The sequence below is a fragment of the Nicotiana tabacum genome, chromosome 13 (genome assembly GCF_000715075.1).
Source record: "Nicotiana tabacum cultivar K326 chromosome 13, ASM71507v2, whole genome shotgun sequence".
In the NCBI taxonomy this organism is placed as follows: Eukaryota; Viridiplantae; Streptophyta; class Magnoliopsida; order Solanales; family Solanaceae; genus Nicotiana; species Nicotiana tabacum.
The window spans coordinates 56,902,125-56,974,213 of NC_134092.1; the positions used below are offsets into that span (position 1 = coordinate 56,902,125).

The 72,089-nt window shown below is 38.6% G+C and overlaps 1 long non-coding RNA gene across 1 annotated transcript; it reads left to right on the top strand.

Moving 5' to 3' along the window:
- Positions 1-36,785: 36,785 nt before the first annotated feature.
- Positions 36,786-43,214, top strand: LOC107799845 (uncharacterized). The gene is made up of 2 exons (XR_012698011.1): positions 36,786-42,150; positions 42,230-43,214. It is a non-coding gene; the product is annotated as an uncharacterized LOC107799845 (long non-coding RNA).
- The last annotated feature ends 28,875 nt before the right edge of the window (positions 43,215-72,089 follow it).

Sequence of the window (72,089 nt, forward strand, 5' to 3'; positions counted from 1 at the left end):
AATATAGTTTCTTTCAAGTAAAATCCTCCGGATATAATTCCTTTCAAGTAAAATCCTTCGAATATGATTTCCTTCAAGTAAAATCACTGGTTAACACCTCACTTCATAATCCTAAGGATCTCATGTCGCAACCCACTTTCATATCTCATGGCACCTCGTGCTCATATTTTTATCATAACCGTATGGGCAATTCACAAGACTGAAGACATAATAATTTAATGAAATGATTGAGGAGTGAACGACGAGAAATTTACAGAAAAGTAACAGCACAACAAATAGAGGTAAACAACAGGGGCGCTCCCGAGGTACCGCCTCGTAAACCCAAATGTAAATGCTCAACAAGGGGATCTCCCAAGGTACCGCCTCGTAGTCCCAAAATAAATATGCAAGATGTCGCGCCCCGTTTTCTCGCGAAAGCGGGCTTCGACATATGACAACTCTTTTAAATGGGTGTTAAAATAGAAGAGTCGCCACCTAACCATTTTTAAGATGTGTTAGGGCACCTACTTGTATATAACTCTGTTTGAACTAGTCCTTGTCACCAAAGATCGGGTAAGGGCTCAAATTACCTCAAAGAAAAGGTGTTAGGCACTCTTCGAGGTCCACAACTGTAGGTCCCGGCCGAACTTTAAACTATGTGGATTATGTAATTAGACTAGGTGATCAAATAAATAAAGGGAAATTTAGAAGTCGAAGAGTCTTATTAGGGCACGTGAGAGCCGGCACAAATCTTAATGACTATAGAGATACAACTATATTGATCTATGTTAAATGACTAAGTGTAAATAATGAATAAAGAAAGGGGAGGGGTTCCTAAGTTTTTTAGCCTAAAGGATCACCCCCGTGCAACATAAATAATGCTTCGCAACTCCTTTGAGGTAGGGGTTGCTCATATTATTTAGTGGGCACAGACTATCATCTCCTGCTACCCGATTACTATGTTAAAGTTGTTTACCTAAAGGCGCTCTAATTCAATTCTAGGTCGTACCCTATGTGTGCACTACTCGTCCCATACCTATGGTCCATGAGGCTTTAGACCTCTATTTGGGTGGTTCTAGACTTCTCCTAGGTTGCTCAAAATGATAAAAACTATGTGATATTCAAAACAATCAAGACTTCACATAAAGATAATTAGAGGCCCAAGTTAGCCTCAACTCATAAACAACAAATGCATGCAGGCAGATTCAGCAATAGACAGTTTTCAGGATTAAGACGCATTATAGACGTTATGTCCTATAAGCATGATTTCTACGTGATTCTGGATCCCAGCATTATACAGGTAGTGCTGCAGTTTTTGGACAATCTTATGGGTAGATTAAAGGTATTACAAATCAATAGGCATGACATCTACATTGTTCGTGCGATGAGACAGTAAGGCTGTTCGAAAACTCAGGGTTTAAGACACTGATTTTATAAACATGTTTCATAGGCAGGTGATAGTGTCCTATAGGAAGGATTTCTAGACAATTGAAATTGATTTTATATACTTTATCCCAATAGGCATGTCGTCTAAGTGTGGCACTGTAGTGAAATCAACGAAAATAATTGATTAAAAGATTAGAATCCTATTGTCATGATTTCTAGATGGGCAGTACACTTGAAAGTAATGGAAGCAATTAACCAATTGATTATTTAAAGTCCTATAGTTATAGTATCTAGATCATCAAAGCATACGTTATACTTCCTACAGGCATGTTGTCTAAATATGCGCAATGAGAAACAAGTACAGCAAATGATTAAACTAACATGCTTTGAGTGGTATACAAGTATTAGACAGGTTAAGTGAAGTGTGTGATTCCCTATAGGCATAATTTCTATGAGTGTATCACATACCAAACAAAAGAACAAAAAAGGCATGCTGAACGAAACAACCAAACATAATACATAGACCCTATAGGCAGGTTTTCTACCCTTTCAATGCAAATATTAGAATATACATGTTTCCCCAATTTCACTAGTACCCCAATTGTTTGTTCAGTTATTATTATAGGACCAAGAATGAAATAATACTTACTGAAAAATGACAAAACATGGGCTGGAACGAATACAAGCCCACTAAATTGCAATTACATGCCCAACACAAAAGTAAAAAAGGGTTATCCCAGGCCTTCAATAGTCTTACTCTCCGAAAAAATAGCAGGCCCAAACCACAGGCTCACAAGTCAATCAGAGTGCACCTGAATCCAGTGCCCCAAGTTCAACAACACACATGGCCCATTTCCAGGCCCAATGGATAACTTACTTACCCAAACGGATGCTAAATTGAGCTATGCAAGTGACACAATAGTCATAAAAAAAACAACCTAAACACTTAGCTCTTAAAATCTTTAACCATCTAGCCAAGACATATAAATGGGATAATACTAAATGGAAAAGCACACAAGATACATATGAGGCAAGCTTATATTTTGTAATTCCAGAAACAGAGTTTGATAGTGATAAGATTGACCACCATAGGACAGTAAACCATTTCAAAGAGTTTCAAAGTAAAGTATGAACCAGAAACAACCTAAAGATCTTTAGGAGATAGTATAACAAAATCATGAACAGGAAGCAGGTAGAGTGCAGTCTCTATAGGAAGGTTTTAACATGAGAACCTTGTGAGAATATAGTGGCAAACAGCATAACAACATGCTGGTGGGAACAATTTGGCAAACATCACTCAGTTGATCATGAAACCTAACATGATGGACATTAACTATAGTACAAAGATTCTAAAGAAATCACATGTCAATTATAGACTAACAGGACAAGCAGACATTAGGATTCATGTCAGTCAACCCCACACGAGATAAAAACTACACATTGGTATTTATCCTAGAATCAAATGCTAAGAGTGCAGTATTGACAAGTCAAGAAACACAATTATCAGAGTTACAAATCGCAAACCAACATGCTTGGCTAGAAATCAAGACAATGATATAACATGGGAAAGAAAAGGATCAGTTTGCATGAAACAAAAGATTACATATGAAGGAACTAGTAGGAATGGGTTCATCAAAGCAGACTATGGGCAGGTAGTTTCTACAAAAGTCACAGAAATCCAAGGAATGAATGTGAACTCATAACAGGCCAAAGACACGACATCAAGGCTAACATAAGCATGACCAATCAGACAGAACCTAAGAAGGCCAGAAACCATTTGAATCAATTACACAGAGTGAAGGTATACTACACATGTTGAAACCTATCATGTTCGATACTAGAGAACATGGAACTGCAGAATATCATTTAGATAATAGAATTACAGAAAGCATACAACAATACAATGCTGGGAATTCTCAAATAACAAAGAAGCTTAAGGCATGCTTGTCTAAAAGTTCAAACAGTGTTGGCACATAGAACACACATGTCATAGACAAACAGAAAGAGAAACAGTTAAAATTGTAAGAGTCAGGGACACTAACCAGTAGCAAAGTTAAGCGAGCAAAAGAGTAAGGACCTTAGAATATCAATAGTGATTCAGTAGCAGCAATTGAAAGAGGACAATGGAACCCCAAATCCCCGATGCTTCAGAGTTCACAAGAGTCTCGAGAAGGGCTCCGAGCAGTGCTTGCACCGGAGGAGGTCGTTTAATGGTATTATGGCCTTGGCTTTCAGCCGGCCAAGAATTCAACAATTTTAGAAAATATTCGAGTGTAACAGAGTAAGTAAGTGAGTGAAAGAGTTGAATAGTGAGAGTAATCGCAGTAATGAGGTTTGTTTTAGGGGGATTGGGGAAGGGTTTATATAGTAGCAAAATTAAACGAACAAACAAAGAAACATAATCAATCAAATACAAAATAAGGAAAGGAGAGCATGCATAATCGATTTAGAACCAAATTAGGAGAAAAATCAGGCAAACCCTAATTCTGCCCAGAATCTGAGATTGGCCGAAGAATCTTGGTAAATTAGGCCCATATAATCTTGCGATGAATGTATATAGATGAAAAATCGCCTGAATCTTGAGGAGCGAGTTTGATTTCTCTTGATTTGGAAGATTGGTACTTGCCAAAAATGGGGCAAGTACTATGTAATACCATAGTCTTGTAAGGAACAACGAGATAATCCATAAAAGGTACGTGAATAATGGTAGGAATCCATGAATTAATCGGATTCAGAGAAGGTTAGTGAAGGCGGCTAGGGTTTCTGAAGGAGGGAGGAGGTGGGACGAGGGAAACGGGGGCGGCGGTCTTAGGAAAATGAGGATTAGGGTTTGGGGTTGGATAATTAAAAGTGGTAGGGTAGTTGTGGGCCGTTGATTTTGAGAGATCAACGGCCAAGATTAAAAATCGAGCGGGGCGGGTTGGTTTAACAGTCGCGATCGGGTTGGGTTAAAAGGGTCATTTGGTTTGGGCTAAAGGGATTCGGCCATGGATTTGGGATCTCTGGGCTAGTGATTTGGGTTTGTTTGGTCCAAACATTAGCTCAAAATTGGGCTACAAACGAAATTCATCCAAAATAAATTATAAAAATGATTAGTAGATAATAAAAAATATTATTTATGCAGTAAATTACTAAAAAATAATAGCTTAATATTATAAAAATCTAAGAAATGCTATTTTAGTATAAATAATATAATAAATACGATCATGTATAGAATATAGGCTGTTATTGCAAAATTACATAAATAGCTCAAAAATACAAATAAAATTATGTGAAATGAAGTAAAAATATTTTAAAACAAACATGTGGGTGTAAATAATAAATTTGGATGAATACGTTATCACAAAATAATTTGAACGAGTAATAAATATTTTGAACAATTAAAATGCAAGAAAAATCAATTTGTAAAGCTTTAAAATTATAGAAAATTATAGAAAATACTTATGTAACCCTTGTAAATTAGGTAATGATGCAAAATGATATTTCGAAAGTATATATACCATTTGAAAAAATATGAGGGCAAAATTGGGTATCAACAGCTGCCCCTCTTTACCCGAGAATGATGAAAGAGTTGTCGGGTAAAGAAAATGATGACCAATTTTGTCCGAAGCGAGTGAGGAATGATGTGTTTTGAAAAAATGGGGGGCCGAACCCTGGTTCTTGAGTTTCCTACATATTCCTGATGTTACGGGAATCAGACCGTGTGTAGTTCTGGATCCAACGGCGAACAAAACTGATGGAGTTGTTATAAGAGTGGTCATATGTTTTGGAAAAGGATCTTTTGGGTAGGATAGTGTCGGATAATCTTAGGTGGAGCTATGGATGCAAATTTGAACATTACAGATGTATAAGGCCAATATTTGAACGGTTATGGGACAAAAGGTAATCAATTACTGGCTGTCGGTTACGTTTGAGATAGTCAGGGATGTGAACGTTGTGAACGGAAACCGGAGCGAAACTTGCTCCCGTTTGTAGAATAGTTACCTCCTGAGTCACCTACAAAACTTAAAACAAGATGCACGCGAATATATGTAGGTTATTGCAAAAATTTAAACATGATGCAAATTCCTTTCGGACCATGAGGGTTGTCTTCGGACCATGAGGATGATGTCCTTAGACCATGACGTCCTAGGCCATGAAGCGTATGATAAAGGATTCATAGGCCATGAAATGGTGTCTTCGGGCTATGAGGATGATGCCTCCGGATTATGACGCCTTTGAATAATGATGTGCGGTTTCGAGAGATCCTGAGTCCATAGAATGGTGTCTTCAGGCTATGAAGATGGTGCCTTTGTACTATGATGCCTTCGGACAATGTGGCAATGTTTTGCCCATGAAATTCAAAGATGTGGCGATATCGATCGTTTGATGGAGAAAACATGTGATGCTTAGTCATATGCGAGGATGAGACAAGACAAGGCTTAGTCTTGTATGAGATGAGGGCAGTGCTTAGCCCTATGCGAAGAAGGGAGACAGTGCTTAGTCTTATGCAGTGTAGCGGAGAAAGTGCTTAGTTTCATGCAAAGAAAGGCAGTGCTTAGCCTTATGCAATGTGGAGATAGTGTTTAGTCTCATGCAGAGGATGGAGACAATGTTAGTTTCATGCAAAGAATGGAGACAATGTTTAGTCTCATGCGAAGAAGGCAATGTTTAGCCATATGCAATAGTGGAGATAGTGCTTAGTCTCATGCAAAGAATGGAGACAATGCTTAGTCTCATGCAAAAAAAGCAATGCTTAGCCTTATGCAGTAATGGAGGCAATGCTTAGCCTCATGCAAGGTATGGAGACAATACTTAGTCTCATGCAAAGAAAGGTAGTGCTTAGCCTTATGCAGTAATGGAGGCAATGCTTAGCCTCATGCAAAGTATTGAGACAATTCTTAGTCTCATGCAAAGAAAGGCAATGCTTAGACTTATGTAATGATGAGGGTAGCGCTTAGCCCTATGCGAGAAAAAGCAATGACTAAGTGCGAGAGGATAAAGCATTTCTTAGCTTGATGTGTTTGCGTTTGGCAATTCTTGTTGTTGTGAAGATAGTGATCATGTTGTGTGTATATATTTGCGGACGTTCCTATTATGTTCATTGTGCCCGCATCCAAAGAAAAGTCGTGAGTTTTGCGGGAAAAAATGTTGGTTCGTGCTCTCGATTTCCTTGATTCGCCTTTTGCCTTGACGCCCTACTTGAGTCACCATGGGTAACGTCTGGCTGCCATAGAAACAAAATTTTCGAAAACATGCATGTATTTGACAAATTATTTGCAGAAAATGTAGTTGTTTGAAATATGTGATAATATATGAGATCAAATGATTTTGATGAACTGGTGACTATGACGCATTTTGAGACGTTGCAACCTCCTTGCTTCGGAATTTTGAGGATCCTCCTCAAAATTCTGCCCCAGTTTAAATGCATACTTCTGGCGACACATTTCTTGGCGGTTCCAAACGTGATGAGATCGGGCAAACTCATGTCCTTGCCCTAGTTTCTGACCATAGGAAAAATGAAGATTTTATTGTGATGTGACCGAACCCACAAGGCTGCCTACGTATCCCCTCTTAAACGGGAATCAGGTCAAGCATAGTTCAGTTACATCAAATAGAAAGTGCAAACATAATCTTAAACATAGTATCTCTTGATTGCGTCCGAATTGATAGGTTTTGGACAAATCTCTCCATCCATCTCTGCAAGTATAAGTGCTCCTCCTGTCAATACCCGATCAACCATGTAAGGGCCCTGCCAGTTGGATGAGAATTTCCCTTTTGCTTCGTCCTGATATGGGAAGATTCGCTTTAGTACCAACTGCCCCGGCGTGAATTGCCTCGACCTGACCTTTTTGTTGAAAGCTCTTGCCATTCTGTTCTGGTAGAGTTGACCATGACATACCGTGTTCATTCTTTTTCCATCAATGAGAGATAGTTGTAAATACCAGCTTCGTACCCATTCTGCATTGCTGAGCTCAGCTTCTTGTATGATTCGTAAAGAAGGAATTTCCACTTCGGCGGGAATAACGGCTACAGTACCATAAACCAGTAGGTAGGGAGTTTCCCCAGTTGATGTACGAACTGTGGTACAATACCCGAGTAAAGCAAGCGGTAGCTTCTCGTGCCATTGTTTGTAATTATCTACCATTTTCCTCAATATCTTCTTGATGTTCTTGTTGGCGGCTTCTACTGAACCGTTCATTTACGGCTTGTATGCTGTAGAGTTTCGGTGTTTGATCTTGAATGTCTCGCACATGGCTTTCATCAAATCGATATTGAGATTGGTGACATTGTCAGTAATGATTGACTCTGGTACCCCAAATCGACAAACAATGTGGCCCCGGACAAAATCTGCTACAACCTTCTTAGTTACTGCTTTGTAAGATGCGGCTTCAACCCATTTTGTGAAGTAATCGATGGCTACCAGAATTATGTCTGTTTGAAGCGGCAGGTTTGATTGGTCCGATGACATCCATACCCCAAGCTGATAAAGGCCAGAGTGAGTTTGTTGCATTAAGTTCGTTGGGTGGTACTCGTATCATGTCAGCATGTATCTAGCATTGGTAACACTTTTGAACGTACTTGATACAGTCTACTTCCATAGTCATCCAGAAATACCCTGCTCTTAGTTTCTTCTTGGCCAAAATGAAACCATTCATGTGGGGTCCGCTGGTTCCGGCATGTATTTCCTCGAGCAATCTGGATTCCTCCTTGTCATCGACACATCATAGTAATCCCAAGTCAGGAGTCCTTCTATACAGAATTCCTCCGCTTTGAAAGAAATGGTTGGCCAATCTTCGAAGTGTGGGCTTCTGAGTGTGGGTTAGCGCTCTCTGGGTATTCTCCTTTTTCCAAGTACTTCTTGTTGTCGTGGAACCACGGGTTTTCGTCAATCTCTTCTTCAACATGAGCACAATAAGCTGCCTGCTTATGAATTCCTATTGGGGTAGGATCGATGAAAGTATTATCTGGGTGTTGTATCATAGAAGACAAAGTGGCTAATGTGTCTGCAAACTCATTCTGAATTCTTGGAACATGTTTGAACTCTATCTTTGTGAACCTCTTGATCAGCTCTTGTACACAGTGCAAATATGGCAATATTTTGGTGTTCTTTGTAGCTCATTCCCCTAGAACCTGGTGCACCAAAAGATCTGAGTCTCTGATTACCAGCAGCTCTTGAATGTTCATGTCAATAGCCAATCTGAGTCCCACGATGTAGACCTCATACTCTGCCATATTGTTGGTACATGGAAACCTGAGTTTTGCGGATACCGGATAGTGTTGACCGGTTTCTGATATTAAGACAACTCTGATCCCTACTCCTTTGAAGTTTGTTGCTTCGTTAAAGAACATCCTCCAATCATCATATGCCTCGGTGATATCTTCTCCTACGAACGACACTCCTCGTCGGGAAAATACGTTTTCAGTGGATCGTATTCTCCATGTACGGGATTTTCTGCCAAATGATTTGCTAATGCTTGCTCCTTGACTGCCTTTTGAGTCACAGAGATGATGTCGAACTCACTTAGCAATATCTGCCACTTTGCTAACTTACCCGTGGGCATGGATTTCTAAAAGATGTATTTTAGCGGATCCATCCTTGATATGAGATATGTAGTGTATGCACAGAAGTAATGTCTCAACTTTTGAGCTATCCATGTTAAAGCACAGCAAGTGCATTCCAACAAAGAGTATCGGGTTTCATAAGTCATGAATTTCTTGCTCAGATAATATATCGACTGCTCCTTCCTTCCTGTTTCATCATGTTGTCCTAGAACGCAACCAAAACCCCATCTAACACAGACAAATAAAGAAACAGAGGTCTTCTTGGCTCTGGTGGTACCAGCACGGGCGGTTTATATAAATACTCCTTGATTTTGTCGAAAGCCTTTTGGCATTCTTCATTCCAGCTTGTCGTAACATCTTTCCTCAGCATTCTGAAGATTGGCTTACATATCACGGTTGATTGTGCTATAAAGCAATTGATGTAATTGAGGCACCCTAGAAAACTCATCACATCTTTCATATTCTTTGGAGGCGGTAGGTCCTGGATAGCTTTGACTTTCGATGGGTCTAACTCAATACCTCTACGACTGATGATGAATCCTAACAACTTTCCAGCAGGGACTCCGAAGGCACATTTTGCAGGATGCAATTTCAAATTGTATTTTCGAAGCCGGTCAAAGAATTTCCTCAGGTCTGTTATGTGATCCGAATTCCTTTTAGATTTGATGATAACGTCATCCACGTACACCTCTATTTCCTTGTGTATCATGTCATGGAAGATAGTTATCATGGCTCTTATGTAGGTGGCTCCAGAACCAAACTACACCATTTTGTAATAGTATATTCCCCATGGTGTGATAAAGTTTGTCTTTTCGGCATCCTCTTCATCCATCCAGATCTGATGGTATCCTGCGAAGCAATCCACAAAGGATTAGAGTTCATGCTTGGCGCAGTTGTCAATCAGTATGTGTATGTTGGTCAATGGGAAATCATCCTTAGGACTTGCTCTGTTCAGATCTCGGCAATCGACACATACTCTAACTTTCCCATCTTTCTTCGGAACTGGCACAATGTTGGCCAACCAAGTTGGGTATTCGACCACTCGAAGAACCTTGGCTTTGATTTGTTTGGTGACCTCCTCTTTTATCTTCAAACTCATATCCGGCTTGAACTTTCTGAGCTTCTGCTTTACTGTTGGACACATAGTATTGGTGGGTAGTTTGTGAGCTACTATGGATGTGCTTAAACCGGTCATATCGTCGTAGGACCATGCAAAGATGTCTTCATATTCCTTTAGGAATATGATGTACTCTTCCTTCTCTAATGGTGATAGATGAATGCTTATACGTGTTTCCTTGACCGTTTCACAATCCCCTAAGTTGACGGCCTCAGTTTCTTCCAAATTAGACTTTGGCTTATTTTCAAAGTCTTCTACTTCTCTGACTATTTCCTTAGGTATTATATCATCTTCCAGATCCTCTGAATCATTGTCCTTATATTGCATTGTCTCATTACATGTCACAGTCATAGGTTCATCAGGATATGTAATAATTATGATGAAAAGAAATGTAGAAAGATAATAATAAATATAAAAGGCAATAATGCATTAATAAAACTTTTAAAACGTCAACAAGTGCGCCTCGATGGCTCGAGTAATTATTTCAAACCAAAATACTGAAAAATGTCTCAAATGATCAAAACTATTTTAAAACAATTCATGCTAATTTGCCAAGCTACCCAGGAACTCGACGGGCCCGGGATGGTGCAGCGGTCCAGTTCTTGAGAACAACTCCTTCTTCCATGGTCTAAATGGTAAGGTCTTCTTCCTCCTCCTCCTCCTACTCCTCAACAATTGCACTGCAGTCCATGTCTTCTTCATCTAGAAATAGCTTCCTCATGCCAGCCAAAACCTTATCTTCCTCAGATCCCCACATCATGTCAGCTTGATGGAATGTCTGGTGCAGAGATGGTACCGGTTGTTCCAGTGGATAATAAGAAGCATGCCATGGTGGTGACCAATCCTGATATTCTTGCCCTATGTATTCATACCCGAGTCCAAAAGTCGTACCATGGTACTATGGTTACACGGGCTTGGTGATCCCTTGAAGATTTTTGCCGAGACCCTTGTCGGGTTCATACCCCATCCACACCAGTATGCTTTCTATCTTGTTGCTCCACCATCGGTCCTTTTCAATCGTGTTGACTCGTTCAATGCGATGGTATGTTTCTCCACCCATCTTCTTTATATTTTCGATGACCGGAACTGTCTGATTGGTGTAGATGGGGTTACTTCCATCTCCATGGATGATCACCTTGTGGTGGTTCCACTCAAACTTCACAGCCTGATGCAGAGTTGAAGCCACTGTGCTGGCGGCATGTATCCATGGTCGTCCCAACAATAGGTTGTAAGTAGCAGATATATCTAGCACTTGGAACTCGACATCAAACCAAGTCGGGCCCATCTGCAGACTGAGGTTGATTTCTCCAATGGTGGCTCTCTGAGATCCATCAAATGCCTTAATATTCATGCTTCCCATTCGTATCTCGTGCAGGCCTTTACCTAGTCACTTTAGAGTGGTCAATTGACATATATTGAGACTTGAACCTCCATCTATCAAGACCATGGCGACGAACTTATCTTCAAACTACACTGTAATGTACAATGCCCTATTATGACTCAGTCCTTCTGGTGGTAATTCGTCCTTGTGGAAGGTGATTTTGTGGCTTTCCAATACCTGTCCGACCATGTTAGCCATCTCTCCACTAGTGATGCTGGTAGGCACATAAGTTTCACTTAACACATTCATCAAAGCATTCATGTGCGTGTCTGAATTCTGTAGTAGTGATAAGATGGATATCTAAGCAGGAATTTTGTTCAGGTGGTCAACAACAAAATACTCCCTTGCTTGTATCTTCCTCCAAAGATCATCAGTTCCAGTCTCGACAACAGGCGGCTTAGGCGCAGCTTCCTTGCTTGTTCCTCCCAGATTCTCAGGTATATAAACTCTGCCAGTTCTAGTCATACCTTGCGCCGCACATGTTTCCTCCATTTTTGCTTTTCCTTTTCTCCTTGCTTCTGCAACATAATCCCATGGAATGGCATCAGACTTGTAAGATGGCATGGGAGCTACCATCACAGTGAAGGGTGTAGCTACCTCAACTTCAAATGGTGCCTGGGTTTGTAACACAACTAGCGTGAGGATGACTGGAGATGTTTTAGGAATGTCTCCCTCTCGGATGAGTTTGATGGACCCTTCCTGATCCCATTCTTCATCAGTTTCTATCACATTCACTCCCTCAACTCTGTGATACGGGAGAGGATTGTTACGAACATTTGGTGCAGCTTCCTTTGCCTGTATGACCTTAGTGTCGATCAGCGTCTGAATCTTGTCTTTGAACGTGCGACACTCCTCAATGGTATGATCTTTCATGCCTGAATGATAAGCTCACGTTTTGTTGGGGTTGATCCATTGGGAGGGGTATTCCACAACAACAACAGCGATAGGAGTAACATAACCAGCGGCCTTCAGTCTCTCATACAATTGGTCTATGGGTTCAGCAATTAGGGTGTATTATCTAAAATGTTTGCGGTCAAAATTTGGATGTGATTTGGGGTAGTTTTGGCAGGCGGGTGGAGGTGAATAGTAATATGCAGGTTGAGTATTATAGGTATGGTAGGTGGCAGCAAGGTGTTGGTATCTTGGGGGTGAGGATTGATATGTGGGTGGAGGTGTTTGGTATGTGAGGGGAGACTTAGGGCCTTGGGCTAACATCACGACACCCACTTCTTTCTTCTTCGAAATGCCTCCTGATTGCAAAGCTTTAATTTTGGCATGCAGCGCCTAGAAATTGGTCACCGTCCCATTCTTAATTCCTTCTTCTATTTTTTCTCCTAACTTGATGATGTCAGAGAACTTGTGATTTTCAATAACCATCAACCTTTCATAATACTGCGGGTCTTGAGTGCTGACAAAGAACTGGTTCATTTGTTCCTCTTCAAGTATTGGCCTTACCTTTGCGGCTTCTGATCTCCAACGAGTAGCATACTCGCGGAAGATTTCTGTCAGCTTCTTCTTGAGGTTTTAAATGTAGAAAACGTCTGGCGCATTTTCCATGTTGAATCTGAATCTATCCATGAAGTCTGACGCCATACTCACCCAACTAACCCACTTCTTTGGGTTTTGACTGATATACCAAGACAAGGCGTCTCCTGTAAGGCTTCGCGTGAACAGTTTCATGCGGATTTGTTCATTCTTTCCCACCCATACATGCTTGTCACAATACGTTCTCAGATGTACCTTCTGGTCACCGGTACCATCGAACATTTCGAACTTGGGAGGTTTGTAACCCTCCGGCAGTTCCACATCCGGCTGAATACATAGGTCCTCATAGTTTAGACCTTCAACACTCTGAACTCTACCAGTGAGCTTCTTGAGTTCCTCCGCCATGTTTTAAATGAGCAGGTCCTTCTCAGTCGATTCGGGTATGTACAGGGTTTGCTGCAAGGTGTGAGGTAAGGTTTCCACATATATCAGATTGCTTTGATGGATTTCTGGAACTTGGGTATAAGGGTGGTCATTGGTCGAGTTTTGGGGATCGAAAGTAGGTTGTGATGCATTCTAGGGGGTGTGATAAGTAGTGGTTTGCGGGTATTGAGTTGGGTGATGGTGGTGTTGTTGAGGGGTCAGTACTGGTGGTGGGTTAAGGTTCTGGGGAGGTGTGGGAGGATTTGGTGGTGGGTTCTGGTTTTGTGTGTTTTGCGGCGGTGTTTGGTTCTGGGTAGTCGAGTTTTGCTGGTTAATGTCGGGAACATTGAGAGTAAGGGAGAGGTTTGCCAAATTATGGACCTGCTTAAGCTCCCCTTGTAGTTCCAGAATTTTCTGCCCCAAACGTAAGACCAACTCATTTTGTGCCGGAGTACTTCGGCCATATGAAGTTTCAACGTTTTCTGCTATAGTAGAATTGTCTTTCCTGATACCACTTAAATCATCCATTTTCCTTTTTCCTTTGCTTTGGGGTCGCTTGGTGGAGGAGGAGGTGGAGGACCTCTGGATCTGGTGTGGTATGCTAATGATGCCAATATGCACGAACTAACCTTTGGGAATGGGAATAATCAAAAATAAAAGAAAAGGCAAAAGGTAATCAAGTTAGTAAGGTGAAATAAAAGAGTCTTTGCAATATTCAAACATGTTTCACAAAGTCATGCAATAATTAGAGTCCTAATATGGGGACCTCATTGTGCCTGAGGTAGGCCTAAGCAACACACAGACTTAGAAAAAATTGATGTCAACATTTGCGTCATTTCATTAATGCGAAAAATGAGTCAAACCTTTACTAAATCGACAATAATAATAAAGTTACTAATGGCATTTAGCCTTATTATAATTGAAATCTAAAGCTAAGCTAGAAAGCAGTAAAGAACATCATTTCCTAGTCTACTTGGTCCCTGAAGGACCTTCTCCATGCTTGGCTCTCTTGACCCCATCAATCAGGTTCCCCAGATCGCGCATATCCAACAATAAGTAAGCTTTTGCTAGATGTCCTCCTTCACTACTATCCATGCCTTGGCAATCTGAGAGTCTCTTTCTCATCTTCCCCTCGAGCTCCATCAATCCTTGTTCCAAGTATTTCAATCTTTCTGTTGACTTAGTGGCAATCTCCTTCCATTCTTTTATCGCCTCCATGTTCACTTTGTGCTGTTCCAGATGTTTTGCTTCGGACTTGAACATCCTTTTACGTAGCCTCTTATACTTAACCTGTGCCTCATCTACGATCATATGCTTTGGATTGACTCCTGGCTTGACGTCCCCTGCTACGTGTTCCTCCAACCATGATAGGTAGTAGTACATATGACCGGCATGATACCTATCTGGCTCGATGGTTTCTCCATCCACAATGATCATTTGGTTCCATATATGTTTGCGCCTCGAACTTAAATGGAATGACATCTTCTTTGAAATCAACCTTGTACTAGACCATGTTGGAAACTCGAGGTATGACCTGGTTTCTTCCCGCTTGCCTCATTACCCTTATGGGAGCGCAAGGATAGATGCCTCGCAACACGATCAATACCAAATGAGTATTTCCCCTTGATCTGATAATAAACTCACTACTAGGAAACCATTCGAACATCCAATGCACCTGCTCGTCTGTCAGATTACTGAAGAAACGCACCCAACTTACAGCATTTCCAGGCTTTGCAAACCTTTTCGGAATAAACGTCATTTTCTTTGGGTGATGGTTGGCTATTTAGTCATTCAATGGCCTTCGCCGAAGCTCTTGATGATACTCTCCCCTATGAAAGTGTTCCAGCAACCAGACTTGTAGAGATAGATTACAACTCTTAAAGTGTCCAAATCCCTGCTTGTACCGATCTAGAGCACGGTACATCTCAGCTAAGATCACATGGATGATGGTATAAGTTTGTCCCTCGATGCCATCCATCAAGGTCCTGGCGACCATGGCTAAGCGAGTATGAATCCTTCCCCCTTTCATCGGAAATATCAACAACCCCAAGAAGCAGACGATGAACACATGAACCCGGCAGTGCACCCATCGCAATGAAGTAATGGCTAGTTCATCATGGTGAAGACGATACGACTTGCTATTCCCATAGCGCTTGTAAAGAAACTCAAAAGGAAAGTATGATTTCTTTAGACAGAGCAGCTCATCATTCTTCTTAAAACCCAACATTTTCAGAAAAAACCGCGGGGAGTGCGATTCTCTGGTACCAATAATCCCGGACTATCCCATGGCATCTTGGCGAAACCCCCTATTTTTTCTAGGAGAGGAGTCATTTCTATATTGCCAAATCGGAAAATAACTCTTTTCTCGTCCCTGAACATGGTAGCGGCCTCAATCAATTCCCTGTTTGGTTGAATGTTTAGCAAGGATGGTAGGTCACCAAGTACTCTTCTCACATGATTTTTATCGCAAGGCGCAAGGTCTTTCCACCAGTCAAGTAACAAAGGTGGGATATTTTGAACCATGCCGAACCTGGGGATTTCATGCTTCAGTTTCTGCAGACAAACAAAGGTTAGCCCTTTCCCCCTCTAGAACTGACTATTTACCCTATAATGATCGACATGTTGGCACATTTTCTCCAAGTAATGCACATAATATGATAGTGTCCATTGGGATTATGGAAATCCTATCGGACTTCGGACATGGTTCATCTTAGTGGGTTGTTACGTTAATAACGCTCCAACCCATACTAGGTTTAGCATGATGCATGTATATTTCAAATCGGAGTAGGGTTTCTAGAATGGTCTAGACTGGTACTCCCAAGTGGACAACTTGATAGGGAAAGGCACGAGATCGTCGATTGCACCGCTGATCGACTAGTCTATCGCAAATAAGCCTTTCCGATTTAAAAAGGGTGATTTTTCGGAAAGCGCGGACACTCATCAAGCGCCGCTATGTTGATAATTGGCACGAGTGGAGTATGATGTGGAGCATGATTCATGCAGAAATAATAACATATTGCCAAGCATTTGCTTGTAAAAAGCAGTAAATAAAATAGCAAAAGTGAGCATGAAAAGAAAAAGAAAAGAAAGACAAAAGAAAGAAGTCAGTTTGGCTCATGAAAACGTGCGAGAACGTAATGAAGCAGGTATGGAAATAGGGATAATGTAGCAGTCAAGATGAAAAGAAATGAAGAGCATGTCAAACAAAGGAGAATAAGGAAAGGGATGTGCATGTCATAGGAAATTTAAACAAATAAAGGTGAATAGGGGAAGGTATGTGCATGTCATAGCAAATTTAAACAAATAAAGGTGAATATGGGAAGGGATGTGCATGTAACAAATAAAGTAATCCGCATAAGTCAAGTTCGTTATGGTAAGAGCCTAAGTGTCAATCCCCAGCAGAGTCGTCAAGATGTCGCGCCCCGTTTTCTCGCGAAAGCGGGCTTCGACATATGACAACTCTTTTAAATGGGTGTTAAAATAGAAGAGTCGCCACCTAACCATTTTTAAGATGTGTTAGGGCACCTACTTGTATATAACTCTGTTTGAACTAGTCCTTGTCACCAAAGATCGGGTAAGGGCTCAAATTACCTCAAAGAGAAAGTGTTAGGCACTCTTCGAGGTCCACAACTGTAGGTCCCGGCTGAACTTTAAACTATGTGGATTATGTAATTAGACTAGGTGATCAAATAAATAAAGGGAAATTTAGAAGTCGAAGAGTCTTATTAGGGCACGTGAGAGCCGGCACAAATCTTAATGACTATAGAGATACAACTATATTGATCTATGTTAAATGACTAAGTGTAAATAACGAATAAAGAAAGGGGAGGGGGTCCTAAGTTTTTTAGCCTAAAGGATCACCCCGTGCAACATAAATAATGTTTCGCAACTCCTTTGAGGTAGGGGTTGCTCATATTATTTAGTGGGCACAGACTATCATCTCCTGCTACCCGATTACTATGTTAAAGTTGTTTACCTAAAGGCGCTCTAATTCAATTCTAGGTCGTACCCTATGTGTGCACTACCCGTCCCATACCTATGGTCCAGGAGGCTTTAGACCTCTATTTGGGTGGTTCTAGACTTCTCCTAGGTTGCTCAAAATGATAAAAACTATGTGATATTCAAAACAATCAAGACTTCACATAAAGACAATTAGAGGCCCAAGTTAGCCTCCACTCATAAAAAACAAATGCACGCGGGCAGATTTAGCAATAGACAGTTTTCAGGATTAAGACGCATTATAGACGTTAAGTCCTATAAGCATGATTTCTATATGATTCTGGATCCCAGCATTATACAGGTAGTGCTGCATCTTCTGGACAATCTTATGGACAGATTAAAGGTATTACAAATCTATAGGCATGACATCTACATTGTTTCTGGGATGAGGTAGTAAGGTTGTTCGAAAACTCAGGGTTTAAGACACTGATTTTATAAACATGTTTCATAGGCAGGTGATAGTGTCCTATAGGCAGGATTTCTAGATAATTGAAATTGATTTTATATACTTTATCCCTATAGGTATGTCGTCTAAGTGTGGCAGTGTAATGAAATCAACAAAAATAATTGATTAAAAGATTAGAATCCTATAGTCATGATTTCTAGATGGGCAGTACACTTGAAAGTAATGGAAGCAATTGACCAATTGATTATTTAAAGTCCTATAGTTATAGTATCTAGATCATCAAAGCATACGTTATACTTCCTATAGGCATGTTGTCTAAATGTACGCAATGAGAAACAAGTACAGCAAATGCTTAAACTAACATGCTTTGAGTGGTGTACAAGTATTAGACAAGTTAAGTGAAATGTGTGATTCCCTATAGGCATGATTTCTATGAGTGTATCACATACCAAATAAAATAACAAATAAGTCATGCTGAATGAAACAGCCAAACATAACACATAGACCATATAGGTAGGTTTTCTACCCTTTCAAAGTAAATATTAGAATATACCCATTTCCCTAATTTCACTAGTACTCCAATTGTTTGTTTACAAATTATTACAAGCCTAAGAATGAAATAATACTAACTGGAAAATGACAAAACATAGGCTGGAACGAATACAAGCCCACTAAATTGCAATTACAGGCCCAACACAAAAGTAAACTAGGGTTATCCCTAGCCTTCAATAGTCTTACTCTCCGGACAAACAGCAGACTCAAACCACAGGCTCACAAGTCAATCAGAGTGCACTTGAATCCAGTGCCCCAGGTTTAACAACACACATGGCACATTTCCAGGCCCAATGGATAACTTACTTACCCAAACAAATGCTAAATTGAGCTATGCAAGTGACACAATACTCATAAAAAAAAAAACCTAAACACTTAGCTCTTAAAAGCTTTAATCATCTAGCCAAGACATATAAATGGGATCATACTAAATGGAAAAGCACACAAGACACATATGAGGCAAGATTATATTTTGTAATTCCAGAAACAAAGTTTGATAGTGATAAGATTGACCATCATAGGACAGTAAACCATTTCAAAGAGTTTCAAAGTAAAGCATGAACTAGAAACAACCTAAAGACCTTTAGGTGATAGTTTAACAAAATCATGAACAGAAAGCAGGTGGAGTGCCGTCTCTATAAGAAGGTTTTAACATGAGAACCTTGTGAGAATGTGGTGGCAAACAGCATAACAACATGTTGGTGGGAACAATTTGGCAAACATCACTCAGTTGATCATGAAACTTAATATGATGGACATTAACTATAGCACAAAGATTCTAAAGAACTCACATATCAATTATAGGCTAACAGGACAAGCAGACATTAGGATTCGTGTCAGTCAACCCCACATGAGATAAAAACTACACATTGGTATTTATCCTAGAATCAAATGCTAAGAGTGCAGTATTGACAGGTCAAGGAACACAATTATCAGAGTTACAAATCGCAAACCAACATGCTTGGCTAGAAATCAAGACAATGCTATAACATGGGAAAGTCAAGGATCAGTTTGCATGAAACAAAAGATTACACATGAAGGATCTAATAGGAATGGGTTCATCAAAGCAGACTATAGACAGGCAGTTTCTACAAAAGTCCCAGAAATCCAAGGCATGAATGTGAACTCATAACAGGCCAAAGACACGACATCAAGGCTAACATGAACATGACCAATCAGACAGAACCTAAGAAGGCCAAAAACTATTTGAATCAATTACACAGAGTGAAGGTATACTACACATATTGAAACCTATCATGTTCGATACTAGAGAACATGGAACTGCAGAATATCATTGAGACAATAGAATTACAGAAAGCATACAACAATACAATGCTGGGAATTCTCAAATAACAAAGAATCTTAAGGCATGTTTGTCTAAAAGTTCAAACAGTGTTGGCACATAGAACACACATGTCATAGACAAACAGAAAGAGAAACAGTTAAAATTGTAAGAGTCGGGGACACTAACGAATAGCAAAGTTAAGCGAGCAAAAGAGTGAGGAACTTAGAATATCAATAGTGATTCAATAGCATCAATTGAAAGAGGATAATGGAACCCCAAATCCCCGATGCTTCAGAGTTCACAAGAGCCTCGAGAAGGGCTCCAAGCAGTGCTTGCACCGGAGGAGGTCGTTTAATGGTATTATGGCCTTGGCTTTCAGCCGGCCAAGAATTCAACAATTTTAGAAAATATTCGAGTGTAACAGAGTAAGTAAGTGAGTGAAAGAGATGAATAGTGAGAGTAATCGCAGTAATGAGGTTTGTTTTAGGGGGATTGGGGAAGGGTTTATATAGTAGCAAAATTAAACAAACAAACAAGGAAACATAATTAATCAAACACAAAATAAGGAAAGGAGAGCATGCAGAATCGATTTAGAACCAAATTAGGAGAAAAATCAGGCAGACCCTAGTTCTGCCCAGAATCTGAGATTGGCCGAAGAATCTTGGTAAATCAGGCCCATATAATCTTGCCGTGAATGTATATAGATGAAAAATCGTCTGAATCTTGAGGAGCGAGTCTGATTTCTCTTGATTCGGAAGATTGGTACTTGCCAAAAATGGGGCAAGTACTATGTAATACCATAGTCTTGTAAGGAACAACGAGATAATCCATAAAAGGTAAGTGAATCATGAGGAATCCATGAATTATTCAAATTCGGAGAAGGTTGGTGAGGGCGGCTAGGGTTTCTGAAAGGAGGGAGGAGGAGAGACGAGGGAAACAGGGGCGGCGGTCTTAGGAAAATAAGGATTAGGATTTGGGGTTGGGTAATTAAAAGTGGTAGGGTAGTTGTGGGCCGTTGATTTTGAGAGATCAACGGCCAAGATTAAAAATCGAGCGGGGCGAGTTGGTTTAACGGGTCGTGATCGAGTTGGATTAAAAGGGTCGTTTGATTTGGGCTAAAGGGATTGGGCCATGGATTTGGGATCTCTAGGCCAGTGATTTGGGTTTGTTTGGTCCGAAAATTAGCTCACAATTGGGCTACAAACAAAATTCATCCAAAATAAATTATAAAAATAATTAGTAGATAATAAAAATATTATTTATGCAGTAAAATACTTAAGAATAATAGCTTAATATTATCAAAATATAATAAATGATATTTTAGCATAAATAATACAATAAATACGATCATGTATAGAATATAGGTTATTATTGCAAAATTACATAAATAGCTCAAAAATACAAATATAATTATGTGAAATGAAGTTAAAATATTTTAGAACATACATGTGGGTGTAAATAATAAATTTGGATGATTAATTTGTCACAAAATAATTTGAAGGAGTAATAAATATATTGAACAATTAAAATGCAAGAAAAATCAATTTTTAAAGCTTTAAGAATTGTAGAAAATTATATAAAATACTTATATAACCCTTGTAAATTAGGTAATGATGCAAAATGATATTTTGAAAGTATATATATTATTTGAAAAAATATGAGGGCAAAATTGGGTATCAACACAAGACAAGGGATCTCCCGAGGTACCGCCTCGTAGTCCCAATTAAATATGCAAGACAGGGGGATCACCCGAGGTATCGCCTCATATTCCTAAAGTAAATATGCAAGACAGGGGGATCTCCTGATAAACGCCTCATAGTCCTAAAGTAAATATGCCAGCAGGGGGATCTCCCGAGGTAACTCCTCGTAGTCCCAAAGTAAATATGCAACAGCAAAGATGGAAAAATAACTCAGCAAGAACAACCTCTTCTTTAATCCAGTAATTTCTGATAACCATATTAACGTCTCCATTTAAACTTATTTACTAATTATTTGCAGATGAAAAATCCAAAATATAATTATTTCTAGAAAATGTCAACTCAACCAACACACGGAATCCTCATAAGGATCAAAGTAGTGTCACACCTCCTTTTTCCCGAGGGGATAGGGAGTTTTTTCAATGTAAGTGACATTATTCGAAATGGGATTATTTATTTATTCAGAGTCGCCACTTGGAATAATTTATGATGTCCCAAGTCACCGATTTATTTTAAAATCCCAAATCAAGGAAATTGACTCTATTTATGGTCTGCGAACACAGAAGACCGGGGAAGAAATTCTGTTAAACTGGGAGAAGGTGTGAGGCACTCCAGAGTTTCGTGGTTTTTGCACGGTCACTTAACAATTAATACTTGGCCAAATTATCTGATTTTTTTAATTATATTTTTTTTACTTTTTAATTATCTGATTTATTACTTGTTTTAAACCTATTGTGCATTTTACCTTTGACCGCTTTTAATTATGTATTTAAATCAATTTTTAGTATTTATGAAGTTATTTCTTGAACAAGTTACGATGTCGTACACTTGTCGGTTGGTACACATTGCAAAATACACCACGTGAAATGCACCCGCGATTTACAACATGTTTATTATTATTATTTGAAGTTATGGTCAAGTCGCGTGAAATGCACACTCGAATTGAGATTTATGTATCGTGACCATGCCACGGAAACCGTACCCATGGCCACGATAATTTATTAATCGTGCCTAAAGCAAGCTACGAAGTTTATGAATTATTTGTCTTAAACTAATTTGATATTTGTAAAGCCATAAGAGTATGTCATTGTAGAAAAGCATGAAATAGATTAAATTAATTATTCAAGAACTACAAAAGGGGGCCATTGTATGAGATTAATGGGCCTAGAAGATTTCAAGTTTTGGCCCGAAAATAAAATAACTTTCTTCATTAGCTTATAGTAACCTCACAACTCCACTTCCTTCAACAACCCATGTGTCTAGGCCCAAACATTGGATTTTTACCAATGACATAATTCTAGTTAAACTTGTTTAACAACTTAACTCTATACTTTAGACAATTGACAGCTTAGTTTAAAACAAAGATGGAACTACTAAAGATCATTTATTAACACATGAATGACTAAATAACCAAATAGAGACATAACATTGCTTGAGCTTCCATTTCAATAAGAAATTTTTTTTTATTTATTTTATAAACAATCACAACTCACTTATCAATTAGCAAATTTCATTAAACCATTCATGGATGAACCCTTTTTTAAGAGAACATGCTAATGAACTAAAATAAATATATAAAGAGGAAGCTCAAAAATTGGCATGTTTAACAGAGAATAATTTCATTCATTCAAGATATAAATGAACACCATAGAACACCAAAAGAAAAAGAAGCAACTCATATCATTAATCAAAACAAGATAAGAAGTGGGCCTCAAAAGTTGAATCTGAAACTTTACGGTTTTACAACTTTGAATCTTAAACTCATTCAGACCGCACGCAAGACCTCAAACGGAGCATCGAAACTCGCCGACGACCTCAACTAAAAACCTCACTGTTTCGACTGGGTTTGGATGGTAGTTTATGGTATTAAAAGGGCTGTTCTATGGAGGTTTAAAGGTTTTTTTTGGGTGGTGAAACTGCTGGTTCTTTCGAAAAGAAGAAAATAAATTTCTCTCCATTCCCTCCTCCCTATTTTTTCTTTCTCTCTCCCTTTTTTTCCTCACATTTCTCTTCTATTTATAGAGAAAAATTTCGCAATTTTTAGATTTCTTTTTATTTTTTATTTTTAATTAAAAAGAATTTCCACTTCCCATTTTTCTTATTTTAAAAAAAAAAAATTCCCACTTTCCTTTACTTTTATTTTTTAATTTCTTACTTTTTTTACTTTTATTATATTTAAATTCCCACTTTTATACTTTTCTTTTTTTATTTTCCACTTATTTTACTTTTCTTTTTTTTATTTTCCTCTTATTTTACATTTTTTTAAAAAAAATTCAGCTACCCTTACTTTTATTTTTTTAATTCCAACTTTCTTTTGCTTTTTATTTTTTAAAATTTCCATATTCTTTTACTTTTATTTTTTTAATTTTTCACTTTCTTTTACTTTTTTATTAAACAATTTTCACCTACTTTTACTTTTACTTTTACTTTTACTTTTACTTTTTAATTTTATATTTTTACTTTTACTAGTTTTTTAATTCCCATCCGCAATTTTTAAAAAAATAAAATAATAATTAATTTTTATTTATTTTCGGGTTTTTTTTAAATTCATTTTATTTAAAAATAAAGAAAAATAATAAAAATAAAAATAATACTAATATTAATAATTGACCTTTTAAATTATTATTAATGTTTACCCTATATAAAAAATGTAACAAAGCTAAAAAATATATATTAAATTTCTGAAAATATTTACATAGTAGAAGGTGATAAAAATTCAAATATAGTCAAAAATTAGGTGCTCACAACTGCCCCTCTTTGCTTGGAAACATGAAGAATTTTTAGGCAAAGACTAGGTGAGCCATGTGACTAATTTTTGACCAAACCATTATTCAAAAGGAAAAGAAATAAAAGATAGGGTGCAACCGAGTCCTGGTTTTGGACAGCCTACATATCCTGGGTTATAGGGGAATCAGGTCACGTGTAGTTCAAGAAGAATTGTGTAATGATGAGTTGAGGAGTCGAGTGAGGTTCCGTCGAGGCTCCAGTCCACGGTCCTGCTATTATATCAAAATAAAAAAGAAACTAAACAAGCCTATCAGTTATGAGTTAAAAGATTCCTATCTATGAATCTTCAGAAACTTGATCGTGAGTCTTGACTGGTTCTTCATGTAGACTCTGATCTAAACCTTGATGCTCGCTAGCTGTAGGTTCTAGTTCATTTTTTTTATAGCTTCTTCTAATCAAAACGGGACTCCAATGCTCGTGGCTTCAGTCATGTCTTGAGTATTCCACATCTTTTCAATTGCTTTTGCATTTTGGATTCACTTATTTTTTCTTTTCTTTTATTCTGAATTGAGACTTCTTCTTTAGGTCATCTCGAACCCTGTGCCTCGAGGTAAAACCTACTCAGACACCAAAACAAACAAACGAACGAAATATTTCTGCCCCAGTTTGCACTAGAAAAATTTTGTGAGTTATTGTAATAAAATTCTAAACTACTTATTTATTGAGAGCAATAAAAGGTCGGAAGTGGTGTACCCTGAAAAAGTCATGTTTTTTTTTTGGATGGTGTTCTTTTATTGTCAAAAGGATGTCTCGACTAAGGATTGGTGTACCTTAAGTTGAGAAAATATAGCTAGGGAATGGGATACCCTATATTGGAAAAGATATCGGGGAGTGGTGTACCCTGCATTTAAGATCAAATCAACTAAGGAGTGGAGACCCTATATTGGAAAATCAGACTAGGGAGTGGAGACCCTATGTTTAAAAATATCAACTAGGGAGTGGAGACCCTATGTTGGAAAAGCGACTAGGGAGTGGAGGGAATGGAGACCCTATGTTGGAAAAGCGACTAGGGAGTGGAGACCCTATGTCTAAACTAATCATCAACTAGGGAGTGGAGACCCTATGTTGGAAAAGCAAACTAGGAAATGGAAACCCTATGTCTAAAAATATCAACTAGGGAGTGGAGACCCAATGTTGGAAAAAAGACTAGGGAGTGGAGACCCTATGTCTAAAATAAAATCAACTATGGAGTGGAAACCCTATGTTGGAAACATCAACTAGGAAGTGAAGACCCTATGTTGGAAAGGAGACTAAGGAGTGGAGACCCTATATCTATAATAAAATCAACTAGGGAGAGAAGACCCTATGTTGGAAAAGAGACTAGGGAGCGGAGACTCTATGTCTAAAAATAAAATCAACTAGGGAGTGAAAACCCTATGTTGGAAAGGAGACTAGGGAGTGAAGACCCTATGTCTAAAATAAAATCAACTAGGGAGTGGAGACCCTATGTTGGAAAAGAGACTAGGGAGTGGAGACCCTATGTCTAAAATAAAATCAACTAGGGAGTGGAGCCCCTATGTTGGAAAGGGTGACTAGGGAATGGAGACCCTATGTCTAAAATAAAATCAACTAGGGAGTGAAGACCCTATGTTGGAAAAGAGACTAGGGAGTGGAGATCCTATGTCTAAAATAAAATCAACTAGGGAGAGAAGACCCTATGTTGGAAAAGAGACTAGGGAGCGGAGACTCTATGTCTAAAAATAAAATCAACTAGGGAGTGAAGATCCTATGTTGGAAAGGATACTAGGGAGTGGAGACCCTATGTCTAAAATAAAATCAACTAGGGAGTGGAGACCCTATGTTGGAAAAGAGAGTAGGGAGTGGAGACCCTATGTCTAAAATAAAATCAACTAGGGAGTGGAGCCCCTATGTTGGAAAGGGTGACTAGGGAATGGAGACCCTATGTCTAAAGTAAAATCAACTAGGGAGTGAAGACCCTATGTTCGAAAAGAGACTAGGGAGCGGAGACTCTATGTCTAAAAATAAAATCAACTAAGGAGTGGAGACCCTATGTTGGAAAAGAGACAAGGGAGTGGAGACCCTATGTATAAAATAAAATCAAATAGGGAGTGGAGACCCTATGTTGGGAAAGAGACTAGGGAGTGGAGACCCTATGTCCAAAATAACTTCAACTAGGGAGTGGAGACCCTATGTTGGAAAGAATACTAGGGAGTGGAGACCCTATGTCTAAAAATATCAACTAGGGAGTGGCGACCCTATGTTGGAAAAGCGACTAGGGAGTGGAGACCCTATGTCTAAAATAACATCAATTAGGGAGTGGAGACCCTATGTTGGAATAGCGACTAGGGAGTGGAGACCCTATGTCTAAAATAATCACCAACTAGGGATTGGAGACCCTATGTTGGAAAATCAAACTAGGGAGTAGAGACCCTATGTCAAAAAACATCAACTAGGGAGTGGAGACCCTATGTTGGAAAAACGACTAGGGAGTGGAGACCCTATGTCTAAAACATCAACTAGGGAGTGGAGACCCTATGTCTAAAATAATCAACTAGGGAGTGGAGACCCTATGTTGGAAAACCGACTAGGGAGTGGAGACCCTATATCTAAAACATCAACTAGGGAGTGGAGACCCTTTTTTTACAAGGCGACTAGGGAGTGGAGACCCTATATCTAAAACATCAACTAGGGAGTGGAGACCCTTTTTTTACAAGGCGACTAGGGAGTGGAGACCCTATGTCTAAAATAACATCAATTAGGGAGTGGAGACCCTATGTTGGAAAGGAGACTAGGGAGTGGATACCCTATATCTAAAATAACATCAACTAGGGAGTGAAGACCCTATGTTGGAAAAGAGACTAGGGAGTGGAGACCCTGTGTCTAAAATAACATCAACTAGGGAGTGGAGACCCTATGTTGGAAAAGAGACTAGGGAGTGGAAACCCTATGTCCAAAATTCATCAACTAGGGAGTGGAGACCCTATGTTGGAAAAGTTACTAGGGAGTGGAGACCCTATGTCTAAAAATCATTAACTAGGGAGTGGAGACCCTATGTTGGAAAAACGACTAAGGAGTGGAGACCCTATGTCTAAAAATCATCAACTAGGAAGTGGAGACCCTATGTTGGAAAAGCGACTAGGGAGTGAAGACCCTATGTCTAAAAATATCAACTAGGGAGTGGAGACCCTATGTTGGAAAAGCGACTAGGGAGTGGAGACCCTATGTCTAAAAATATCAACTAGGGAGTGAAGACCCTATGTTGGAAAAGCGACTAGGGAGTGAAGACCCTATGTTGGAAAAACGACTAGGGAGTGGAGACCCTATGTTGGAAAAGAGACTAGGGAGTGGAGACCCTGTGTTGGAAAAGAGACCAGGGAGCGGAGACCCTATGTTGGAAAAGAGACTAGGGAGTGGAGACCCTATGTCTAAAATAATCATCAACAAGGGAGTGGAGACCCTATGTTGCAAAAGCAGACTAGGGAGTGGAGGCCCTATGTCTAAAATATCATCAACTAGGGAGTGGAGACCCTATGTCTAAAATAACTTCAACTAGGGAGTGCAGACCCTATATTGAAAAATTATCAACTAGGGAGTGGAGACCCTATAATGGAAAAGAGACTAGGGAGTGGAGACCCTATATTTAAAATAAAATTAATTAGGGAGTGGAGACCCTATGTTGGAAAAATGCAGCTAGGGATTGGAGACCCTATACTAGCATGATTTTGAACTTTTTCTTATTTTTTCTTTCTTTTCATCATTTTTATTTTATTTCAGAGAATGAGTAAATGCGAGAAATAATTTTTTGGAGGAGACTTCCCTTTTGGAATGGTTGCTGCAAAACTGTTTCTAGCCTTTGCGCAATTTCTTTTTGGTTGCACCTGCTTCTTGCAAGGTTGCTTTTGGATTGCACTTGTTTCCTTGGAGATTCTCTGGCTCTTCCAGACTTTGCCATGACGGTCAATCACGTGGGACTTAACCTTTCCAACTTTATTTTGCCTTTGTGGGCATTTGACTTTGAATTTCCTCTTTCAACAGTTTTTGATTTTGAAGCATCGGCCACCATGGCCAGTCGGAGTCAACTTGATGCCCCTGCTGAGGCTGGGTGCCTTTTTTGCATATTGGCTTGTATCAAGTGAGAACCCTGTAAATCAGTCTTGCCATCCTTTCTTTGTCTTAGTTTCGAAACAGAGTTAGGCCGAAAGGATTCAAAGAAAAGAAAACAATGGAATGGACAAATGAATTTAGACGAGAGGTATCCCTTTCGAGGAAAATAAAGGACTTATCTGGAGTGTATACAGACTTCAATGAACATAAAATGCCTCTTGGACTAGATGCATGATCTGTGTAAACATCCAACTCTCAGAAATTCATCACAACTCTTGCCTTGAGACTGAGAAACTTTGTCCACGACTGTGTCGATGCCAGTGACCGTGAGGATCCTCTTTTCGATCAGTGGCACCCATTGTGGGTTTTCACCAGCTAGCCTCTCTCATTTCTCTTCTCACCATCGCCTTATAGTTCTCTTTATGAGTTTTCACTAACAAGACTCTCTCATTTTTGAATTTCTCTGCTTACCATCGCCTTACGGTGCCCATGAGGGTTTTCACCGATAAGACTCTCTCATTTTATTTCTCTCATTTTGTTGTATTAGATCCTGGTAACTGTATCCTCCCATTTTGAATCTCTTTGTCGATTGATCGGAAGGACTTGAAAAGGATTTGGGTAAAAAGGATTTGGATTGAATTACAACTTTGGAACCTTTTGAGACAAAACCATCGCCAAACCATTATAAATTCTGCCCCATTTTCAACTTTTGGGGAATGTGGATTTTTATTTTGGTGTGACTGAACCCCAGAGAGAGGCTGCCTACGTATCCTTTCGGAATCAAGTCAAACGTAGTTCAAGAACGAGAACTTTGTTTTTGATTCTCTTTTGTTTTGGTTTTCTTTTCTGTTTTGGTTTCTTCTCTTTCTTTTTCCTTTCCTTTTTTCTCTTTTTTTTCATTTTTCATTTCATTTTCTTTATCTTTTCTTCCTTTTTTTTATATTTCTTTTTTCTTCTCTTTTCATTTTTTTCCATTCATTTTTTAATGAATTTCGGGTTCCAATGAGGGTAATCAAAGAATGGGAGCCGGCTCAAAAGGGTTTGCAAAGGGTTAAATATTTGGATAGTGAGAAAGAAAGCATTCTTCATCCCAACCGAAGAACATTAATGCTATATAGAGGATCCAACATAGTACCTTTTGACTGCACCTGTGTTAACAATTGTTTCAGGGACATTTTCTTCGATGTATCCCAAGTACAACGCGCTCTTTTGGCAGTACTCTTGTGCAATGTATGGACCTTTCCAACCTGAAGCCAATTTTCCTTTAGCTGTTCTGATTCTTTGTTTTATTTCCTTAAATCTATCTTCATTACATTTTGATTCTTGATTCATTATTTCGAAGCCTGACAGCGTTTTAGGATCAGGGCATGAAGTCCACAAGCATGTCATGTTATTGAAATCTGCATTTAACAGAACTAAAAAAAAATGACAAAATTAAGAAAAGAGACATTCCTGGACAATGAAATATTAATTTCATTTGATTTTTTTTTATTTCGATTGATTTTTTTTTGAATTTTAAAGATAGAAGGGATTACATCGGAAAGTAAGACAATAAAGTAAAACATCCGGATCACACCCTGAGATAATCCGGAGGCAGAAAGGATAGCAAGACTGGCTACTGAGACTCCCGTCTGATGGGGAACTTTCAGGCTTGACGACCATTTTTGGCTTTTCCTCTGTCTCGGCAAGGGCTGTAAGGGCCTTCAGTGCCGGATCAAATTCCTCATCTCTCCAATTTTTGTTCATCAAACCCACTGAACCACTCTGAACGGCTTGTGATGTGGCCTTAAAGGCAGCATGACTCAAGATTTGGCCCGTTTTTAAACCATTTTCGACCATCTCCACAATTTTGATAGCCTCGGCGAACGGATTACCCATAGCAGACATCATGTCTTGGAAGTAGTTCGCCTCTTGGGCCTATAGGAAGATCGTAACCATTTCTGTTTTGTCCATTGGAGACTTTCCCCTGGCGGCTTGCTCGCGCTATATGACAGTATATTCATAAAAATATTCTGCGGTTTTCTTTGTCAATCTGGACACAGAGTTCTCTTTTTGGATTTTTCACTCTTGCTTTTTTTCTTTATTTTTTTTTTAGTTTTTTTTTCGCTCTTTGTTTTTTTTCGCTTTTTTTTGTTGTTGTTATCTTTGTCACTCTTTTCTTTTTCTTTCTTCTCTTTTTTTTGCCACTTAGTTTAGTTGATATCAATGATCGAATTCGATGGGGATTGCCTACGTATCATGACGCCGCATGAATCAGATCTTGCGTAGTTCGGAAAAGATCAGGAAAAAAGTAAACAAACTAACTTTTTTTTGCTGGATTTTAAATTTTTTCTTTTTCTTTTTTTTAAATTTTCGAAAGACTTATAAAGAAGAAAGAATTTTTTTTTTGATTTCGATTTTTTTGTATTTTTTTTTTTAGAATTTTTGAAAAGAAAGAAAATATTATTTTGGATTTATTTTTTTAATATTTTGGGAGAAAGACTTCTAAAAAGAGGTAAAAAATATTTTGGATTTTGAATTGATTTGTTTCTTTTTTCAAATAAAAGATTTCTATAAAGAAATGTTTTTTTTTTTTGGTTTTAAATTTTTTTTTTATTTGGGATTTTCTAAGGAAAAGCTTCTAAAAAATGAATTAAAGAAAAATATTTTTGAATTTTGACTTTTTGTTTTATAATTTCCAAAAGAAAAACTTCTACAAAAGAAGGAAAAATTTTGGATTTTATGTGTCAAAGAAAAACTTATAAAGAAGGAATTAAAGGAAAATATTTTTGAATTTTTCAAAATTGGGGCCGGAACCGATGAGGTTTGCCTACGTATCTCACATCCGGTGAGAATCAGACCCGTGTAGTTCGGTCAGAAAAGCATGACCCTTTTTTTTTTTTTTGAAAATATTTGGTGTATTTTGAAATGATTTTTTTTTTCAAAATGTTGGCAGAGTTTTGGGATTTTCAAATAACTGAATTTTCAGAAATCGGGTAAATTTCTCTCTCTTGCCTCACCCTTGTTTTTTCTTGATTTTCTTTCCCTATTATAGAAGACGGTCAACATGAAAGCCGAAATAAATAAATGTACAAGTAGCATGTAACAATGCATCAGGATGGTCTTTTGATTTGGGTACACCTGTCCTAGACGGACCCAACCCCTGTGTTGAGTCCCCAAAGTCAAATGCACGTGAGGCAAACAAGCGTACCTACTCGGGATCCGGCATGAGGTTATGCCATTCTAAGTTTAAATCCTGGGTGTATTGTTCTAGACCTGGCTTACCCGAGCGGACAACTCGGGAGGGGGGGGGGGGGTGAGGGGGAGGGCAGCTTACCGGGAATACAGAAGCTTCACCGGCTTTGCAACTTGTCCGTACCTCATTCTAAAATTAGGATATGACTCTAACAGAAAAGAAGCCACGGGAAGCGCATGCTTCCCAGAAAATTCAGAAGACTCAGAGAGAAGAGGGTTTCATAACAGTTTATATACAGTTTAATCAATATCAAAGCGGTAAAAAGCGACATTTAGCACATTAGGCCCAAACATGTAATATCAGAGAATCACAAGAAAGCCAAGCATAACAGTTATTCTAAGCTCGAATTCTAAACCCTGAACCAGAGATTGTGGGTTCGTTTTCCCAGCACAGTCGCCAGAGCTGTCACACATCCTTTTTCCCGAGAGGATAGGGAGTTTTTCCAATTTAAGTAACATTATTCAAAATGGAATTATTTATTTATTCAGAGTCGCCACTTGGAATAATTTATGGTGTCCCAAGTCACCGATTTATTTTAAAATCCCAAATTAAGGAAATTGACTCTATTTATGGTCCGCGAACACAGAAGACCGGGTAAGGAATTCTGTTAAATCGGGAGAAGGTATGAGGCACTCCCGGGTTTTGTGGTTTTAGCACGGTCGCTTAACAATTAATACTTGACTTATTTATCTAATTTTTTTAATTTTTTTTTACTTTTTAATTATGTGATTTATTACCTGTTTTAAACCTATTGTGCATTTTACCTTTGACCGCTTTTAATTATGTATTTAAATCAATTTTTAGTATTTATGAAGTTATTTCTTGAACAAGTTACGATGTCGTACACTTGTCGTTTGGTACACATTGCAAAATGCGCCACGTGAAACGCACCCGTGATTTACAACATGTTTATTATTATTATTTGAAGTTATGATCAAGTCGCGTGAAACGCACACTCGAATTGAGATTTACGTATCGTGACTATGCCACGGGAACTGTACCCATGGCCACGATAATTTATTAATCGTGCCTAAAGCAAGCTATGAAGTTTATAAATTATTTGTCTTAAACTAATTTGAGATTTGTAAAACCATAAGAGTATGTCATTGTAGAAAAGCATGAAATAGATTAAATTAATTATTCAAGAACTACAAAAGGGGGCCATTGTATGAGATTAATGGGCCTAGCAGATTTCAAGTTTTGGCCCAAAAATAAAATAACTTTCTTCATTAGCTTATAGTAACCTCACAACTCCACTTCCTTCAACAACCCATGTGTCTAGGCCCAAACATTGGATCTTCACCAGTGACATAATTCTAGTTAAACTTGTTTAACAACTTAACTCTATACTTTAGACAATTGACAGCTTAGTTTAAAACAAAGATGGAACTACTAAAGCTCATTTATTAACACATGAATGACTAAATAACCAAATAGAGACGTAACATTGCTTGAGCTTCCATTTTAATAAAAAATTATTTTTTTTATTTTATAAACAATCACAACTCACTTATCAATTAGCAAATTTCATTAAACCATTCATGGATGAACCCCTTTTTAAGAGAACATGCTAATGAACTAAAATAAATATACAAAGAGGAAGCTAAAAAATTGGCATGTTTAACAGAGAATAATTTCATTCATTCAAGATATAAATGAACACCAAAGAACACCAAAAGAAAAAGAAGCAACTCATATCATTAATCAAAACAAGATAAGAAGTTGGCCTTAAAAATGAATCTGAAACTTTACGGTTTTACAACTTTGAATCTTGAACTCATTCAGACCGCACGCAAGACCTCAAATGGAGCATCGAAACTCGCCAACGACCTCAACTAAAAACCTCACTGTTTCGACTGAGTTTGGATGGTAGTTTATGGTATTAAAAGGGCTGTTCTATGGAGGTTTAAAGGTCGTTTTTGGGTGGTGAAGCTGCTGGGTTTTTCGAAAGAAAGACGAAGAAAGAATGACACAAGTAGAAATTCTCTTATCCTAAAAGAAGAAAATAAATTTCTCTCCATTCCCTCCTCCCTTTTTTTTCTTTCTTTCTCCCTTTTTATCCTCACATTTCTCTTCTATTTATAGAAAAAAATTTCGAAATTTTCAGATTTGTTTTATTTTTTATTTCTTTTTAATTAAAAAGAATTTCCACTTCCCATTTTTCTTATTTTTAAAAAAAAATAATTCCCCACTTTTCTTTACTTTTATTTTTTAATTTCTTACTTTTTTTACTTTTATTATATTTAAATTCCCACTTTTATACTTTTTATTTATTTATTTCCCACTTATTTTACTTTTTAAAAAAAAAACATTTCAGCTACCCTTACTTTTATTTTTTTAATTCCAACTTTCTTTTACTTTTTATTTTTTAAAATTTCCACATTCTTTTACTTTAATTTTTTTAATTTTTCACTTTCTTTTACTTTTTTATTAAACAATTTCCACCTACTTTTACTTTTACTTTTTAATTTTATATTTCTACTTTTACTAGTTTTTAAATTCCCATCTACAATTTTAAAAAAAAATTAATTTTTATTTATTTTCGGGTTTTTTAAAATTCATTTTATTTAAAAATAAAGAAAAATAATAAAAATAAAAATAATACTAATATTAATAATTGATCTTTTAAATTATTATTAATTTTTACCCTATATAAAAAAATATAACAAAGCTAAAAATATATATATTAAATTTTTGAAAATATTTACATAGTAGAAGGTGATAAAAATTCAAATATAGTCAAAAATTAGGTGATCACAAGTAGCAATCATACCAAATTATCATATAAAACAATTCGACAAACAAAAAACTAGGCATGGCAAATAAGGATTTAATAAGTGCCAGTAAATTTCCAATTTAATACTTCAGAATTCCTACGACTTTAAACCAATACAATTTGCACATATAAGCCCGAGTACGTACTCGCCAGCACGCGTACACGGCTTTCACATTACACCAATGGCACATACGACTCAATACCTAAGGAAAAATTTTCCCCACAAGGTTAAGCAAGATACTTACCTTTTTGAAGTTAGGCTGATATTCCAAAATAGCCTTCTTGCTTGAATTCAGCTCCGGACAACTTAAATCTATCCAAATTAATTCTATAACTTCATTAAAATTCATCGAAAATAATTTCGGATAATAAAACATCGACTTAAAATTTCACATTAAAAAGCCAACCAAAAATCAACGCGGGGCCCGCCTCTCGGAACCCGATAAAATTTTTATGAAATCTGAACACCCATTCCGATACGAGTCCAACCATATCAATTTTATCAAATTTCGATAACAATTCGACCTTCAAATCTTAAATTTTCTCTTTTGAAAGGTGCTTTTACAAAAATCTCAATTTCCTCCATTAAAACTCGAATTAAATGATGAATATAACCATAGATTCATGAAATATAATCATTTTCGGATATAGAACACTTACCCCAACCAAGCTTGTGAAGATTTTCTCAAAATCGCCCAAAAATCCCAATCGAAAATGAAGAAATGAAAGATTTTCAATCTTTAAGTTTCTGCCCAGGTTCGCATTTGCGGACAAAAACTTCACATTTGCGAATGAACAGTAAATACAATGAACAATGTTCGCAATGGCGATGAACAGTATTCGCAATTACGGATGAACGGTGTTCGCAAATTGTGAATGAACAGTGCCTCACTAGAAATCAGTAAAACCCAAACTTCTCTGAAATGATCCGAAACCACCCCGAAACACATTCGGAACTTCCCGAACACAAATCATATATGAATTTCAATTATAAAACATGCTACGGACCTTCTCTCGCACTCAAAACACTGAAAAGAGGTCGTCTTGACCCGATAGTGACCATGGTCAAATTCAAAATTTCTTAACTTTACAAGTCTTTCAACCAATGATCCAAAAATACACCCAAGTTCTTCGGGACCCGGTCAAATCATACCAACAAGTCCCAAAACATGATACAAACTTAGTCGATGCTTCAAATCATATCAAACAACGCTGAAACAACGAATCGCGCCTCGAATCGAATTATGAGTTATGAAATTTTCAAATTCTATAATTTGCGCCGAAGCGTATCAAATCAATTCGGAATGACTTCAAATTTTTCACACAAGTCATAAATGACATAATGGAGGTGTTTTAATTTTCGGAATCGAATTTTGACCCCGATATCAATAAAGTCAACTCTCGGTCAAACTTTTTAAAAATCTTCCATTTTTTTAACTTTCGCCAAAATGCATCAAATTGTCCTACGGACTTCCAAATCCAAATCCAAATCCGGATATACGCCTAAGTCCGAAATCACCATACGAAACTATTGACATCATCAAAATTCCATTCCGGAGTCGTTTGCTCAAAATTCAAACCCCGGTCAACTCTTTTCATTTAAGCTTCAAAAATAAGGATTGTTCTTCCAATTTAATTGCGAACCTTCCAAAACCAAACTCGACCGCACACGCAAGTCATTATACATATTACGAAGTTGCTTGGGACCTTAAGTCGCTGAACGGAACGTTAATTCTCAAAACGACAAGTTGGGTCGTTACAAACCAGGGTCAAATAACACTGAAGCATCTCTGCGGCACACAGAAACAATACTTGTGGTCACGACGTCAAAAGAAACTATCTCTGGCCTGGCGGGAAATGCATAGCAACGGGCCTGACCACCACTTGATCGACCTCTCCCTCTAGGGCGACCTTGAACTGATTGAGCCCTACCCCGAGTTGGCTAAACGGGTGGTGTAACAACTGGTGCAGGGGTCATAGTCTGACCTCTCTGCTGCACGGGACCTCTGAGAAAAGGGGTTTAATACCTCCTCACATGCCCCAACTCCCCACACTCATAGCAACCTCGAATTAGGAATGACTGTGGGGCCTGAATCGGACCCCGTAAAACATAATAGCCACTAGAAGAGCCCGATACTGGCGAACCCTGAGCTGAGGGAGTACGGTAAGAGCTTTGAGTTGAAAGTGCACTGAATGATGACTGAATTGGGCATGCAGTGTATGAACTTTGGCTAACTGATGAACTACGAGGAATCTGACGAGCTGCCTGAGCGGGCCTAAAAGGACGACCTCTACTGTGATGTGACTGACCTCTAAACGAGGTACCACCAAAACTACCTGAACCCCGGGCCTTCTTGCCCTCTCGCTCCTCTCGCTTAAGCCTGCAAACATGCTCCAAGCGCCTAACAATCTCAACCATCTGGTCAAACCTATCATTCGTGATACATGTCGGATGGGCATGCATAAGGATTTCCAAGTCAACATCATAGCATTGGAGTGTTTTAAAGTAGTCAAGATCAAGAAGACTATACTTGTAATAATTGACTATACTTACCTTCTTAGAATTAGCTTAGGGGTATTTGGGTCATTTGTAGCCAAATACCCGCTTTAGTATAAATAGCTCTCAAGACTTTTATTTTTGGTAGATTTGATCAATGATAAACTTGATATGTAAGTCTCACACTCTATCCTTATCTTTTAATTAATGTATTTATGTTTATATCTTTAATTCCTTTATTTATACTTTAATTAATGCTAAATTAGTCTTAGTTGGTCAACAATTAGAGTGAATGCATAATTGCTTAATTACTTTATTCGAGTTTTTAAGAGTTGCCAATCTCTCGAGAGTTTTCATAACTTAGGATTTCAATTGATTGAGTTCATAGAAGTAACTAGGCTTCATATCCTAATTGGTTCTTGTTGTTCCAACAATTGTAGGTCTAACTTTTATTTTAATAGCTTAGGATTACAATTGATTGAGTTCATAGAGTTAATTAGGCTTGTTCTCTTAATCAATTGTAGGTCTAGCTCTTATTTTTGATTCCGCGTGTTTTGCTATATCTGTGTTTTAGTTCATAGTTCCTATGAGGTCAAGGATTTGTGTATTTATCATCAAAACAGAAAATCACAAAAATAAAAATAAAAATGTACCGTGCTATGTTTTGTTTCCAGAATTAGAATTTCGCTACTGTTCCTAATTGCTACTGTTCGAAAATACCTTCCAAAATTCTGAAAACTTCTAAAGATCGAGTATCGATCGATTCGTAACTACTGGTTTGAGTTTGGATTGAAGCTGGGTTTGAGCTTCTGAACCCTAAGACGACGAACAGCAGAAGCGAAATTGGGGGTTTTGCTCCGGTTCCGAGATTTGAGTTTGTGAATCTAGTTAGAAACATCATTTTGAAGCTGAATCGGAAGGATTAGCTCGATTTGAACTGATTTGCTAGTTTTTGGTTCGAAATTTTGAGCTGATTGTGCGAAGAAGAAGACGACCTAGGGTTCGTCGATTTCGTGAGTGTTTATTCAAATTAGTCACTGGGGTTCATCCCTACACCTGTTGGGAAGTTCTATTCGAAGTTCTAGCTTGATTGGAACTTATTTGATGCGATTTTGGTCGGAAATTTTTCAAAGCTCGACGAACGCGAAGAACAGCTTCAAACGTCTGGGATTGAGTTTGAAGCTGCGTAGCCTATGCATCGTCCTCGACACGTAACCAATTCCAGAAGCATCAGGTTTGATTCTTCTAAGTCGAAAATTAGAGTTATGTGCTGAAAATATTGGAGAGAGTTTTCTGAACATCGACTCGATCTTTCTTAGTTGATTGATTTAAATCAGTGAAGTCGACTCACGTCACTTATTGCTGAATAACTGATTGGTACTGTCCGTTTGGAGCTTGAGTGCTTGAATCAAAAACTAAAAATTCAATTTTCGTTCTTGTTGCTATTGAATTTTGATCGAGAACTTGTCGTCAAGTTTTTGAGTTGAATTTGATAGTGTCAACTACTGCACTGATACTAGTTATTGATAGTTTGAATCGAATCGGGTGAATAGCTACTGTTGGTTGAAATAATGATCGCATATGGTTCTGAAATTTTAAGAGGCAGCTTGGTGATTTCTTGGCTACATTTTTGGTAGCTCAACTTCTTTTGTTTGTTGCTGCAAATTTTTGCCCAGAATTGTTTCCAGAATTGGTATCAGTTTAGTCTGTATTGTTGAACTCTTAGATTGGACAGCTTTGCTTAATTCTGTACTTCATTGCTGCACCTATATTTTGAGAAACTCTGCATAGTTTAGAAATGCAGGCTAAGTGAAATTGTTCACTGCTGTTGCTTCTGAGATTTTGTGTGTGAGTTTGGAGTTGGATTGTGTGTGAAGGACTGTTATAGAAGGTCAGTAAGATTTGGAAAAAAACTTGCAGCTTGTTGAGGGTATTCTCACTAGAACTTCACTGAAGCACCAGTGCAGAATATACTGCACAAGTTTGAGGGCAAAAGACACGACTTGCTGCTGTTCATTTGATTGAAATAAAGTGCTTGGTTTTATATTTGTGTTTGCTTCTGAAGTTTGGGGGTCACCAGTGAAGTTCTCAATTGAGAACCTGTTAGCACAAGGGGTGATTTGTGACATTTTTAGTTCTCAATAGTTACAGGTTCTGCATAGTTTAAATCTTGCACTGGTTTAGCTCATTTCTGAAGAGCCTCAAGGCATTTAAAGCTGATATAGTTTATGTTCTTGACTGTACCTTTGCTGCTGTAATTTCTGCTGCTGAGGTATTAAACCTGCAATTGTGGATGCTACAACTGACTGTTTGCTTGATTAAGTTGCATTGTGAAGTGTCTAGGTAGTTGGGAATTGAGGCTGCAGTCAGTTTTCCTAGTCTGTTGAGAATTGAATTAGAAAATCTGACAATCAGAGGACTGTAAAATCTGCAGTATTGTTGCACCAGTTTTCAGTTTCACCTAATTTTGAGCATTTTAGTTTGAGTTCAGCTGGTTATTTGAAGAAATGCAGAAACTGAGTTAGAAATTGTATCTTAGTTGTTTGTTGCCGAACAGTCTGCAATTACTGCATAGTTGCTGTAGTTCAAGTGAAGCAGAAAGTTGTTGAACCTCATTACTTTGCATCTGTTGGATAGTTTAATGAAACTGCAGCTGCATTGAAAGGTTTCTGTTTTGGAAAGGCTGTAGTGCATAAAATTTCTGGGAGTATCCTTTGTATATCTCAAAGCTGTGCTTGAGTTCAGCTTGTGATAGCTGAAATTTGCTCGTTTCTGATATGTTCCCTTGCTGAATTGAGTGCTCTTGTTGCATAAGCTACTGTCAAGTTTTACAGCCTCCTGATAGTACTTGAAGGAAAGGGAATCCTGGGAAATTAGTACAGTTGTGAGTAACTTTTATCAGAAAAGTTGGTGGTTTTGAGTTGAAGTTGTGCTCCTGTTCTGCTGCAAATTTTCTGTATAGTTTGAGTGCAATTTCTGCACTGTTTTGGGCATCAGTTCAGCAGAATTTGAGCAGCTATTTCACAGTAAAGTCCTGCAAATTTAACAGCTGAAGTCTGCAGTATTTTACAGCTGATTCTGCAGCAGTTTTGCAGAAATTTTCCACTCAGCTAACTATCAGTTGGGACCAACATTTGAGCTTGCTATTGAAACCACCTTTGCACCAGTTTCACACCTGCTTTGCACCAGTTTTGCATCAGTTTTGGACAACTATTGGGGCTGCTGATTTCTGTTGTTTGGACTAAACATCAGATTTTCTTGAACAATTTTGAGCAGTCACATACACAGTTTGGAAGCTGTTTTTGGCTGGCAAGGGTTCTGCAATTGCTAGAAGTCCAGAGAGTCAAAGGTTCAGAAGATCAGAAGTTTCTTCTGTCCGGTTTTCTGTCCAATTTTCCTGTCCAGTCGTTAATCTTTTTCTTTCTTTTTTTCTTCTTGTTTGTTAATTCTAAACTAGTGTAAACTTGATATTAGTTCATATTAAGTTTTATCCTAGTTCTTTGTGTGCTTAATTTTGTTTCATGCCAATTGTTTCATGCTTTTATCTTTTAATTTCGTTGTGAATTGCTTGGCTCAAGTCTGTTTGCTTTTAATTGTCCGTCCTTGTGAATACACAACTTCCACTCCACCCCGAAGACAGTTGGAACTTGTTGTGAACCCTTAGGACTTAAGTTTGCTAGCAATTTTGACATTCACTACTTGAGCGGAAAAAGGCAAGAGTGAATAGGACTTTGAGCACGCAAAAGCCAATTGATGCAAAGTGTGATACACGAGGGTTGAGCGACATCGAGTGAGCTTGGTGAGGACTTTACTACTAATTTGTTTGCTCGTTTTGTAGGTATCATGGAGTACAGACAAACTTTTAGTCCTAATTGTGATCCAAGGAGTGAGACTACGATGCATGAAGTTGTATATATGCTTTATGACATAAGTGAGAAGGTTACCAACATAAGTGAGAAAGTTACCAATATTACCATATGGCAATACCAAATGGATGCAAGGTTGAATTCCGTGATAGAGGAATCTCACTTAAGACAACAAGGAAGGGAGCGTAGTATGACGCTTACTAATTCCTCTGCTACACCCTCTCCTTCACAAGTGCGGCAAATGCTTCAAAGCGAAAATTTGCAACACAACCAACCTAACCAAAGACCATAAAACTTACCAAGGCAACCACAATAACCAAAAGGACCTTATTTTCCTCCACCAAACTACCGACCACCTACCTACTACCAACACCAACTACAACCCCAAACCACACATCAACCACCACTAGTACCTCAAGTACAACCTTATCAAACTTCACCACTACCTAGACCATAAGTAATTAGTCAAGAGCCTCAGAAGATGAACAACCCACTTTTTCAACATGATCAAGAGGACACCTTGAATGAGTTGGACAACATCCAACAAGTTTTCAATGACACATATAGAGGGGATGAAGTGAACCAAAGGGGAAGAGGCCAAATGAGTTTGAGACCATCCTTGAAAAATGTAAAGAGAAAGAGTAAGGATGAGAGACAAAAGATAGTGAGAAGTGAGGGAGAGAAAAGTGACAACTCTAGAGTGGAAAAATGAGAGAAAGTGTGGAGTGAAGTGAGTGAGTTGTCACAAGAAAAGAGTGAAGAGCTTGAAAAGAAAATGAGAGAAAAGAAAGAGGGAAAACAAATAGAGAGTGAGGATTTTCGTTATTCTAATGCTAATAACCTTTCTTCTTTCTCTAGTTGTTTTGTATCTTGTGAATGAACTTTTGGAGATGAGCCATCAAGTGAAGTTCAATCTACTTTGATGAACTTGGAAGAAGATCAAGCTACCTTTTCAAGAGAACTTTTGAAATTCAATGAGCAAGTTCAAGGTAAAGATAATTTCACTTTAGAAGATCTTCAAGGTAAAATAGCTTATCCTTCTATTCATGATACTTTAGTTGATTGTGTTGACACTTTGAGTTTGATACTTTATCTTGTAATGAGAAAAATAGTTATGGCTTGCAACTAACTAGGAGTTCTTGTGCATTATTGGATCATTCTAGTTCTTTGTTAAATGACTCCTTAACTAGTGATGTGTGTGATGTTGAATCTTATGATACCCCACCTTTATGGGATGATGCATGTGATGATTCTTTTGACTCTACTTTAACTTTGTTGGAAGAAAGTTTTGACCTTTATGAAGAAATGAGTCAAGAAAGAATGTGTTGATGATTCTTTTGATTCTATGTGCATTCCTTTGGAAAAAGATTCATTTTTTATGGTGAAATGAGCAAATATGAGTGTGGAGATGCCTTGTTGGAGAGTGAACAAGTTACTTATAATGACATAGTAATAAAAGAAGACAGTTTCCATTTGTATTCCAATGAGTTAATTTCTCTTGTATTTGATCTTGATGACTCTTATGCATATTTATGTGATGATTTTGTTGAGTGTGAAAAGAAAAGTAAAGTTTTTTATGCTAGCATTAGTATTAATTACTTTACTTATCTTATTTCTACTTTTGCAAGAACATTCTCCATGGATTTTGCTAATGCTTATATGAGAAAAGGTAAGAATGTTTCTTTTGGTGTTTTGAGTGATCATTTTGAGCCAAAACAAAACCTAACTTTATTGATTATTTTGTGAAGGTTCAACAAGAGAAAATTGCTAAGGGTAAGAAATGCCTTGAACTAACACTTTGGCATACTTTTTGTAAAGAGCTTTTTCTTTTGCCCAAAAGCAAGAATGGTATGTACGTTTGGCTTATGCTTATCTTGTGTTTATCTTAGGCCATTGAGGTAAAGATTCTTAACTTTGAGTATTGTGATATTCTTTGTATGATGATTCATGATGAGTTTGGCGTATCTCTTAAGTTGTCATGTGAAGTTGTTGGAAAGTGTAGATATTTGGGGATTAAAAATTGTGTTTGACCCTGGAGTTGCTTCTTATCATGGTGAAGTGTCTCTCTTTGGATTGGAGAGTATGATTTTTATTGCTTCTTATGACACTTGGTTATACCATAAAAGTGTGCACTTTGTTGAGGATTTTACAACATTGTGGTTTTGTTGGAAGCATGAAACTCTAGACTCTTGATTCTTCTCATGAGTATTATTTTTCTTATAGTCAAGTTTGTGTCATTTGTGTTGGAGATGTGTTCTTTATAGATTATGACACTTGGCTATATCATAAGAGTGTCACTTTTGAATGCAAGATTGTAATATTTGATCTTTTAGCTTAGACATACAATGCTTTGATTGTGATTGGCTTGGTACTTATGTTTGCTCCTTTCTTGGTTCTGCAAGGTCCAAATTCGAGGATGAATTTCTTTTAAAGGGGGGAGGATGATACATGTCAGATGGGCATGCCTAAGGATTTCCAAATCAACATCATAACATTGGAGTGCTTTAAAGGAGTCAAGATCAAGAAGGCTATACTTGTAATAATTGACTACTCCTAGCTTCTTAGAATTAGCTTAGGGGTATTTGGGCCATTTGGAGCCAAATACCTACTCTAGTATAAATAGCCCTTAAGGCTTTTATTTTATGTAGACTTGATGAATGATAAACTTGAAGACATGCAAGTCTCATACTTTATCATTATCTTTTAATTAATGCATTTATGTTTATGCTTTTACTTCCTTTATTGCTTTATTTATGCTTTTATTAGTGCTAAATTAGTCTTAGTTGGTGAGCAATTAGTAGTGAATGCATAATTGCTTGATTACTTTATTCTGGTTTTCAAGAGTTGCCAATCTCTTGAGTGTTTTCATGGCTTAAGGTTTTAATTGTTCGAGTTCATTGAGGTAATTAGGCTTCATATCCTAATTGATTTTTGTTCTTCCAACAATTGTAGGTCTAGCTCTTATTTTTATAGCTTATGGTTATAATTGATTGAGTTCATAGAGTTAATTAAGCTTCATATCCTAATTTGTTCTTGTTCTTCCAATCAATTGTAGGTCTAGCTCTTATTTTTGATTCCGCATGTTTTGCTATATACGTGTTTTCGTTCATAGTTCGTATCAATCCGTCTCGGCTTCATGAGCCAAAATGTAACGTAACCATAGTTGAGGCCAACAATAAACCTAATAATCCCCCCCCCCCTTCTCTCTCTCTCAGTGGGAACCAACCATACTGCATGACGTGCCAAATCCGCGAATCTCATCTCGTACTAGGTCACAGTCATATCCTTCTGGTGTAGCTGCTCAAACTCCCTACGCAACTACTCTCTACGAGTCTATGGACCCAACTTCTCTAAGAAGAGAACTGAGAACTGATGTTATGTAAGTGGTGTTGCGTCAGCTGGCCTGCCTGACTCATAAGTCTGCCACCATCTATCGGCTGCCCCTATAAGCTGAAAGGTAGTAAAGGCAACTCCACTGGTGTCCACAATACCCGCTGTGTGAAGAATCCGATGACACCAATCCAGAAAACACAGAGAATCCTCTCTTCCACTGAACTTGGGAGGATCAAGCCTCTTAAATCGCCCAAGCTCTTCTGCCCCTCATCGGACATAGATGGACCAACCTCAGACCGAGCAGCAACAACTGGCTGAGCTGGTAACACCGCTGGTGTCTGATAACCCTGAGCTAGCTGCTCCGGTGTATGGGCAGCGGGAGTCTAGGCTACTCCCCCAGCTTGTAAGGTAGCTGGTGCAACCGGTATCATACCCACCGAAGCCAAGCTCGTGTACACACTCAAGATCTGAGCCAAAGTCTCTTGAAGACCAAGTATAGCAATAGGCACCACCGGTGTTTGAGTTGGTCCCACCGGCTCAATACTATCCGAAACCTGCTCCTCCTTTGGAGCAACTTGTGGCTCCACGGGTGCTATTCTAGCTGTAGTGCGAGCCCACCTCGGCCCGACCTCTCGTGGCCCTGACTTGTGGCATTAGTGCCTGATCAGCAGAACGTGTCCTCACCATCTGTGAGAGAATAGAAGATTAAAGGTTCAAACTTCAGAATTAACAAATCAGCACAATAAGAATGCAAGAAAGTGAAGTTTTCTAATAGTTCTGTAGCCTCTCAAAGATAAGTACAGACGTCTCTATACTGATCAACAAGACTCTACTAAACTTGTTCATGACTCGTGAGACCTAGGCAACCTAGTGCTCTAATACAACCTTTGTCATGACCCAAACTCCCACAGGAGCCGTGATGATGCCTAACACTACTTGCTACACAAGCCAACAGTTTCACAATAACAATGACTAAATTAACAAAAGCTTAGTAACCTCAACAACGATAATATCATAAAATATCTGTGAAAAACAATGATAACAAAACTACAACCATCCCAAAGATCTAGTGTCAACGAGTACATGAGCACTACTGAATGTCAAAATACAAGGCCAAATCCTCAATACAACTGTCTGAACAATAGAACAGTAATAACAGAAATAAATGAAAGAGAACTCCAAGGTTTGCGAATGATATAACAGCTACCTCGTAGTCTCCACAAGTTGGTACTAATGTGAACTCTAGCAATCACCGTGCCGGGAAGTACCTGGATCTACACATGAAGTGAAAAGTGTAGTATGAGTACGACTGACCATGTACTCCATAAGTAACAAACCTAACCTTGGGCTGAAAGCAGTAATACACTTAGAAGAAAAGTTAGTGCCCAATCATCAATAATTAATAACAACTCAGGATATAACGAAGACAGTAAAAGTACATAACTCAAGGATATCATGTTCAGGTCGTTTACAATTATGGGAAATTAATACGTGCTTTCCAAGTATAACAATCAAAGCCCAACACGGATAAGACATTTCATTTACCAGCTAGCATGAGGAAAATACATCTCTATGCTTACATGTCAAATATACATGAGTCAATATCATCACAGGCATGTTCACGGTGCCTAGCACAAGCCCTCACCATTACAAACACAACTACACTTAGCACTGTACGGGTACTTGGCACAAATGCCCCTTACCAAAGCGCATATATATATATATATATATCACTGTGCCCGCGCTCACTGTAATATCAGACTCCGAAGGGGAAACTCTCGGCCCAAGCACTAGTCAATAATCATATAACCGTTGTAGCGTGCAACCCAATACAAATATCAATCTATTGCGGCGTGCAACCCGATCCAAATATCACTCACAACACGGCTCTATGGCCCACATCAGTCATCAACCGCTCAAGTCTCAATGGCTCACATCTCATAGAACTTAGCCTAAACAGTATAACACATAGAAGGCAACAACAATATGTGATATGACTAACAAATAAAGTACAGAGACCGAGACATAACATGCAGATGAAGAATTATGACTGAGGATATGACTACAATTAAGGCAAACAACTTAAAACAACAAGAATAGCCCTATTATGTGTCAAACAAACAGGCACATAGCCTAGACATGATTTCTAACATGAATCATAGCTCAAATGATCACACAAGTAGAGAAAACATGGATATGTCACGACCTAAATTCCCCTCCGTTTGGGTATCATGATGGAACCTAGTCTTAGGGACTAGGTAAGCCTAACACTAATTGAAACAACAACATTATCTAAATAACATCCAACAATTTGAAATAGAAATCTCTTAAAATTTACAATTCCCAAAACCGATAGTAGAAGTCATAAGCTCTACAGAGTGTTTGCTAGAAAACTTCTAAATACAACTGTCTAGAAATAAGAATAAACAGTGCAAAATAAAAACTTGAAGGTGACTCCGAAGCCTGGGAACACAACAGCAGGTTTACCTTGAGTCTCCACAGCAACGACCCGCATAACTACTAACGAACACATACCTGGATCTGCACAAAAATGTGCAGACGTGTAGAATGAGCACACCACAACGGTGCCCAGTAAGTATCAAACTAACCTCGGTAGAGTAGTGACGAGGAACAGTCAAGACACCCACTGGTCTAATAAACTGAACAAGTATGAGTATGGGAACAACAGAAATATGATATCTACATAAAGACTATGCAATATGGCTCACAATACAATAATGGCAATAAGAAAGGAAACAACAAGTATCAGCGGAATACCATAAAAATGACACAGAAAAGTGAATGGAACATAACCTAAATCTGGAATCACAAATACGGCAAGGACAAGTAATAACTCAGCAACTACAACCGCTTTTACATAAGGTTTTAGTCATTAAACTCCATGAGGTACCGAACCTCGGACAAATCATAACTTACGGGTCTCAATACCTGAACCCTAACACTTGGCATCCTGTGCCCTTATAACACCTCATAACCGCACTGACGACTCACGTGCCAATAGAGCCATTCTCACATATAAGGCAAGTAAACAAGGGTGAGCATCTATGTTCCACAGTATCAAGAACACCTCTTATCCGATAAGAGTTCTTAACTACGTGTATGTTTGTGCAAGTGTCCTAACATAGTCCATACCAGCAAATAAGCATAAGGAAAAAGAACGGACAACACGTAGAATATTTTCTCATAGCTTTCACAAGATAAAGCTCACACAGGTAGGTGTACCACTACACAATATCAACAACAAGAATGCCCCCAGACCATCACAAATCATCACAAATCAATCCCTGACACAACTCACCTTGTCTCGCCATATGTGCAATAATAAAATAAATGCCCGTCTTGTCTCGCCACACGTGCATAATAATGTTCCCACCTTGTCTCGCCACATGTGCAACCCATACACACACACACACACACACATATATATATATATATATATATATATATATATATATATATATATCCCGCCTTATCACGCCGCATGTGCAAATATCAGTAGTAACAATAGCATGGCAGAAACCTCGTGCAACCCCATAACAACAACCGCACGGCAGAAACCTCGTGCATCACCACAATAAGTACAACAACAACAAATGATAATAATACAAGGATACGACAAATACGTCAACTCAGAAATTCCAGAACTCAAGAAAACGGAGGAACTAATTCACAAGGAGTAGCCACAATAGAGAAATGCTAGTCATAATAAGAACAGCTCAACAAGGGAGAGCATAATATGTAATGACGGTCCCACAAGGTACAATTCAACAACGAGGGAGATATCACGAGTCAATAATTCCAATAAGGATGATTCAATTAAGATATAGGATATCTAAACTTCTTTTAAGGTTGGGCAAGTACGAAAGAGATACAACAACTTCAATTAAGGATAAGCAGTATGAAGATAATCATAGCCTCAATTAAGGATGAACAATATAGAAGAGATAACTATAATTTTAGATAAAGATAAGCAGTTAGGGAAAAGACAACACGGCAATAGAAGAGATACAATTTCAGTTAAGGCACATATGAATCAAATGAAAAACAAAAATGGATCAGAAAGCAATTAATTCCAATTAAAGCAGGTAGAAGTGAAACTGGAAATTTAGAAACATAATCATAACGAGAACAATTGTATATTCAGTGAGTACAAGGACCTAAGAATCCCTAAAGGCCAATTTTCCACAAATAAGTCCGGGCACGTACTCGCCACCTCACGTACACGGACTATAATTAGCATAGAAGAGTCAAATCCTAATGGGTAGTTCCCCCACATGAAGTTAGGCAAGATACTTACCTCAAAGAAGACAGACCGATACTCAAAAATGAACTTCTCGAGTGAAATGACCTGCAGACGGCTCAAATCTAATCAAAATAACTTCAAAGCACAAATAAAACTCATAAGAGACTATTCCGGATCATAAAGCCTCAATCTTTATCAAAATCTAAAAATCGGTCCAAAAGTTGACCCCCGGGCCCGCACCTCTAAACCCGACAAATTTTACAAAACCCGAACACCCATTTCAATATGAGTCCAACCATATAAAAATCATCAAATTCCGATACCATTTCGTCCCTCAAATCATGATTTTTCATTTTGAAAATTTTCTTCAAAAACCATCATTTTCCTCAACTCAAAACACAAATTAAATGATAACAATAAAGATAAAATCATGGAATATATTAAATTCTAGGTGAAGAACACTTACCCAATCGATTTGCTTGAAAAACCCACAAAGAATTGCTCAAAACCGAGCTCTAGAACTCCCAAAATGGTGAAAATGGCAAACCCTCAGAATAGAGGACTTTATATTCTGCCCAGGTGTTTGTGCATCGCGAACGCGAAGAAAGGGACGCGTTCGCAAAGAAGAAAAATTAAGGCTGCCAGGAAGTGCTTCACGAACGAGAAGACATGCTCGCGAATGCGGAGAAGAAGAGACATAAACCTATGTGAACGCGAAGAGTAACGACCTCTAGTGCTCAGGGCCTGGTTTCTACTACGCGAACGCAGAATGGAGGACGCAAACGCGATGAAGGAAATGCGTAGAGCTACAAGATCGCGAGGCGTACTACGCGAACACGAAGAAGGAAATTGAGGCAGTCAGCAGAGACACTTCGCGAACGCGAAAGGAGCTTCGCGATCGCGAAGAAGGACATCAGACACCAGAACCAACAATTCAAAAATAGAAGGAAATGACCCGTAGCCCATCCGAAACACACCCGAGGCCCCAGGGACCCCGTCCAAACATACTAACAAGTTCCATAACCTAACACGGACTCACTGGAGGTCTCAAATCACATCAAACAACGCCAAAAATACAAATCGCACCACGAATCAAGCTTATGAACTTCCAAAACTTCCAACTTCTAAAACTCGTGCCGAAACCTATCAAACCAACCCGGAATGACGTCAAATTTTGCAGGCAAGTCTCAAATAACATAACAGAGCTGTTCCAACTCTCAGAATCGCATTCCGACCCCGATATCAAAAAGTCCACTTCCGGTCCAAATCTCCAAAAATTCGACTTTCGCCATTTCAAGCTTAATGAGCTACAGACCTCCAAAACATAATCTGGATACGCCCCTAAGTCCAAAATCAGCCAACGGAGCAAACAGAACTAACAGAACTCCATTCCAGAGTCGTCTTCACACAGTTCTGACTACGGTCAAAATCCTAAGACTTAAGCTTCCGTTTTAGAGACCAAGTGTCCCAAATCACTTCGAATTATCCGGTAACTGAATTCAACCACGCACGCAAGTCAATACTCATAATACGAAGCTGCTCAGGGCCTTATCCCATCAGACGGAACTTAAATTCTCAAAACGACCGGCCGGGTCGTTACAGGATATAACGAGGCATGATAGTAAATAATGCCGTAGGAAATGACCCCAAACAATAAAGCTTCGATCTTTATGAAAATCAAAAAGTCAACCCAAAAAGTCAACCTGGGACTACACCCCAGAAACCGACAAAACTCACAAATCCTGAACGCCCATTCGAATATGAGTCCAACCATACCAATTTCATCCGATTCTAACTCCGAATCGGGGTCCAAATCCTCAAATTACATTTTAGAAAAGTTCTTACTGAAACCCCCAATTTCTTCACTTATATTCATCAATTAAATGCCAAAAACAAGGATGGAACGATGAATAAAGAACAAATCCAAGTAAAAAATACTTACCCCAATCCAAATCGTGAATATACCCTCCATGATCGCCCAAATTCGAGTTCTATAACTCAAAATGTGATAAAATAACCAAAACCTTCAAAATAAGGTACTTAAATAATCTACCCCAGGCATATGCATAGTGATCATTATGCCGAACGCATGCCGAACCATATCAAATCAACTCAGAATGACCTCAAATTTTGCATGCAAGTCCCATATAACACAATGGACATATCCCAACTCACGGAACAAAAATCCGAATTTGATATTGTTACAACCCATATTCGTGTACGTTAGATCATGCCGTAAGTTAGTCGATGTAAATCCGAGAAGAGATTATCTTTGAGATGATAAGAAGTTAATCCAATTGGTCTTAAATGATACAACGGTGTATAAGAGTGTTAACAAGTATTAGAAATTAAATGAATCAAGGATGTTGTAACCCGTATTTTCGGGTAAAACTAGAGGTGCTTAATATTCTCAGGAGGTCGTGTTTTAAGTTATTTCAATCATATAATATCCGTATCATAATTCTTGAATTCAAACGAGTTATGAAATAAAAATCGACAAAAGTTGTCGCAACTTACGTTCATAATTTTACTTAAACTTTAGGTCAAATGTTACTAAGCTTTTCTACTAATTTATATGGAATTACGGGGTGATATACCCACCAAATTGAATATCTATGAGTCTAGTTTCCAACGCATTAAACCATTTGTCGATACGACATAAGAGTAGAGAGATATTTGCGTTTTTGTGAGACTGCATAAGCAACTCTCTATGAGACCCACATAGGCGGTTGAGATATATTGATATATATGAGACGCCTTAAGCCAGTTTTAACTCATTCCTTTTCACTCTTTTCAGACCCTGGACAGATAAAAACTCTCTCTCAATGTTCTCTCATGATCCAAGACCCAAACAAAAGACAAACAACACAAATCAAGTGTCGGGAATCCCGTGGCGCTAGTAAGTTTCTTGTTCTTCTTGTTGTTACTGATTTTTGTGTGGTTCCAGCTCATGTGGGAGGTTTTTTGAAGTGGTTTAAGTTCTTTAAAATACTCTCCCATGTTTTTAATATCAATCCTAGGTGATCTCAAGTCTTCCAAAGTGATTCTAGTGCCGAAAAACTCGAATTGATTGCTAGTTTCACTTTCTTGTTCTTGTGGCAGCATTGGAAGGATATTTCGTGGTGAAGTAAGGTCAAATTGGAGTTGTTCTATATGTTTAGAGGTAAGGAACCTCTTACTCTACATGTATTAAGATTATCCAGGTTGCGGCTAAGTCGTTGAAGCTAGAACATGTGAGATATCTATAGAAAGGCTTGTTAGTAATATTGTTGGTTGGTGGACTGTTTTGGGAGGCTTAATATGATTATTATTGATGTTGTTTGGGCTGTTTGGTGATTGTTTTAACTTGTGGGAAGTCATATAAATAGGGGATATTCTGTCCGTTTCATCGTAAAATAGGTTGCGGTCGATATATAATAGTTATGATGCTTAAACGATAACGATAGTCTCATTTCTCTTATTGTAGACTAAGGAGTCATGACATTTGCATAGCTTGAGGTTGGGAAGTATATACAATGTATGTGAGTCTATCCCTTTCCTTCTTTTGCATGACTCCGATTGTACATAAGGTAATGAACAAGCTTCTAAAGATACTCCATTCTTAGAAGCTAGCAGTACTTACATTGTTTCCCTTCTTATGGAACGCTTGTTGTTGATGTTGATTCTCTTATTATTATTATGTTATCAATGTTGTTGGTAATTTATGATTCTTATAAGATTCATGATGAAGAGTTAGTCCTTATAACGGATACAGACGATACCGACCCTACGTCACTCCGAAAGGTTCAAAATGTGATTCCAATGAGTCTAGCATGCATTTTATATATGTACCAATTTTTTACTCTACCGAGACGTGCTATAGTCGGCCGGGTACGACACCTATTGTGCAACAACTGATCAGTTGGGTTTTATCGAGCTCCACATGGCTGGGTACGATTCTACCGAGCCTTATGATGGCCGGGTATATTTTTATCGAGCCTATTACAGCCAAGTACGATATGATGATGATGATGCCCACAGAGGCATATGTTTATATATATATATATATATATATATATATATATATATATATATATATATATATATATATATATATATATATATATAATGCATTTCATGTCAGTCTCCCTCAGAGGCACTCAGATGTTACAGGTTGGATATTCTCTATCCCTGCTTACATTACTATTCTTATTTATGCTTTCTTACCTTACATGCTCGGTACTTTATTCATACTGACGTCCCTTTTATTTGTGGACGCTGCATGTCGTGCTGCAGGTCCTGATAGACAGGTAGATGCAGCTCCCCCACTATAGTAGGCTGCCTAGTTCAGCGGTTATTGGCTAGATCCCTTCTCCGGACTTGTCATGGTCTTGGTATGCACTTTTGTTATAGACATTATGGGTATGTCGGGGCCCTGTTCCGGTAATGTTTTAGCACTTATATTCCTTTAGAGGCTCATTGACAGGTGTCGACTCATTTATAGTTTGGATTTCCTTGTCGGCTAATTTTTGTTGTAGCCTCTCATGGCAGCTTGTCAACTCATACCTTATATATAGTTTCATGACAGCCTTGTCGGCCCATGTTATGTATGTTCATGCCATTATCAATCATTTTTGGTTGTTCATGATTCATGTCTACCATTTATGTTGATATCATCGGCCCTTATAGATAATAAGAAAGGTTAGATAAAATGTATGTTGGTGCTCGACAGGTATGGCGCGGGTGCTAGTCATGGCCCTCCAGTTTGGGTCATGAAAAACTTGGTTTCAGAACCAGGTTTGTCCTACGGGTTGTCTATGAGCCGTGTCTAGTAGAGTGCTGATTATGGATGTGTAGCGCGCCACATTTATAATGAGGAGTCTACATGACATCTAGAGTTGTTACCTTCTTCATGAATCTAGATCATGCGTAGAGTTGAGTCGTAAGAGGTCATCTCTAATATTCACCTTATTTGCTTTTAGCGATGCCTTTGACTAGGAAGAAAGCGATTAGTAGACGACTTGATACAATTGCGGGAGAGGGTACCGGTCAGGTGCCTCCAGCCAGAGCAGGCCAAAGTGAGGCTTAGAGCGAAATGCCGTCTCATACCTCATCTACTCCGTCTCCTTCATAGGATATTAGAAGGGACCCAACATCTCTAGTTCCTTCATCTGGCACTACAGACCACGATATGCGCACTACGGTGTAGTTGTTGACTAGATTGGTAGCTGCTCACGCTCAGAGGCAGAATACCAGTGCTGCTGATAAATCGGTTAGTGCGAGAGTTTATGATTTTATTAATCTAGACCCTCCAGTGTTTACCGGATCAGACCCCAAGGAGGACCCGTAGACTTTTATTGATTAGGTTTATCGTACACTGTGGGTTATGCATGTTAGTGATACTGAGGTAGTAGAGTTGGCTTCTTATCGGTTACGGGATTTAGTGGTTTTCTGGTATGACAGTTGGGAGAGATCCAGGGGTCCAAACGCTCCTCCAGCTGTGTGGAAGGAATTTTCTGAGGCCTTTCTTCGTCACTACTTGCCAGTTGAGATACGGCGAGCTAGAGCTGATAAGTTCTTGAACCTTAGACAAGGTAATATGAGTGTGCGAGAGTATAGTATGCAGTTTGATTCTTTAGCAAGGTATGCTCCCCATATGGTGGCCGAGATAAGTGATATGGTGCACCTATTCGTGAACGGGTTGGGACCACATCTGATAAATGAGTGCACGACAACCTCCTTGTTGGAGGGCATGGATATTTCCTGAATTCAGGCTTATTCCCAGACACTAGAGGATCATAAGCGCCAACAAATGGCATATAGGGAGCAAGATAGGGGCTAGCATAAGAGGGTGATATTTGCAGGGTATTCTAGAGACTTCAGAGGTAGTATCAGGTCCAGTCTTCGAGGAGTTCGGCGCCACCTGTAGCTAGTGCTCCTCCATAATTTAAGAAGCCTCGATATGATCGATTTATCTATTCTGGTCCAGGTCAGAGTTCGCGGGCATCAGGCTTGCAATATCATAGGGATACTAGTCATACGAGACCCCCCAACACCTTGTTATGATTAGTGAGGCAAAGCCCACTTTGGACTGTGCCATCGAGGTTCCGATGCGTGCTATTCTTGCAGATAACCTGTCCATATGATGCAAGATTTTTCTAACAGAGGAGGTGGTGGTATGGCTCTGCCGATTGGAACTGTGCCTGGTTCTTCCTCATTAGTTCGACCTCCAGCATGGGGTTTTCACCAGTCGATAGATCGTGGTAGAGGTAGAGGTGCAGTGCCAAGTTCGAGCATTACTCAAAATCGAACCTATGCTCTAGTAGGTCGACATGATCTCAAGTCATCTCCGGATGTTGTTATAGGTATATTGTCTATGTTTTCTTATGATGTATATGCTCTGATTGATCCAGGATAATACATTATCATATGTTACACCCTTTGTGGCTAATAAGTTTGGCGTTGAACCTGAATTGATAAGTAAACCACTTGCGGTATCAACTCCGATAGGAGATTCTATGATTGCTAGAAGGGTATATAGAGGTTGCACATTGATGATTTGTAGTCGTCAAACTTTGGCGAATCTATTTGAGTTTGAAATGGTTGATTTCGATGTGATAATGGGAATTGACTGGTTGGCCTCATGCTATGCAAACGGTGATTACCATACGAAGATGGTTAGGTTTTAGTTTCCCGGTGAACCCGTCATTGAATGGAAGGGGAACATTGCTATGATGTAAGGTAGGTTTATTTACTATCTTAAGGCAAGGAAGATGATCTCTAAAGGTTACATTTATCATCTCGTTCGCGTTAGGGATGCGAAGGCGAAGCCGCCTACGCTACAGTCAATCCCTGTGGTGAATGAATTTCAAGAAGTTTTCTCAGATGAACTCCTAGGCCTTCCTCCTGAAAGGGAGATTGAGTTTAGCATTGATGTGTTGCCTGACACTCAACCGATATCTATCCTTCCATACAGGATGGCCCCGGCAGAGTTGCGAGAGTTGAAGGCGCAATTGAAGGACTTGTTAGATAAGGGCTTCATTAGGCCTAGCACTTCACCTTGGGGTGCGCCAGTCTTGTTCGTGCGGAAGAATGATGGGTCGTTAAGGATGTGTATCAATTATCAATAGTTGAATAAGGTTACTATAAAGAACAAGTATCCACTTCCAAGGATTGATGACCTGTTTGACCAATTCCAGAGTGCCATGTATTTCTCCAAGATTAACTTACATTCAAGTTATCATCAGGTGAGGGTTAATGAGAATGATATTTCGAAGACGGCCTTCCGAACAAAATATGGGCACTTTGTGTTCTTGGTGATGTCATTTGGGCTAACAAATGCCCCAACAACTTTTATGTATCTCATGAATAGTGTATTTAGACCCTATCTTGATATGTTCATGATCGTATTCATTGATGACATTCTGGTGTATTCTCGTTCGGAGGCGGAATATGCGGGCCACTTGCAGATAGTATTACAGACCCTTCAGGATCACAAGTTATATGCTAAGCTCTCCAAATATGAATTCTACCTGAACTCAGTAGCATTCCTTGGCCAAGTGATATCTGACTAGGGTATTAGTGTCGGCAATCAGAAGATCGATGCAGTGAAGAATTGACCGAGACCTACAATACCGTTAGAAGTCCGCAACTTTCTAGGGCTAGCAGGATATTATAGGCAGTTTGTAGAAAGGTCTTCCTCTATATCAGCACCATTGACTAAGTTAACACAGAAAGCTACCAAGTTCTAGTGGTCTGACGCCTGTGAATGTAGTTTTCAGGAGCTAAAGAATCGATTGACATCTGCGCCAGTGCTCACTCTCCCATAAGGAACAGAAGGTTATGTGGTATATTGCGATGCCTCGGGATAGGTTTGGGGTACGTATTGATGCAACATGAGAAGGTGATTGATTATGCATCGAGACAATTGAAGAAACATGAAAAGAATTACCCGACTCATGATTTGGTATTGGCAGCAGTAATATATGCTTTGAAGATATGGCGACAATACTTATATGGCATCCATGTTGACATCTACACAAATCAAAAGAGTTTACAATAAATCTTCAAGCAGAAAGAGTTGAATTTGAGGCAGTGTCGGTGGCTTGAATTACTAAAAGACTACGATGTCAAGATATTGTACCATCCCGGTAAAGCCAATATTGTGGCAGACGCTTTCAGCCGTAAGTCAATGGGAAGCTTAGTACACATTTAGGCAGGTAGATAAGGGTTGACTAAAGAGCTTCATTAGCTGGCCAATACGAGAATCAGATTGTTAGACTCTGATGACGGAGGTGTTAGTGTACAGAATACAACAGAATCATCTTTGGTAGCTGTAACGACTCGACCGATTGTTTTGAGAATTTGCATTCCGTTCAGTTGTTTAAAGTCTTGAATAGTTTCATATAACATATTATGACTTGTTTTAATCGTTGATTTTGGTTTTCAGATGATTCGGAATCGATTCAGAAGAGGGATTCTCATGTTAGAAGCTTTGAGTTGGAAGAGTTGACCAAGTTTGATTCCCCATATTTGACACCGGATCAGAGTTTTGATGGTTCCGTTAGGTCTGGGTGGTGATTTTAGACTTGGGCATATACCCAGATTTGCATTTGGATATTTCTAGGAGGTTTCGGCATGAATTGGCGAAAGTTGGAAATTTAAAGGTTTGGAATGTTCATAAGTTTGACCGAGAATTGAATTTGTCGATATCGGAATCAGATTGCAGTTCCAGGAATTGTAATAGCTTTGTTATGTCATTTGGGACTTATGTGAAAAATTTGAATTAATTCCGGGTTGATTTGATATGTTTCAGTGAGAGTTTTGGAAGTTAAAAGTTCAAAAGTTTATTAAGTTCGATTCAAGGTGCGATTCGTGGTTTTGATGTTGTTATGGGTGATTTGAGGCCTCGCGTAGGTATGTGCTATTTTTTAAGACTTGTTGGTATGTTCGGACGAGGTCCCGAGGGGCTCGGGTGAGGTACAGATGTGGTACAGATAAGTTTCCTCTCATGTTGCATTGCTGAAGCAGGCCTGAAACTGGTGTTTCCGCATCTGCGGAGTTTTGGACGCAGATGCGAGACCGAAGATGTGGACGTAGTATCGCAAAAGCGAAGGTAGCATGTTTTTTACACCCCATGTTTTCGTACGTGAAAGTACGCCATAATTAAATTGATGAAAGCTCGGAAATGAGATGTTACATCTCGCATTTTCAAACGTACGTTAAAGTTTCGTCATAAGTTAATCGACGTAAGCTCGGGAATGAGATTATTTTGAGGTTATAAGCATTATGCTATTTCAAACAAGTGATGAGTAAATTTGTGAAGGAGAGAGAGTAAGCAAATCAAAGAAAATGAGTTTCGTCAAAGTTTGGCAATTTGGGATAAAATACGGTCCAAGCTATAATACCCCGTATTTATGGACTAGTGCCATACAAGGTACCACATGATCATGATAGTAAGGTGTATAAGGTATGTTAAAGGTGGGTAGTATTTTAAGTAATTTGAGATAATTCTTAACTATGTGGGTAATTGGTTAATTATTGGTTAATGAGAGATTAACAAGTTAATCAAGTGATTAGTGAATAATTAATTCAAATATTTGGATAAGAATTAAATCTCCCAACATGGCAGCAAGGCCTTGAAGTAATTGTGACTCTTTGCGTCTTGATAGTTAGATGGCATGTGTAGGCAATTTTGGATAAAATAAACCACAAAAGTGGGCCCCACACCACCAAGGATTAAAAGCTTGTGCTTGGCTTGGTTACACTTATCTTTGCATTAGGATGAAGATGAATCCTTTGGCCTATGGCATCGGATGGGATGAGGTCATGGAAGATCCATCATTAATCTTAAAGAAAAGAGATTTTATAAGTGATGGTCGTGCTCTTGACAAAGCAAATGATGTGTTTTTATGAGAAAAGTGGGAACTTTTATTGCACTGAGCTTGGTCGAATTGCAAGTCACTTTTATATCCAGTATACTAGTGTTGAAATTTACAATGAAATTGGAATGTTGTCACGCCATATGAATGAAAGCGAGGTCTGCCAAGTGACGGATGAAGCTTCAATAAAATTTCACACGAAGTTATACAGTGCAATAGAAATGAGATTTGCAATTCTAAGGGAATACGGTGCCATCTTTCTCAAGAATGTCATGCAGATTTCTCCCTACTTCGATCTACCATTACGTGTTGTCGCAATTGACGTGTGTTAGAGGGATTGTCAAGAGAATCGGTTCAGGTATGCTAAGGCTATACCTTCTTTCCTTTTGGCATGATCCATACGATACAAACGAAATGAGCAAATGCACAATTTCCATAAATCACTCTATTCATAGAAATACCAAAGGTTCCTATATTCTTGATTTCCCATATGTGTTATTATTCTATCATCTGTTCATGGGTCTTAGAAAATACATGAACTGATAAAGTTTATTTCATGATATTAATCAAAGGCATAATGGTCTTATGACATTCCGAGAAATGTTATTGACATACTTTTCATGCATTTATACATGCACATTGACCCATGACCAGATAACGTTATATACGCGTATATATATGTATATATATGTATATGGAATATGGGAAAAGGTTACGGTGTTATATACGCACCACCACATGATCAGCTGGTATACGTTGATGATTTGCCCACAGTGACCGAAATGATATGATGGGATGCCCTCAGAGGCTTGATGATGTTATGAACGCATATACCTATGCATGGTATGACATTTATACGCATATGCATGACATTATAAAAATGAAATGATTCACAGAGCTATGCAGACATACATGTCGAGTCTTTTACTCCATGTTTCTCTCATGTCTATTATTTATTGATTTCCATTCCTTACATACTTGGTACATTATTTGTACTAACGTCCCTTTTGCTTGGGGACACTGCGTTTTATGCCCGCAGGTCCCGATAGACAGGTCGAGAGTCCTCCAAGTAGGCTATCAGCTCAGCGGAAGATGTTAGTGCGCTCCATTTGCTCCGGAGTTGCTTATTTTGTCAGTATAATTAGGACATGTATTGGTTGGTATGGCGGGGCTCAGTCCCGAGCTTTATGATATTTATGTACTCTTAGAAGCTTGTAGAAAGATGTCAGGTATACGAAAGATTGTATGGCCTTGTCGGCCTATATTTTGAGTTTACAAATGATCATGTTGGCCTTATAGGCCCGTATGTCACATGTGTAAGTTTTTATATCAGGGTGGGTCGTCCTATATGGAGTACTCCCCTATGTTCATTCTGGTTAGCCCATGATGGCCCGTTTGGCCCATTTTCCAATGAAAGTACGATAATAATGATATGCTATGTTGGTACTCGGTTGAGTAAGGTACCAGGTGCCCATCGCGGCCCCATCGGTTTGGGTCGTGACAAAAGTGGTATCAGAGTAGTTCTGTCATAGGGAGTCTACAAGGCATGTCTAGTAGAGTCTTATTTATGGGTGTGTTATGCACCACACTTATAAGCAGGAGGCTAAAGGGCATTTAGGACTGTCACTCTTTCTTCTTACTCTAGATCGTGTGGTAGAGTTCAGTTGTAAGAACTCAATTTCCTAAACTCTATCTTACTCACAATACGACGATGCCTACATCCAGAAAGATGGTTGGTAAGAGATATAGATGTGGAAGAGTTGAGTCAGAGGAACTCAATTTTTGCATCATGCTTATGATGGATAAATATGAGGTAATCAGTAGATCGTGTGTGTACTAAGATATGAAAGCCTCTTGATAAGGAGCCTTAAGGCAAGAATATCTATCCACCCCTATGGTGAAAGACGATGAGAGATTCAGAAGATAGATACAAGTTTCAACAAGTAGAAGAAGCAAAATGAAGAAGTGTATGAGGCGCCCAGTTAATGAAGATTATCAGTATCCACAATTCAGGTAGAAAAATATAAGCTTTTTGAGTTACGTTCAAAAATAATATAAGTATGTACAATTGGCCACACCCATCTCATTTATGACCTATGGGGGCTAACAAAAGTAGTATAAGAGAAGGACGAATATCAGGGTCCGGCTGGGGTTAGAGTGACCCAAAATAGTGGATGGATTGTTTGCTCAGTTGACATTTCCGAAGGATCTTACAAATGTGCAAATAGATCTCCTTGTGAGATACCCAGATGGTGCACTCTAAAATAGTGCAGCTGGATATGAGTACTACAAAGATAAGCACTAGAAGCCTTGAAAGGGATAAATATTACCTCAGTTTGGCTCCCGTCCCTAGTAAAGAAAAAAATGTTAGGCAACCCGAAGAGCCAGTAGATGGAGCAAGAGCTAAAAGAAAAAGAATGTCTTGTTGAAAATTTCAAAATAAAGTGATAGAAAGAAATGTTAGCAGGAAATGAGAAGAGAGTTAATAAAGCATTATGAGTAAGATGTGATGCGTGGATGACAACGGTAAGATGAAAAAAAACATGACAGTATTACAGAGTATATAGTCAAGTGAAGGAAAAGACGAGAGGAGCCAGGCCTTGAGACAATAAAAGAGTATAGGCCACAAAGTCATATCCTCATTTCGAGAAATAAGTTCTTGACTCCAACGCGACTACCAGAAGGGAGAGTTAAACCCCAGAGTAATAGAAATCAGTATGGGCTGGTGAACAAGATAAACTAAACATGAATTAGGGACTGAATGATTCGATAATGGTCAACATCATGAGAATTTCAGATTTCGTTCCGGCGATAATAGAATGAACGACAGAAGAATACCCTTTAAAGGTCATTCAGGAAGACGTTTCCCTAAAGCAAGAAAGGTGAGTAAAGTTAAGCTTAAGGGACTGTATGTGCCAGTTACACTAGGTCTTTCCCTCGTGAGCAAGGAAATTTGTTACCCTTGGTACAGAAGGATTACCGTAAGGCAAATAAGGGTTATCGATGATGTGAAAAGACTCCAAAGATGAAGAGGTAAAACATTTAAAAGTAGATCATCGTAGCACCAAATATTAGTACTCCCCTAAATGGGGGAATATGGAGTGATGTGGCATTAAGTCAGAATTAAGTGGTTCTAGTAACTATGGAGTGGTAAAGGAAGAATGCGATAAAAATGAGAAAGGGATGAGATTGCACTTATTCAAATCCTACAGATATGCTACGATTCCAGAACATTATGCAAGCACGACGTTAAGGAGAGGAAGTAAGGGTTCCATCCCAGGATGTTTTTGATAAACAAGGAGCCAGTGCGAGAGGTAAGTTAAGACAATAGGAATAACCCAAGAAGATTACGCGGAATATTGATATGAGAATGGGCCAACGAGTAGTTAGTAGTTGATCCAGGAAGAGCCTAGTTATGGCTAAACAAGAGGACACAGACAAATCAACAGATTATGCAAGGTGAACATAGTGAACCCCAACATGGGGAATTCAGTCTCGCAGATATGACATCGTGATACTTGAGATATATTCAGATAGGAGTTGGGGTAGTTAAAGGTAAATAAAAGAGAATGCCACTGGGAAGAAAATCAAAATATTAGTTCAGAAGCAACCTTACAAGCAAAAGGGCGTGGAAATAAGTAACTACGGATAATTATAGGCGGGGAAGAACATAAAAATTCCGTCAGGTATACAATGTGATAAGTTTGTAACTTTACAAGAGCCAGAAGGTCTCCCTAAATACTACAATGAAAGATTAGCTGAGAAAATAAGGAAGAAGGTTTCAATCTAAACATGGTAACTTGAAGGAGAAATGGCCATGTGAAAACAATCTCACTACAAAATTGTATGCACTCCAAAAGGAAGTGGCACCTAGCGTGGCTAATGAATGGGGAGTAAAAATAGAAAGTAATATTCGATACCATACGAATTGCACAAAACTTTCTGGCATGCGTGGGAACTAAGAGGAGCTAAGTATGCACGCAACAAGGGGACAGAAAGACCAGGAAAAGTAATAGCTTACGTTTAAAGAAAGCTGAGAAGGAAATCTATGATGCAAGCAAGTTGAAAGGTTGCGAGTAGTATAAATGGATATGTATAGGTTGCAAACTAAAGTATGGTAAAGCGACAAGGTTTTAAGAAGATAGGAGTAAGGATAGGAAAGGGCGAGTGAGAAGGTGACGAGAATGGATAATTACTCGGGATTAATCCCATGAAAACAAGAGAATTGATGATTTCTCTAAGTTATAGAAAGCTCAGTATAGCCTGAATGAACTCAAAGGAGTCTAAGACTAATAATATCTAAAAACAAATGGAATGCTGCCCTGGTAGTGGAATGAGGGTGTGATTGTGATAGATAAAGGATGACGTTTGGGCCTTCGACTGAGTAATGATTTGAAGAGGATTTCATGGATTGTATGGAATTTAAAACGTAGGGTGAATCACATTGGGATGCTATAAATACGATTATTGAAGCACAATATCGCCCCTAAGTGGATCAGGAAAATCACTTCAAATATTCCTCGATACAGCATAAGCCCTAGTGGCATTGTATTACGTAAGAAGTTTCAAGTTATCAATGGAAGATTGTAGATCAACATTGAGGTGAATCGACAATGGATGGAAAAATGATACAAAGTACGAGATGAGATTAGACCATCATTCTCAAGATGAACAGTAATGAAGAAGCGTTAAAAGACTTAGCTTTATGCATATAGGATAAACAATGAGAGTAACCTGGAATTGGGTAGCAGAGCTCGATAATAATAAAACCAAGGTAAGAGTTATGGTATAGTATGACCTATCTAGATGCAGTAAAGTCATACAGATGAATAACCAGGTCTATGAAATAAGATATAACAATATTCGTAAGTTCAACAAAATACCGAGCGAAGAACTTCAATATACCTATAGATGCCCAGAGGGACATCTTATTAAGCTCGGTGTATGTTTATAAAGTGAGGCCTAGAGTTTGGCTAAAAGCTGGAGGAAAAAGGAGAGAAGAGTCGCATAGGCGCATTTACAAAGTTAGAGTCGCACATGCTGCATGATAAAAGGTAGCAACAGTTACAATATTGGAATGATTCTGACTACGAGTCGTGGTGTGAGAAAGAGGCCAAAAGGGGGGAATGCCCTGGCGTTTGGGATTTATTCACAGAACAGTTGCCTGGATGGCAAGAGGAGTACTAAAGTATTCGCAAGAGCTATGGGTTATGAGAATGATAAGTGCATCAGTCAACATTCGAGGATGAATGTTCAAAAGGGGGGAATAATGTTACACCCCATGTTTTCGTACGTGAAATTACGCCATAAATAAATTGATGAAAGCTCGGAAATGAGATGCTACATCCCGCATTTTCAAAACGCACGTTAAAGTTTCGTCATAAGTTAATCGACGTAAGCTCGGGAATGAGATTATTTTGAGGTTATAAGCATTATGCTATTTCAAACAAGTGATGAGTAAATTCGTGAAGGAGAGAGAGAGTAAGCAAATCAAAGAAAATGAGTTTCGTCGAAGTTTGGCAATTTGGGATAAAATACGGTCCAAGTTATAATACCCTGTATTTATGGACTAGTATCATACAAGGTACCACATGACCATGATAGTAAGGTGTATAAGGTATATTAAAGATGGGTAGTATTTTAAATAATTTGAGATAATTCTTAACTATGTGGGTAATTGGTTAATTATTGGTTAATGAGAGATTAACAAGTTAATCAAGTGATTAGTGGATAATTAATTAAAATATTTGGATAAGAATTAAATCTCCCAACGTGGCAGCAAGGCCTTGAAGTAATTGTGACTCTTTGAGTCTTGATAGTTAGGTGGCATGTGTAGGCAATTCTTGGATAAAATAAACCCCAAAAGTGGGGCCCACACCACCAAGGATTAAAAGCTTGTGCTTGGCTTGGTTACACTTATCTTTGCTTTAGGATGAAGATGAATCCTTTGGCCTATGGCATCAGATGGGATGAGTTCATGTAAGATCCATCATTAATCTTAAAGCAAAGAGATTTTATAAGTGATGCTCGTGCTCTTGAAAAAGCAAATGATACGTTTTTATGAGAAAAGTGGGAACTTTTATTGCACTGAGCTTGGTCGAATTGCAAGCCACTTTTATATCCAGTATACTAGTGTTGACACTTACAATGAAATTGAAATGTTGTCATGCCATATGAATTAAAGCGAGGTCTGCCAAGTGACAGATGAAGCTTTAATAAAATTTCACACGAAGTTATACGGTGCAATAGCAACGAGATTTGTAATTCTAAGGGAATACGTGCAATCTTTCTCAAGAATATCATGCGAATTTCTCCCTACTTTGATCTGCCGTTACGTGTTGTCGCAATTGACGCGTGTTAGAGGGATTATCAAGAGAATCAGTTCAGGTATGTTAAGGCTATCCCTTCTTTCCTTTTGGCATAATCCATACGATACAAACAAAACGAGCAAATGCACAATTTTCATAAATGACTCTATTCATAGATATACCAGAGGTTCCTATATTCTTGATTTCCCATATATCTTATTATTCTATCGTCTGTTCATGGGTCTCAGAAAATACGTGAATTGATAAAGTTTATTTCATGATATTAATAAAAGGCATAATGGTCTTATGACATTCGGAGAAATGTTATTGACATACATTTCATGCATTTATACATGCACATTGACCTATGACCAGATGGCGTTATATATATATATATATATGTATATATATATATATATATATGGAAAAAGGTTACAGCGTTATATACACACCACCACCTGATTAACTGGTATACGTTGATGATTTACCCACAGTGGCCGAAATGATATGATGGGATGCCCTTAGAGGCTTGATCATATTATGAACGCATATACCTATGCATGGTATGGTATTTATACGCATATGCATGACATTATAAAAATAAAATGATCCACAGAGCTATGCAGACGTACATGTCGAGTCTTTTACTACATGTTTCTCTCATGTCTATTATTTACTGATTTCCATTCCTTACATACTCGGTACATTATTTGTACTGACGTCCCTTTTATGTGGGGACGCTGCGTTTCATGCCCGCAGGTCCCGATAGACAGGTCGAGAGTCCTCCAAGTAGGCTATCAGCTCAGCGGAAGATGTTGGTGCGCTCCATTTGCTCCGGAGTTGCTTATTTGGTCAGTATAATTAGGACATGTATTGATTGGTATGGCGGGGCTCAGTCCCGACCTTTATGATATTTATGTACTCTTAAAGGCTTGTAGACAGATGTCAGGTATATGAAAGATTGTATGGCTTTGTCAGCCTATGTTTTGAGTTTAGAATGATCACGTTGGCCTTATAGGCCCGTATGTCACATGTGTAAGTTTTTAAATCAGGGTGGGTCGTCCTATATGGAGTACTCCCCCATGTTCATTCTAGTTAGCCCATGATGGCCTGTTTGGCCCATTTGCCAATGAAAGTACGATAAGAATAATATGCTATGTTGGTACTCTGTTGAGTAAGGTACCAGGTGCCCGTCGCGGCCCTATTTATTTTTGTCGTGACAATTTTGTTGAGCAGTCGTAGGTGCGGGGAGCTGGGCCGCATCTGCGGAGGCACTGAAGCGAGGAGCTGGGGTGCAGAAGCGAGAAAGGGCACATGAGAGGATAGGTGTTCGCACCTGCGATATCGCAGAAGCGGAAGTATTTTAACAAGTGCGAGGGGTCAGATTTCAGTGACCTTTCACAAAAGCAGGGTTTTCATCGCTAAAGCAACGCTACCGAAGCGGCTATTGTTTCACAGATGCGAAAATGCCTAGGCAGAAGCTATATATCAAGTGCTTGGTTATTTATTTCACATTTTGAGTTGTGAAGCTCGGATTTGGACGATTTTGGAGGCAATTTTCATCACATGAATTGGGGTAAGTATTTTCTACTTGGTTTTGATTATATTTCATGAATCTATCTTCGATTTTGGCATTTGGATTATGAGTTTTAAAGAGAAATTTGGGGGTTTTGTCTAAAATTTTATAAGGTGAATTTTCGAGTTTTGAACATCTATTCAGAGTCGGATTTGAGTAAAATTAGTATGGTTGGACTCGTAATTGAATGGGTTACCAGATTTTGTGAGTTTTGTTGGGTTACGAAGTGCGAGCCTGAGTTTGACTTTTTGGTTGACTTTGAGTAAATGTGTAAAGATTCGACCTTTATCGATTGACTTTGATTCCTATGGCATGAATTGATGATTTTGAGTTGCTTTTGGCTAGTTTCGAGCCGTTCGGAGGATGACTTAAGCGGGATGGCACTTTTACTGTATTGATTTGGCTTATTTGAGGTAAGTGTCTTTCCTAACTTTGTCGGGGGAATTTTTCCTACTAATTGCTATTGTTTGGTACATGCGGGGGTAATGCATATATGAGGTGACGAGCGTATATGCATATGCCAGGGTGAAACATGCTCGGGGGTAAATTATACGATTAATTATGCCTTGTAGAATTACATGACCTTCTAGTTTCATGTCTTACTTGATTTCTAGATTACCAAGAATATAAAATTAAATGCTAGAAACCAAGATTTAGCTTATTATGACTTGCTTAAAATTTGACGGATTTTGTGAAACCATTGATGTGTTTAGTTGAGTATTTGCATTCCGTTCAGCTATTTGAAGTCTTGAGAAGTTTCATATGATGTATTATGAGTTGGAAGAGTTGACTAAGTTTGACTTCCTCATATTTGACTCCGAATCGTAGTTTTGATGGTTCCGTTAGGTCCGGAGTGGTGATTTTGGACTTGGGTGTATGCCCAGATTTGCATTTGAATATTTTTAGGAGGTTTCATAAGTTTGACCGAGAGTTGACTTTGATGATATCAGGTTCGGATTGTGGTTCCGCGAATTGGAATAGCTTCGTTATGTTATTTGGAACTTGTGTGCAAAATTTGAGTTCATTCCGGGTTGATTTGATATGTTTCGTAACGAGTTTTGGAAGTTAAAAGTTCAAAAGTTTATTAAGTTCGATTCAAGGTGCGATTCATGGTTTTGATGTTGATATGGGTGATTTGAGGCCTTGAGTAGGTCCGTGTTATGTTTTGAGACTTGTTGGTCTATTCAGAAGGGGTCCCGAGGGGCTCGGGTGAGTTACAGACGTGGTTCAGATCATTTTCGTCTCATGTTGCATTGCTAAAGCAGGCTTCTGCATCTGTGGAGGTTTGGACGCAAATGCGAGTCCGCAAATGCGGACGTAGTATCGCATAAGCGAAGGTAGCATGTTGTTGAGCAGTCGCAGATGCAGGGAGTTGAGCCGCATCTGCGTAGGCGCTGAAGCGAGGAGTTAGGGCGCAGAAGCGAGAAAGGGCGCAGGAGCAGATAGGTGCTCGCACCTGCGATGTTGCAAAAACGGAAGTATTTCTGCAGGTGCGAGGGGTCGGATTTTAGTGACCTTCCGCAAAAGCAGGGTTTTGGTTGCAAAAGCGGCGCCGCAGAAGCGGCTATTGTTTCGCAGATGCAAAAATGCCTGGGCAGAAGCTATATATCGAGGGCTTGGTTATTTATTTCACATTTTGAGTTTCGAAGCTCAAATTTGGACGATTTTGGAGGTCATTTTCATTACAAGAATTGGGTTAAGTGTTTTCTACTTGGTTTTGATTATATTTCATGAATCTATCTTTGATTTTGACATTTGGATTATGATTTTTAAAGAGAAATTTGGGGGTCTTGTCTAAAATTTCATAAGGTGAATTTTTGAGTTTTGAACATCGATTCAGAGTCAGATTTGAGTAAAATTAGTATGGTTGGACTTGTAATTGAATGGGTTACCGGATTTTGTGATGTTTTGTCGGGTTCCGAAGTGCGAGCTCGGGTTTGACCTTTTGATTGACTTTGAGTAAATGTGCAAAGATTCGACCTTTATCGATTGAGTTTGATTCCTATGGCATTAATTGATGATTTTGAGTTGCTTTTAGCTAGTTTTGAGCCGTTCGGAGGATGACTTGAGCGGGATGACACTTCTACTGTATCGATTTGGCTTGTTTGAGGTAAGTGTATTTTCTAACTTTGTCAGGGGAATATTTCCTACTAATTGCTATTGTTTGCTACATGCGGGGGTAATGCATATATGAGGTGACGAGCGTATATACATGTGCCAGGGTTAATCATGCTCGAGGGTAAATTATACGATTAATTGTGCCTTGTAGAATTACGTGACCTTCTTGTTTCATGTCTTACTTGATTTCTAGATTACCAAGAATATGAAATTAAATGCTAGAAACCAAGATTTAGCTTATTATGACTTGATTAAAATTTGATGGATTTTGTGAAACCATTGATGTGTTTAATTGGGTCATCACCATGCTTAATCACTAATACATCGCTACGACCATTATTCTCGAGATATTGGATTCTATATTTCAGTTAAAGATCATTTTGAGACTTGTCGAAATACTTGAATAATAAAGTTCTTGAGGTTTATTGAATTGTTATTGGCTTGAAAGATGTGATTGATGTTCATTCGGAATATTCGCTTAAACACTCTCCTTGATGTTATTCATGCTTCCTACCTTGCTTGTCATTGATATACATATGCTTGGTTAGGAAGAGTGTAAAGCACGAAGAGTGATGCCGTGCCATTGCATATACATTATCATGCGAGGAAGAGTGTAAAGCACGAAGGGTGATGCCGTGCCATTTTATTTACACTATCATGTGGGGATAAAAGTAAAAGCACGAAGGGTGATGCCGTGCCATTTCATTTACATTATCATGATCTCATTTACATTATCCCATGAGGATGAGAGTAAAAGCACGAAGGGTGATGCCGTACCATTTCATTTATATTATCGTATTCTCATTTACATTATCATGTGAGGATGAGGGTTAAAGCACAAATGGTGATGCTGTACCATTTCATTTATATTATCATATTTTTATATTATCATGAGTTCATAGCACGAGGATGAGGGACATGCATTATGTTGTAATATCATTTCCTTGTGTAAACATTCATGCCTTTACCTTGAGTTGTTACTGTCGTACCTATGTTTTCTATGTGACTTGTCGTTGTTGTTCTGTCTTTGTCCTCTTTCTCAATTGAAGTTGTGTTCCCTATGCCTTCTATCAGCTTAACTTACAAATATCATGTTTTCCTTCTTGTTTTTATATCTACATCCATGCCATTCCTCATTTGTTTCACTTCCGAATAAGCTTTCTATCATGTTAGTTATTCATGCCTTCTATTTGTTAGCTCATAAAGAACATGCTTTCCCTCTTGTTTGTTATATCTGCCCCTAGGCCTTCTACCATGCTAGTTAGTGAGATTTATATTCTTCTTTCCCAATTGCTATCATTATTTCTATGCCTTCTACCTAGTCTGTTACCGTAGTCCATATGTACTGCCTTGTTCGTTATTGCTACCTGTGTATTTTCCACTTTGTCATTGCTGTTATTGGCATTTATTTCACCCGGATGGTACTGTTATACGTAAACTTGGTGAGGATGAGATAAATGCACGATGGGTGTTATTGTGCCATTGACTTGACATCTTGAGTACATTTCTCACACTATAAGAGTTATGGATTCACTATCGTGGTATATTGGTTATTGCTCTAAGGAAAGGATTGGTCGAGATATTAAAGAATATTAAATCGTGACTTCTTCTAGTAATCACTTACTGCTTCGCATGTCCATTTCTGGTACTCTTTTCTGTTATGTTGTAGTGTTGTTCTATTGCTAGTTTACTACACATGTTATATCAGTAAGTATCTTTTAACTAAAAAGTGTCGTCACTACTTCAACGAGGTTAGACAATATACTTATTGGGTACATGGGGTCGGTTGTACTCATACTACACTTATGCACCTTGCGACAAGATTTTGGAGCTAGAGTCGCTGTGTGTGGCGGGAGCTGGCATTGGAGATGTACCTTCATTTCGGTTATAATTGCCACTTGTCCTCGGTAGCTTTAGATATTGCTAATCTGTTTAGGTAAATTTCAAACAGATGATGTATTTATTTAATACCAGATTGTAAACTCTAAATCTTAGAAGCTCATGATTTGTACTACTAGTCCATGGGATTTGTATAGAAAGTTTAATTATTTTACCCATTGTCTCTTATTACTTGATTTAAGTTATGTCGATTGTAGTTGGCTTACCTAGAGGGCCGGGTTAGGTGCCATCACGACTAGGTATATTTTGGGTCGTGATAGTAGTCGAGGTAAAAGCATGACAATATGAAGATCCTACCTTAGTACGATTGAGAGAGGGCATTTAGCAGCGTAAGATTACAACTTTCGAGATCGGAGGAGATGGTGCACTGAGATACCTAGGCCGGTTATGTGTGCCTAATGTGGCAAGGTTGCGAGAAAAGATTATTATTGAGATTCATCATTCTCGAGATTTCATCCATCCTGGATCGACAAAGATGTATCATGACGTTAAGCATCTGTATTGGTGGGATAACATGAAGAAGTCTATTGCAGAATTTGTAGCCCAGTGTCCTAATTGTCAACAAGTAAAGATCGAGCATCAGAAACCCGGTGGATTGATTCAAATTATAGAGATTCCGACCTGGACATGGGAGGTGATCAATATGGACTTTATTATTGGATTACCTCGATCTTATCATAAGTTTGACTCCATCTGGGTGATAGTTGATCGACTTTCAAAATCTGCCCATTTTTTGCCATTTAAGACAACTTACACGACTGAAGATTATGTGAGGTAGTATATCAAGGAGATTGTTAGGCTTCATGGTGTGCCGGTATCTATTATATCAGATCGAGGAGCTCAATTTATGGCTAACTTTTGGAGGTCTTTTCAGAAGGGTTTAGGCACACAAGTGAATCTCAACAATGCATTATATCCGCAGACTGACGAACGGGCTGAACGTACCATTCAGACACTCAAAGATATGCTACGAGAATGTGTTCTAGATTTCTAGGGGAATTGGGATGAACATCTGCCACTCATAGAATTCGCCTACAATAATAACTACCATTCCAGTATTAAAATGGCCTCGTATGAGGCACTGTACGGGAGGAGATATAGATCACCAGTTGGATGGTTTGAAGTCGGTGAAATAGAATTATATTTGCTAGATTTAATTCACCAAGAAACTGAGAAGGTGAAAGTGATACAAGAACGACTGAGGACGGCGCAAAGCAGGCAAATCTAGAATTATATTGGCTAGATTTGATTCACCAAGCAACTAAGAAGGTGAAAGTGATACAAGAACGGCTGAGGACAACACAAAGCAGGCAAAAGTTTTATTCCGATGTCTGGCGTCGTGATCTGGAGTTTGAGGTTGGTGATTGGGGTTTCCTGAGGATCTCACCGATGAAGGGTATTATGCATTTTTGGAAGAAGGTTAAGCTGAGTCTGCGGTATATCGGGCCGTACAAGATTCTTCGACGAATTAGACAGGTTGCTTATGAGTTAGAATTGCCATCCAAATTGGAATTTGTCCACCTAGTATTCCATGTATCTATGGTGAGGAAATGTATTGGAGACCCTTCTCGGGTCATCCCAATCAAAGGTGTACAAGTTACAGAGGATCTATCATATGAAGAAGTACCAGTGGCTATATTAGATCGACAAGTCCGCAAGCTGAGAACAAATGATGTAGCTTCCGTCAAAGTATTGTGGAGGAATAAGAATATGGAAGAAAGGACATGGGAAGCAGAAGAGGAGATGAAGTCTAAATACCCTTACCTATTCCAGATTGAAGATAACAAGGATGCCAGGGGAACGCAGGACGCAATGGAAGCTAAAACGACTCTATGAGTTAAGCAATAACCTAAGAATACTCTTCCTTAATACAGAATGGTGATATGCAGATAATGTACATATCCATAATGCTTTGTATATCCTTGGGAGGCCGTATGTTAGGTTTAACTACTTGCAAGTTTGGCTAGTGTCCATTTTATAGGGAAAACTCGGCCGAAAATTTCCGTCGGAATCCACGATGAGTTAGACTCCCAATAAACACTTACATTCGAGGACGAATGTTCCTAAGGGGGGAGGGTGTTACAACCCATATTCGTGTATGTTAGATCACGCTGTAAGTTAATCGACGTAAATCCGAGAAGAGATTATCTTTGAGATGATAAGAAATTAATCAGATTGGTCTTAAATGATACAAGGGTGTATAAGAGTGGTTAACAAGTATTAGAAGTTAAACGAATCAAGGATGATGTA